Source organism: Malaclemys terrapin, chromosome 11 (assembly GCF_027887155.1).
Source record: "Malaclemys terrapin pileata isolate rMalTer1 chromosome 11, rMalTer1.hap1, whole genome shotgun sequence".
NCBI lineage: Eukaryota > Metazoa > Chordata > Testudines > Emydidae > Malaclemys > Malaclemys terrapin.
The window spans coordinates 11456971-11522417 of NC_071515.1; the positions used below are offsets into that span (position 1 = coordinate 11456971).

Sequence of the window (65447 nt, forward strand, 5' to 3'; positions counted from 1 at the left end):
GAGAGAATACATATGCAACAGCAGCAGACACAATTTTCTACACTCTGGGTCCTAGTGGCGCCCCCCAGAGTCTGGCACCTGAGGCGGCTGCCTCATTCGCCTCATGGTAAGGCCAGCTCTGTTGCCACCCCACAAACTTTGGGTTTGAAACTAGGACAGGGTTCTTCCACTACCTCCTACCACTCCTCTCCAGGGAGTGGGGAGGACAGTGAATCTACATTCCTCCAGTTGTCCACTATCTTGGCTATAGCCTGGAGAGTCTTTACCCCTTGGTGGTAGTAGGAAGTGAACCCTTGAGAATGGTAGCGAAAGCATGAAGGGGCATATGAATGTTTAGCATATCTGGCACGTAAATACCTTGCAATGCTGGCTACAAAAGTGACATGTGAATGCCTGTTTTCACATTCAGGTGACATTGTAAATAAGAAGCAGGCAGCATTATCTCCTGTAAATGTAAACAAACTTGTTTGTTTTAGCAATTGGCGGAACAAGAAGTAGGACTGAGTGAACTTATAGGTCCTAAAGTTTTACATTGTTTTGTTTTGGAGTTCAGTTCCGTAACAAAAAAACCCTATATTTCTAAGTTGGACTTTCACATTAAAGAGATTGCACTACAGTACTTGTATAAGGTGAACTGAAAAATACTATTTCTTTTGTTTATCTTTTTAACACTGCAAATATTTGTAATCAAATATAATATAAAGTGAGCACTGTACACTTTGTATTGTGTTGTAATTGAAATCAGTACATTTGAAAATGTTGAAAAAAACATCCAAAAATATTTATAATTTTTAAAATCAGTATTCTATTATTCAACAGTGCAATTAAAACTGTAATTGTTATTAATTTTTAATTGAGTTAATTTTTTTTGAGTTAATTGCTTGAGTTAACTAAGATTAATTGACAGCCCTATTGACAATTATTTTTTGAGAGGTGCATATAAACTATTTTGCTGAATCCATGTTCCTTTGGTAGAGTGAAACTACATTTACAATGGAAACAAGAAAAGGAGACCAATTCAGGGAATCAGAACGGTAGATAAAACAAATTTGTAAACTGTTATGAGGCTTTATGTGGACATATAGCTGATGAAGGATTCTTTTAAACACTAAAAATACATATGACAATTGTAATTGGAGGGATGTATACCTATCTCATAGAACTACAAGGGACCCTGAAAGGTTATTGAGTTGAGCCCCCTGCCTTCACTAGCAAGACCATGTACTCATTTTGCCCCAGACCCTTAAGTGGCCCCCTCAAGGATTGAGCTCACAACACTGAGCTATCACTTCCTCCCATTCAGAGCTCTGAAAAATATTGCCCTGAATCCTCGCTCCTTTGGTAGCTCAATACCAGATAGCAAAGAGCAGCCATGCCTAGGCATTGGGATGCACTGTGCCTTTAAGAAGGAAGCACTGGGAAGCCGGTGCTGACCATCCCTGAGAGGGAAAATGTCACACACCCCTGGTACTCCATGTTGTCAGACAGTGCAGATTGGTCACTTTTATCCTCTCTGCCCGCCCCCCATCCCGGGGTTTCCCCTCGCCGGCAGTGCCTGTGCCCCATTCTTACACCAGCTCCACCCCCCTCCCCCTGATTTCCCCCCGGCCCCTCTCCTGCCCCTGCTTCAAGCTGTTTCACCCTCCCGAGCATCCAGTTTGCCCCTGCACAGTCTCTGCCCATCCCCCTTCCGGGTTTGGGCCCTGGGGCCCCAGGCCAGCAAGACACGTGCCCAGCCCCGGGCAGGGGCCTCAGCAGATGTGACCGAGCAGCTGGAGGAGCCAGCCCAGCCCAGCGTGTCGGGCGCCTGCAGCAGCGCTAGGACCGGCAGGCCCCGGCCGGGGAGCGGCCCGGGTGTGCAGAAGCACTTTCCTGCCCGGCCCCAGCCCTCGCCCCCGAGGTCTCCCCCTGCCGTGCCCGGCTCGGGAGCTGATGCTGGCGAAGCCCGGGCTGCGCTGGTCCCGGGCAGAGAGAGCCCCGGTGCGGGGAGCGCTGCAGGCAGCCGGGGGGTGGTGGCTGCTGCTGCGGGACACAGGAAGGGGCTGGAGCAGCGGAGCGGGCGGGGCTGGGAGGAGGGAGCGGGCGGGCAGCGCTGGGGAGAACAAAGGGCCGAGCAGGTCCCAGGCAGTCCCGGGCCGGGGGCTGGGACATTGCAGGGCGCTGCTACCTCCCTCCGCTGGGAGCCAGGGCTGAGCAGCGGCTGCTCCCACGGGGCTGTGCCCCCGGGAGACCTTCGGTGCAGCTGCTTCTGCGCCCGGACAGAGGGGGCTTCCTCTGCGGGGCTGGGACTAGCCCCCGGGCCCGGCTCTGCCGGCATCAACTCCGGGCCGGAGACCCAGGTAACTGAGGGGCCGGGGTCAGGGCTGGGCCAGGAGCCCGGGATCTGCTCCCGCGCTGTGACTGCGCCAGCCAGGGGCTGCCCCGGGACAAGTCAGGGGGCTGTGTTGGGAAAAGACACGGCGGGGCGGGTTTGCTCTGGGGTGGGGGGAGGGAGAATTGTCAGGTGGGGGGAGGGGTGACAATATGGCGGGGGCGAAGGGAAAAGGAGGGTGGGGAGCAGAGAGACCATGTGACGTGTGGTAGATTTACCCATCTCTGCAGCCAGGACATTACAGGGAGAGGAGAAGAGCAGGTGCCCATACAGGAGGGGGAGGGGGGAATGAAATCCCCTCTGATTTTACCTCTTCCCTCTCCCAGACTGATAAAATCCTCCCCGGCTCTGCCCCATTGCTCCAGAATTAGCAAATATGGATGTAAAACCCCTGTCACTTTCCCTTCTTCTCTCTCCCATGATTGAGTTCCTCTGTTCTCTGCCACAGCTTTTGCCCCATTCTCTGCTCAGTGGAGAATTTACAATCTCCTCAGATTTGGGGGGGTTTCCCGCCCATTTTATCTACAGCAATTTGTCCTTGTTTAGGGGGGAAATTGTTGCCACGAGTCATTTGCCAAGTAGGAATGGGGTGGTGGGTGCAGTTTGGGCGAGCCATGAGGTACAGCTGCCTCTGGGGTGGGAGCCAGCAGCAGGGCAGGGAGGGGAGGCTGCCCAGCCCAGCTGCTTCCCATTCTCCCCCACCCCAGACCCCTTCAGCCACTAGCTGCTAGTCCCATTGCCAGGCCCCACTGCCCATCCCCTGTGGCCTTTTGGCTCCTCCACCCTCCCTGCTCCTGTTAAAGCAGCACTGCGCAGGGCTCCCTGCCCCTGTGAATGTCAGGCAAGGGGAACCCATCACTTTGTGCTGTTTGTTGTACATTGCTGTATAATCCCCTAATGGGACACTCACCTCTGGAGGATCTCGGAGCAGCAGGGTGCAGCATCCCAGACCTTTTCTCCTCCTGGTGTTCCCTGCAGGCCGCCGGCCAGCTTGGTGGGAATTCCATCGTCGGGCCTCTGGCCAAAGTCCCAGAGTCTTAATGAACCCTTGCCAGGGTATTAAGAGTCCAACAAAGAAGTAGTCTACTTCTCCTTGCTAGGGCCTTCAGCCCCAGCTCTGGGCCCTTCAAATTCAGTCCTTTGTTCAGGCTCCCAAAGGAGGCCTGTCCCCTTTTGGGGATTTACACCACTTTACCTGTTGCCAGGGGAACCCTGGCCCAACCATTATCCCAGGTTTCAACCCAAGGACCCTATACACAGCAGCCATGTATTGCTCACTCCAATCCATCACTTCTATTTCCCTGGGCCTCTTCCTATGGGACCCTTCTTTCTGCTTCCCTATCACAGGGACACCATCCTCAGGTGGTTCTTTCTCACCACGCCAGGGAAGAGTCCCCTTGCTTTACTTTTCTGGTCCCAGCCATGGACTGACTGACTTGCTGTGCCCCTGCAGCTCCTTTTATCTGAGCCTGCTGGGCTCTGAGTGGCTGCTTCTGTGAGGCATGTGTAGGCACTAGGCAGGCCCAGAGGACCCACCTTCGCCGCTTCCTGGAGCAGGATGTAGTAAGATCATGGGGGTCTCCTGTAGGGAGCTGCAGAGGTCAGATCCACCGACAGATCCCTTTAAACGTTCTTCCTCAGGTTCTTCTCACTCACCAGACCAGAGGCTTTAATCCTTTGGTCTCAGCCAGGGAGTCCCCTGCTGTTCCCCTGTAGCCGCTTTCTGCACCTGCTGGGCTCTGAGTGGCTGCTTCTCTGAGACCTGTGTAGGCACTAGGCAGGCCCAGAGGACCCACTGCTTCCTGGGGTGGGGTGTAGTACGATCTTGGGTGTCTCCTGTAGCGAGCTGCAAATGCCAGATCCCCCCACAAATCCCTTCAAACATTCTCACTTTTCCCTTCAGTTCTTCAGTATCGACATGCAGTCTCAGATGTTGGTGTTCTCCTCTTATACACCTCTACCCCGATATAATGCTGTCCTCAGGAGACAAAAAATCTCACCGTGTTATAGGTGAGACTGCGTTATATTGAAGTTGCTTTGGCCCTCCCTGTTCCCTAATCACCCCCAGGACTCCACTCCCTACCCAACCCCTCTGCTCCCTGTCCCCTATCCAATCTCCCCACCCCCCACCTGACAGGCACTCACCTGCGGCGGGAAGCGGAGCGCCGCAGCTGGGAGCTGGCAGAGTGGAGCTGGCTGGGGCCGGGCTGCTCCGCTTCCCACCGCCGGTGAGTGCGGGGAGGTTGGGGAAAGGATGCCCCCTACTTACCTGCGGCGGGAAGCAGAGAGCTGCGGCTGGGAGGTGGCAGAGTAGAGTGGGCTGGAGCCGGGCTGCTCCGCTTCCGCTGCTACCAGTGAGTGCGGGGGGATCCTTTCCCCCAAGCCCCCTTCCCCGAGCGACATAGCTGGGGCCAGGGCGAGGGAAGCGGAGTGGGCTGCTCCTGGCCCCCCGCTAATCCCCAGGGCCACTCTGGGACTGCGGGGCCCCCAAAAGTACCCCCCCAGCTTCTGCCTCCCAGATCCTGGAGTGGGGAGCCCCTGACTGCCCCTGAGACTCTCTGCCCCTTATCCAACCCCTCGGCCCTGGCCCGGCCCGGCCCGACCCGGCACCCTTAACACGCTGCTCAGAACAGTGTGTCAGAGCTTCGCCTTGTATGTGAACCCGTGTTATATTGGGTCGCGTTATATCGGGGTAGAGGTGTATTAGGAAATGTTTTTACCTCATTTTCTCCTCAGTTCTAAAATATTGACAGAAAATTCCTGAACATTTTTCCCCATTTTCTCTCTCGTTATCTATGATTTATTATCCCCTGAGATTTTTCTCCATCTGATCATCTGATATTAACATCAAATCTCAGACGTTGTCCTTTTCTTAAATTTTTAAATATTGATGGATATAAAATCCTTGCACATTTTGCCCTTTCTCTCCCCAATTATCAAATATTGACATGAAATCCAGAGATTTTACCTCTTTACCTTGTATCAACTATTGATATAAAATCCCTCAGACTTTTCCACTTTCCTCCAATTTGTGACAAATTCCTCATATTTGCTCCCTTTTCTTTTTAGTTACTGAGAACACTGATGTCCCATTTCAGATTTTGCCATTTCCCATTACAGCGGACCCTCGCTAGAACGCGCGTCTATCTAGCGCAAATTCGCTTATAGCGAGGACCGCACATGGATCCCAAATTTAATTACCTTCATTGGAATCCATGGTAATGTGGTTCCTGCTGTACGCAGCACCGCGCATGGATCCAAAACCCCGCATTCTGGTGAGGGTCCAGTGTAATTATAAATGATTGATTTTAAAAAAATCCTTTTAGACTTTGAGGTGTTCTCCATATTTTTCAGACCCTGCTCCTGTTTGGAGGGAACTTGATGCCATGAGTCATTCTCCATAGTGGAGGTTGCAGAGGGGTTAAATTTCCCAGTGATCAACTTTCCCCCCTCACATTTGAGAATCATTTGTTTTCCCCCTTTATCTCCATTAAAATCCACAGGGTTGCTGATCAGAGTGACTTGCCCCATTTCAGATACATATCCCAGGCAGGGCCTCACACTATCTGGGCCTCACACAATCTGGTGTCTCCCAGACCCGAACTGACTTTTCCTTTCCCCTGATGGTGCGAGACAAGGGGTTCACTCCCCTCAGGGGGCTGCTCTCTGTGTGGATGCGTCCCTGTTCCTCTGGGCATTGCCCAGAGCGGCTGAGACGCTCCATCCTCCTGTACTAACTCCTCACATTTCGATAGCTGCTTTCACCAGAAGGATCCCCAGAACCCGTGATGAACGGTCACCATGAGGGGTCTCTTCCTACAGTGCTGAGACCCAGCCACTTCTGGGCTGGAGATACCTTCATTAAAGCCTCCTCCGTGCCCAGTCCAGGCAGGTACTTCCTCCAGTGGCTGGAACTAGCCCCCCCAGGCTCTGCCAACCCCAACTGCTGAGCCGGAGACTCGAGGTGACTGAGAGAGACCCTGGGGATGGTCAGAAAAGTGACTGCACAAATGTCACCAGGAGCCTCGGATCTCACAGCCCCTGGGAATCTGCTATTTGTTGTTAATGCACCTGTGGGCGGGATCCGAGCTGCCTTAACAGCACTGAAGCCACTGATCTCCTGCCAGGATCTGCCCAGTGGTAAAACTGGGGATTGAGGAGGGGAAGAGACCGGCTCTGTGGGGTTCCCCTTTGTGTGTCTGGGGCGTGGAGGTGCCAGGCAGGGAAGGGTGGGGGAAGGAAAGAGATGGAGGGGGGAGACACTGTGAGTTGGGAGCAGTCAGGAAATTGGGGTGTGGAGGGTGATAGCTTGAAATCCCCTCTGATTTTGCCACTTCCCTCTGAAAGATTTATAAAATCCTCTCCCAATTCTGTGGCATTTCTCTTTAATTATCAAATATGGATATAAAATCTGTCAATATTTCAATCTTTTCTCTCAAATTATTTATAATTTCTCCATTCAGCTTTTGTCCCATTTTTTCTCTGGTGTCAATTTAAAATCTCCTCAGATTTGGGGTGTTTCCTACCCCTTGTATCTGCAGTGCTTTGTCCTTGTTTGGTAGGGAATTATTGCCCTGAGCCATTCCCCAGCTTGCCCATTCTCTACTGGAAATAGGGCATGGAAGGGGCACATGAAGGGGAGGGAGAAGCAAATCTCCCACATGGAGACTGCCCAGCCCCAGGTTACCTAGTCCCAGCTGCTGCCCCACGCCATGACCCAACCCTGCTCTCCCCACCCCCACTGCCAGTCATCCGCTGCTGCTACCCCCTCCCACTGCCAGGGAACCTCCCAGCTCCATCCCCCTTTCTTTCCTTTCTTCAAGTTGCCTTGTCTGGGTGTGGGAATGGCAGGAGGGGCGGGGAACCGTTGTTTTGTTTGTTTATTCAACATCCGTATTCACTGACAACTTCATTAATGAAGCGCTAAGGGTGCCCAGTGCTGTCTTGAGCCCTTCCAGCATGTCGAGTTCTTCAATACTCAAACCTCTCAAAAGTAGGAAATCCAGAGTGAGGGTCCGTGCCAGTGCAACCTTAACTCTGCCCCCTTGGAGTTGGCAATAACCACTGGGAGTTATCCACAAGCACTCCAACTGCATTCACTGGGCTACGTGAAGCTGTAGTGAATGGCAGAGGCATTAGTTGGAGCAGTTGGGTAGAGGTGTGATTGTGAGGTGAGGAAATCTGGGGATTAATTTGAGGATTGGCGCAGAGCTGTGGTTGTGACATGAGGAGCTGTGGGTCTGAGTTTCCCATGGCCTGATCAAGGGGAAGAGGTGCATATGTACCTTGAGCATCCAGTCTGTATCATTTGCACACTGAGTTGTGTAGTTTGTGTCAGCACAGGGGTCTCCCTGCCATGGGGACTGTCAGGAGTGAGGTGGGATAGGAGAGCTGTCTGTGTGTTTAATGATGGATAAGTGAAAGAGTGTTGGAGGAAAATCCAGTGACTGTTCCTGTAAGCTGCGCTGTTGGGTGGCTGCCCAGGAGTGATTCAAGTGCAGTTGATTAGCAGAGCCACGCACATGCAGCTGGCAGCGTGTGTTCAGGTGCCCCTCGCCCCCACTGCTTTGCAGCCACATTGCTCCTGCAGCTGCTACTGGGACCATCCTGCTGGCTATGCAGAGCGGGGGGTGGAGAGGGAATTGATGTCATGGGGGCCCCCCTCCCCCAGCCCCAGTACTCCATCTCTGCAAAGCAGGGTAGAAGAACAGAACTTGCAGCAGCTCTGAGGTCTAAACAAGCCTTCGGGTGTGTGAGTGCCTTAAGAAACAGCGCATGGTCTCTCAGAGACTTCCCCAGTAGCCAGCACACTGTGTGTGTGTGTGTGTGTGTCTCTCTCTCTCTCTCACACACACACATGAGTCTACCCCTGCCTATGTACCCCATCTCCGCAGAGTGGGGCAGGGGGCACATGGTTCAGGAGGAGGAGAGCTTTCAGTGAGTGCCTTAAAGAGACAGCAGATGGGCGTCTCTCAGAAACTTCCCCAGCAGCCAGCACAAATAAAGTATCTGTGTGTGTGTCACACACACACACACATACAGTCTCTGTGTGTGTCACACATCTCCCAATACTATTGTTGTTGTTGGTACTTCTTGGTACTTCCTGCAATACATATACATTCTCTGTAATTTTATTCTTTCAAAGTTCGGTTATTTTAGTTTTTTGACTGGTCTGTGCATTTCATAATTTTTATTTCTCTCTTACACTTAAATTTAATTTGTTGAGTAGTGAGTACTAAAATGCCTAACTTGTCCTGGCTGGAGTAATTATCCCTATTGGTAACTTTTAAAAAATATATACTATATCAAGGTTTTTGTTTCTGCTGGTGGCGCACATTACCTTGGTGCACATAACAAAATTTATTCCACACGCCGGTGGAAAAAATTAAACAGAACATTGCCTGAGACTAATGGAGATGGGGCTGCTCAGTGTAACAAGTGTGGGATTGTTTCTGGGGAGCAGGCTTTGTGTCTGAGTGTAGAAGAGCTGTAGGTAGGTCCTGTTCAGTGCAGCTCACCTAAAACCAGATTCTGTCTCCGCAAAGGGGAGGTGTTTGTGCTGCAGCTGTTGTGAGCCCTATTACCTGAGTGGTATGTGGCATTCGTGCTGCGGAGTGGAGCTAATGCTGCTAGTGTTGCGGCTCTTAGAGCTCCAATGTTGGGTACAGTAGCAGAAAGGGCAGCGTGTGGGTTCAGCAGATCTCGATGTTGTTCGTAAGGGTGTTGCCAGCACAGAGTGCCCGAGGACAGCAACAGCGGGTTCGTTGCCCGGTGTGCTTCGCGTCAATAAACACACCAGGGTGGAGAAACAAACAAAGTTTATTTGGGATCCCAAAGCGGTGCAAGGAGACTGGCACGTCTGAAATCAAGCACACCAACAGAAACAGTTTTTCTTCTTTTATACATTTTGCAGTTAAGCCTCACCCCCGCCCTCCTCCCTTCCTCCCCCTCTACCCCTCCCTTCCCTGGTAACAGTTACTAAGCAAATAACGATTACATTTAAGCAGTTAAGTCATTCTTGGCAGCTATAAGCCTAGCTTGTTAGTAACTTCTTTAAACCGTTATCTTGTCCTTTTTCCCTTCAGCCAGAAACTTGCAGTCCTCATTATTACCGCTTGATACCGGTGTGAGCAGGGGGTTGCACACAGATAACTGGTTGCTTACATATTCCAATTGCACCTGGCTTTTGAGGTTGATTAGAGTTTAAACATGGAAGAAGTTTGGTTCATATAAGCCTAGTGCAGGAAGGCTTCATTGACACTTTGTGGCCTTCCACCTTCCCAAGTTACCTAGGGTGAGGCCTAGTGACGTCAACAAGGGCCACAGGCTCAGTTCAGTGGCGAAGGCGCTTGGCCAGGTTTACTGTTGACAAAGCACAGCACTACAGGATACTTCTACATGGAACTAAGGAAAACCTACATTTCATATATTAGTTAGGGGACAGGATTAGAAGCAGAGTTATCATTTCTGTTGCTTAGCAACCATATCTGCAAAAAAGCTAAGAGTCTCTTCAGCTGTTGCATTCCTGAAGCGTTAGAATAGTTACTTTACTGGACTTATTTAAGTAAAGTTACCACCTTAAGTATTTTAGTGATGTTTTTAGTTGCTCTGTTTCTTCCTGCGACAGGGGTTTCTGTAATAACTCTAACTTTGAAAACAAAGAGGGCAGAAGCAAGGAGAGAGCAGGTGGAGCGCAATATAGGAAGGGAGGGAGACATGAGCCAAGAGAGGTTAATTAACTGTGTGTGGTCATTTTAAAGTACAGACAGCAGCAGTGAGCTTGGCAAACTGAGAGAGGATATAAAGGAAAACTTAACCAGTATATGAAAATATTTGAGCAAAAAGGTTCTATAATTAGCTCTGTGTGGGGAGTGGGGCTCCGTGGGTTAAAGCAGAGGGCTGGAAACCTGTATCCCTGGTTTTGTTCCTGGTTCTGGGAGGAGAGTGGGGGTTGCTACCTGCTTCCACAAAACTTGAATTTGTTCTCCCAGTGCCTGTTTTGTCTGCATGCCAAATGGATTGCTGGGGTTACCTGCTGCAGTTAGCCATTTCTGGGGAACTCCATGCATATTTTAAAGATTTTTAGCCTGTGTTTACCAGCCTAAATTTTTTCCTTTTGCTGGCTGCGTTTTTTCTGACGATGCATTATTTCCTGGTGTTGGCCCACGTTATCTAGGTGTTTTACTTTGAAATCCTTTTTTAGCCACTCTCCTGTGATCAAAAGCAGCCCATGTTGCCTAATGTGCTCTGTGACCTATTTCATTTCCTCCTCCATTTGCTTTACCAATCTAGAGAAAGTATTGTTTGCTACTTCTCCCTCCTGTGTGCTTACTTCTCTCATTCTGACAAGGCACCAGTCTGGGTTTCAGTTTCACTGGAACATAGCTCTCATCATGCGGTGGTGGTTGCAGTGTGATGGCCCCTACGCATGGGCTGCTTAGTGGCTCTTGGTTTGGGTCATTCTACATATCCCCATTCCATCCCAGGTTCCATCCCTTAATTTTGCTCGGGCCACCCGTCTCCATTTCTGTTCCCACCCATCAGGCACTATCTAAGGGGCAAAAGAAAATGCAGGCCTGTTATTTACCAGGCTGCATGTGGCAATAGACTATATCGGTAAGGGATGCAAGGAGAGTATGGGTCATGATGCAAACTGCAGACACACACACACACACACACACACACACAACTAAAATTAATCAATTTAAAGTTTTATTGGGGATAATTACAAGGGGTAAGGGAGCAGCGTTTGATTAGCTAATAGAGTTAATGAAACTTAAAACACACAATGACTAAAATATCTACTAACAATATTTATAAACAAAGATGCAGCATTTAGTAATAACTGATACTTACAAATACAAACCAACGCATAACGACTGGCAAACGTAGAAACACGTGAGCTGAGAGAGAGGCTTCGAGGTGATCAGGCTTGGTTACGGGTGTACACAGGATACACAGGATTCGTTTTTCTTTCTCCTCTCCCTGCCTGCACATGGCAGGCAGGCCCATAAGGTACCAACTATGACATCACAGAAGTGTCATAGGGGACGGGGCCCAAAACCTGTTTGTGTTCGTTTCTGATTGGCACAAGCAAAGTTTACACCAAGTAGGGGAGCAGGTGCCTCAAAGTCTGGCTTCGCCCCCAAAAGGTGAGGAAATGCATATTGTTTTAGAATGCATGCAACACTGAATGACAAAAGAAGAGGCCAGGGCAATACCGGTATGGGCAAGTTTTACAGGATGCAGACAAGAACTCATCTCAACAGGTTTGGGTCATTCTACATATCCCCATTCCATCCGAGGTTCCATCCCTTAATTTTGCTCGGGCCACCCGTCTCCATTTCTGTTCCCACCCATCAGGCACTATCTAAGTACCCGGAACCTGTTGTTGCTCACCAAGATGGATAGTAGGGGCCGGCAATTCTCTTTTTTGCAGATTCTCTACAGCTGTTTCCAATTTTCTATTCTGTTTCTCTGCTTGCTGTGACATATCATATGTCTGGATTGCTTGCTGCCCTGCCAGCAGAGCTGGTGCTTTCACGGGCTCTGTTGCTTCTGTTGCTTCTTTTATCTCTTTTTTTTGTTTCTGTTACTTGCCCTGCCAATTTTGTTGTTCGTTGTCTTAGCCATCTAACAGCCATGGCCAGAGTTTGCAATATTCTACGTTTCTTACTATTCTTCTTCTTCAAGGCTACAGTCTCTGACATTGTCTTACAAATTTCAATCTGTGTTTCCCCACTTTCTTTTTTGACCTCATATGGACCGCCTCTATTTGTTACCAGGTGTATCCAAACCTTATCAGACTCTGGGGGAATCTGTAGCTGGGGGATGGGAGGATTTGCTAGCTTGGAGCTTTCTGCCATCTTAGGTTGTGAACCCTAGAGCGGGCAGCTCACCACTTATCAAATCAGCAGTTGGGTCACTAGTGTTGTTAGTGCCGCGGAGTGGTGCTGGCACTGCAGAGTTGTCAGTGCTGCTAGTGCTGCCGTTCTTGGCGCTCCAGGGTTCTCTGCACTATCAGGGAATGCAGGTTGCTGATTCTGCAGACATCAGTGCTCTTCATTAAGAGAGGCCACAGGGTTAGCTCAGTGGCAATGGCTATCAGCCAGGTTTATTGTTATCAAAACACAGTACCAGTGCCCCATAGGAGCTACAGGCACACTAACACAGGTATGTCCCCAACAAGGTACCAGTTCAATCACCATAACATGACACTGTCCCCTAGACCAGTACAAAGATGCCTCTCCTATGACTTCTCCTTTTGTACATGGATACAAACAAGTTATGTATTATGCTCCAGATGCTATTAGTTAGCACCCTAATCCTTGTACCTGCTGGTTCAAACAAAACATCTTTATGCATTATTATGTCATCCCCTCCTTATCTTAGGAGGGGTTGGTGCATTCCTGTACCATGTCCTGGGAATTTGTTTACATAGTTAGATGAGAACTTTGGGTGTTCTTGTACCATCTTCTGAGATCAGGATTGTGCTTATGAGGTGTTAGCTAATACCTAGTGTGTTGCTATTCTGCCAAGGCCAGGTCTGTTCTGATCCACAGCCTTTGGTCCATACTGTTAGTTATGCCTAGGTTTCCAGCTGGGCATTTGTCCTGTTTGCTCTTGTCAACTAATCACTAGTTGGCAAGAGTAAATGGGACAAATGCCCCGTTTTGCCAAAAAGGGGCTTGGGGAGGGTGAGTGGCTGGGCTTGGGCCAGCCCTGCATGGAGGAGGAGGGGGGCTTGGGCAAGTGGCTTGGGACAGCTCAGCGCAGGGTGAGGTAGAGACTCAGGCCACTTCTGTGCGGGGGAGGAAGGAGGGTGGAAGGGACTCGAGCCAGCTCAGTGCAGGGAGGGGAGGGAGAGGGAGCTCGGGCTGGCTCCATGCAGGAGGACGGGGGAGAAGGGAGAGGGGGCTCAGGCCAGCTCCATGTAGAAGGGCAAGGGAAAAGGGAGCAGGGGATCAGGCCAGCTCCGTGCAGGGGGAAAGGGGGGGAGGGAGAGGGGGCTTGGGGCAGGTCTATGCAGGGGAAAGGGGGCTTGGGGCAGGTCTGTGCACGGGAAAGTGGGCTTGGGGCAGCTCCATGCAGCGGGGTGGATGGGAAGGGAGAGGGGTCTCGGGCCAGCTCTGTGCAGCAGGGAGGGAAAGGGAAAGGGGGTTTGGGCCAGCTCAGTCCAGGGGACCGAGGGAGAAGGGGCTCGGGCTGGCTCTATGCGGGGGGGGGGGGCGAGGAGAAGGGGCTTGGGTTGGCTTCGTGCAGGGGGGCGGGGGAAAGGGAGAGGGGGCTCGGGCTGGCTCTGTGCAGCGGGGCATGGGAGAAAATGAGAGGGGGCCCGGGCCGGCTCCATGCAGGGGGGTGGAGGCAGGGCCGGTGTAACCACTAGGTGAACTAGGCGGCCGCCTAGGGTGCAAAGATTTGGGGGCGCCAAAAAATGGTGCCCAAAAATTTTTTTTACACTACAGTAGAGTCACATCTTATGTGGGAGTTAGGTTCTAAGGTCAGTGCATAAGAGGAAAATCGCATATAGTGAAAATTACCATAAAGTACACACAGTATAGACTGTATATACTAGAACAGGGGTTCTCAACCTACGGCATGCGTGCCAAAGGTGGCATGCAAGCCAATTTTTTTTTTTAATGGCAGGCTGCGGGTCCCGGCCGCTGCTGAGCCCGCTGCTGGCCTGGGGTTCCGTTCACTCAGCCGGCAGCAGGCTGAGTGGGGCCGGCAGCGGACTGAGCGGGCCAGCTGCCGGCTCCTGCCTGCTGAGGTCCCAGCTGCCAGCTCCGCTCAGCCCGCTGTCAGCTGGGGTCTCAGCCAGCAGCTCCACTCAGCCTCCTCCCGGCCTGGGTGAACGGTCTGTGGTTCTGTTCACTCAGGGTTCCGTCCGCCAGCCTGGGGTTCCGTTCAACCAGGCCGGCAGCAGGCTGAGCGGAGCCGGCGGCTGGGACACTGGCTGGCAGCGGGCTGAGCCCGCTGCCGGTTTGGGGTTCCGTCCGCCGGCTCCTGCCAGCCAGGGTCTCGGCCGCTGGCCCACTCAGCCCCCTGCCAGCCCCGCTCAGCCTGCTGCCAGGTTAGTGAACAGATCCCCAGGCCAGCAGCAGGCTCAGCAGTGGCCGGGACCCGCAGCCTGCCATTTAAAAAAAATCAGCTTGCGTGCTACCTTTGGCACACGTGCATAGGTTGAGGACCCCTGTTCTAATGTATACTGTACTGTATGGTAATTTTCACTATATGTGATTTTCATCTAACGCACTGACCTTTGAACCTAACCCCCGCGATGCTCCGGGGGGCAGGTGCGCAAGGTGGAAGTTTTGCCTAGGGTGCAAAATATCCTTGCACCGGCCCTGGGTGGAGGGGAAGAGAGAGGGGGCTCAGGCTAGCTCAGTGCAGGGAAGCGGTGGGGAGAAGGGACAGGAGGCTTGGGCTGGCTCCATGCAGGGGGGAGAAGGGATGGGGCTTGAGCCAGCTCTGTGTGGGGGGGGAAGGGAGAGGGTTCGCCTCAGCTCCATGCAGGGGGGGAGAAGGGACAGGGGGCTTGTGCCAGCTCCGTGCAGGGGGATGGGGGGAAAGGGAGGAAGCTCCGGCCAGCTTGGGTTGGGGGGAGAAGGGAGAGGGGGCTTGGGCCGGCTCTGTGCAGGTGGGCGGGGAGGGGAAAGAGGGGGCTCAGGCTGGCTCTGTGCAGGGAGGTAAGGGAGAAGGAGCTCAGGCTGGCTCCAAGCGGGGTGGGAAGGGAAATGAGGCTCAGGCCAGCTCCGTGCAGGGGGACGGGGGGGAAGGGAGGGAGCTCCGGCCAACTTGGGTTGGGGGGAGAAGGGAGAGGGGGCTTGGGCCGGCTCTGTGCAGGTGGGCGGGGAGGGGAAAGAGGGGGCTCAGGCCGGCTCTATGCAGGGAGGTAAGGGAGAAGGAGCTCAGGCTGGCTCCAAGCCAGGTGGGAAGGGAAATGAGGCTCAGGCCAGCTCCGTGCAGGGGGGTAGGGGGGGGAAAGGGAGATGGGGCTTGGGCTGGCTCTATGCAAGGGAGAAGGGATAGGGGCTTCGGGCCAGCTCCGAACAGGGGCGCGGATGTCACGGAGTCACCAGGCAATGCTCTGGAACTACTCCGTATGAAGGCAGTCAGGACTCTGACTGAGCATACTGTCTCCAGGGCAAGACACTTACACAGCTCAACCTTCCTGGGTCTGATCTTGAAGCATTCAACATCCCCTTTTCACACTGCGCGCTTCCCACAGCGAGTCCGCACAGGCTCCTCCTGCACCCCAACTCCGCAGTCAGATGTTACTCTCAGCCAGCCGGTAAAACGGAAGGTTTATTAGATGACAGGAACACAGTCTAAAACAGAGCTTGTAGGTACAGAAAACAGGACCCCTCAGTGAGGTCCAACTTGGGGTTGGGGAGCCCAGACCCAGGTTCTGGGCTTCTCCCCATCTCCCTAGCCAGTTGCACACTGACACTCCCTCCAGCCCCTCTTCTGGCCTTTGCCTCTTTTCTGGGCAAGGAGGCCACCTGATCTCTTTGTTCTCCAACACTTTCAGTTGGCACCTTGCAGGGGAGGGGCCCAGGCTATCAGTTGCCAGGAGACAGGGTGTCAGCCATTCTCTGTGCGGACCATCACATTGGCCCTCTAGGACTCTGCAACAATCACACACCCTTATCCTACCACCTCGATTCTTAAAAAATGCATAGGGGAAACCGAGGCACCCACACAGTATTCAGAGAAAACATTCCCACTTTGTCACAGCAGATGAGAAGGGAGAGGGGGTTCGGGCCAGCTCCATGCAATGGGACAGGGGGCTTGGGCTGTCTCCATGTGGGGGTGGGGGCGAAGAGGGGGAGAAGGCCTGCTTTGTGCGGGGGAGAAGGGAGAGGGGACTCATGCCGGCTCCATGCAAGGGGAAGGGAGATGGGGATTGGGCCAGCTCCGTGCAGGGGGGTGCAGGTGAAAGTTAGACGGGGTTCGGGCCAGCTCCATGCAGGAGGGCTGGAGGAGAAGGGGCTCAGGCCAGCTCCTTGCAGGGGGACGGGGGAGAGAGAGAGGGGGCTTGGGGCAGGTCTGTGCACGGGAAAGGGGGCATGGGGCAGCTCCATGCAGCAGGGTGGATGGGAAAGGAGAGGGGTCTCAGGCCAGCTCCATGCAGCAAGGAGGGAAAGGGAAAGGGGGTTTGGGCCAGTTCAGTCCAGGGGGCAGAGGAGAAGGGTCTTGGGCCAGCTCCATGCAGGGGGGAGGAAAGGTGAGAGGGGGTTCATGCCAGCTCCGTGCAGTGGGGGGAAGGGAGAGGAGGCTTGGGCCAGCTTCGTACAGGAGGGCTGAGGGAGAGGGGGTTTGGGGCAGCTCCATGCATGGGCCAGGGGGGAAAGGGAGAGGGGACTCGGGCCGGCTCTGTGCAGGGGGGTAAGGGAGAGAGGGCTCAGGCCAGCTCTGAGAAGGGGGTGCGGGAATAGACAGAGAGTTTGGGCCCGCTTTGTGCGGGGGTGGGGAGGAAGGGAGAGGGGGTTCGGGCCATCTCCTTGCAGGGGGGCAGTGGGGGAAGGGAAAGGGGGTTCAGGCCAGCTCAGTGCATGGGGGGATGGAGAGGGGGCTCGGGCTGGCTCAGGGTGGGGGGGGAGAAGGGAGAGGGGGTTCAGGCCAGCTCCATGCTGGGGGGCGGAGGAGAAGGGGGGGGAATTGGGCTGGCTCCGTGCAGTGGGGTGGGGGGGAGAAGGGACAGGGAGGTTGGGCTGGGAAGAAAGAGGGCTTGGGCCGGCTTTGCGCAGGAGAGCGGGGGGGAGGGGGTTTGGGGTGCAGGAGGGGGCTCCAGGCCGGGATCAAGGGGTTCGAAGTGCGGGAGGGGCTCCGGGCGCGATGGGGGGGCATGGTGCAGACTCCAGGAGGGAGTTTGGTTGTGGGAGGGGGCTCCGTGCTGGAGGTGGGGGTTGGGGTGCGGGGGCGGTGAGTGCTCTGGCTGGGGGTGCAGGCTCTGGTGTGGGGCCAGGGATGAGGGGTTTGGGGTGCAGGAGGGGGCTCCGGGTTGGAGCCGAGAGGTTTGGAGTGTGAGACAAGGCTCTGGGCTGGGGCAGGGGATTGGAATGTGAGATGGGGTGTGAGCTCCAGCACAGAGTTTGGGTGCAGGAGGGGGTTTGGAGTTTGGGCTCCGGATAGTGCTTACCTCAGGCAGCTCCTGGGAAGTGGCGACATATCCCTCTGACTCCTAGGTGCAGGGACTGCCAGGATGCTCTGCCTGCTGCCCTCGCCCGCAGGTGCCACCCCTGCAGCTCCCATTTCCATGGTTCCTGGCCAATGGGAGCTGCGGAGCCGGCACTTGGGGCAGGAGCAGCACGCAGAGCCCCTGTAGCTGCCCCTGCGTGTAGGAGCCGGAGGGACATGTCGCCCCTTCCCAGTGTCCGCGCGGAGCTAGGGCAGGCAGGGAGCCTGCCAGCCGCACTGAGCCACCAACCAGACATTTAACAGCCCGGTCAGGGGAAAACTGGACACCTGGCAACCCTAAGCACGTTCCAGGGGCACTCCCAAGAGAGACCATACATAGGCTGGGGCATCAAACACCCTTGTATATCTGTGATAGCTGCCCACGGGAACAGTGACAGGGGAATCCTCCTAAGCATTTCCTTTGATTCTGCTCTTCTCTAGCATTTGGTTCAGAGACTCTGTTACTGGGAGCTTTAACCATGTCCCGGAAGGTAATAAAGTCATGAAGGATATGACTGCACTGCAATAAAACACCAGCAGCAGGCCCCTGTCAGCTGACTTGGACTCCTGGGACTCAGGTATTATGGGGTTGGATTAACATGGGAGCCAATAAGGTCAGGGAAGTGGTGTCCTTAGCTGCTGTCACCAGAGGGCTCTGGCTGTTGCCAAGGGAGGGGAGGCTGCTCTCTCTGTCTCTCTTTACTCAAGGTATCAGGGTTGAGTTTCTTGGATGCGATGGTGTTACCTCCCCTGTGATCTGGGAGCCCAGGATGAGCCGCTGTTGCTCCTCAGCAGGGTCTGTGTTGTGGAGAGACCTTCATTAAAGCCTCCTGCGTTCCCAGTCCAGGCAGCTACTTCCTCCAGTGGCTGGAACTAGCCCCCCAAGGCAGCCCCAGGCTCTGCCAACCCAACTGCTGGTGACTGAGAGAGACCCTGGGGATGGTCAGAAAAGTGACTCTGCACAAATGTCACCAGGTGCCTCGGATCTCACAGCCCCTGGGAATCTGCTACTTTTATTAATGCACCTGTGGGTGGGATCCGAGCTGCCTTAACAGCAGTGAAGCCACTGATCTCCTGCCAGGATCTGCCCAGTGGCAAAACTGGGGCTTGAGGAGGGGAAGAGACTGGCCGGCTCCGTTCAAGGGGGATGAGAGAGAAGGAAGAAGGGGCTCAGACTGGCTCCAAGCAGGGGGGGATGGGAGAGGGGGCTCAGGCCAGCTCCGTGCGGGGAGGAAAGGGAGAGGGGGATTGGGCCGGCTCTGAGCGAGGGGGAAGGGAAAATAGTGCCACTATTCAGTTCAATTGCCTTATCCACGTACAGTAACCCCTCACTTAAAGTCATCCAGGTTAACGTTGTTTTGTTGTTACGCTGCTGATCAATTAGGGAATGTGCTCGTTTAAAGTTGTGTAATGCTCCCTTCTAATGTCATTTGGCAGCTGCCTGCTTTGTCTACTGCTTGCGGAAGAGCAGCCTCTTGGAGCTAGCTGGTGGGGGCTTGGAACCAGGGTGGACCGGCAGCCCCCCTATCAGCTCCCTGGTCCCCTAAGTTCCCTGTGCAGCAGCTGCCTGCAGTTCAGCTGTGTCCCTCCCCCCACTGCCATGTGCTGCTCCTGCCCTCTGCCTTGGAGCTGCTCCCCGAGATTCCTGCTTGCTGTGCTGGGGGGGGGAGGAAGGAAGAGGGGGGCTAATGTCAGGGTGTCCCCCTCCCCCCTGCTCCTGTACCCTGCTTACCCCATCTTCCATAGAGCAGGGGGGACACACCAGGGCTGCGGGTCTCAGCAAGCTGATCTAACTAACAAGGCAGTGTAGGTAAGGGAAATGCGCATATCTCCCTCCTGCTGCCTTGCAGAGTGAGAGAGTTAACCCTTGAGGGCTCAGCCAATTGCTAGTTCATCATTTAGCAGTAAGGGAAATATCCCACCTTCTGACTCCTCCACCTCAACCAAGCTTCACAATCATCATCACTGTGTACCAGTATTAAATTGTTTGTTTAAAACTTATACTGTGTGTGTGTGTGTGTGTGTGTGTATATATATATAGATAGACATAGACATATATATATAATATAGTCTTTTGTCTGGTGAAAATTTTTTCCCTAGAACCTAACCCCCTCATTTACATTAATTCTTATGGGGAAATTGGATTAGCTTAACTTCATTTCGCTTAAAGTCACATTTTTCAGGAACATAACTACAACATTAAGTGAGTAAGTTACTGTATACTCATGCCTGTGAGTTACCTTCCCTTCAGTCTATTAATCATCTCCTGCTACGCAGGACTGTGACCCTCAGCAATGTACAGGACATAGCAGATGGCTTTGCAGCTGTGGGGTTCCCGAACTGCAGTGGAACAGTAGACACACACAACCCTATTATGGCCATAGAGCACCTTGCCAAGGAGTACACCAACAGAAAGGGCTAGTGTTCCATGGTTATGCAAGTGCTGGTGTATCACTGGGACAACACTTCACTGACATCCATGTTGGCTGGTCAGGGAACGTGCATGATGCGTACCTCTTTACAACACAGGACTGTTCAGAAAGCTACAAGCAGGGACTTTCTTTCCCAACCAGCAGATTACTGTGGACAATACTGAAATGCCAACGGTGGGGTCCAGCTTAACCCTTACTCCCCTGGCTCAGGAAGCCATACACTGGCTATCTCGAGAGCACCAAGGAGAGATTCAGCTCCAGGTGCAGCAGGGCAGAATGACAGGTGAATGTGCTTTTGGTAGATTGAAAGGGCCCTGGTCTTGTTTACTCGCCAGATTGGATCTCAGTGTGAAAAATATCCCAATGGTTATAGCTGTCTGTTGTGTCCTGCGTGATATCTGTGAAGCAAAGGGGAGAACTTGCTGCAGGGGTAGAGGATGGAGGTCTGCTGAGTTCGAACAGCCAGACACAAGGGCTATCAGACGAGCTCAGTGAGGAGCTACGGCCTAGGAGACTTTGAAAGAGCACTTCCACAGCGAGCCACAGGAATGTGCTGTGGTGCCCTGTGCTCAGCTCGGCACTGCTGTTTGGGGGCCTGTCAGGAACTGTGTGGTGCTTGCTGCACATCTGTGCATATATCACTGCCAGTGCAGCTAATAACCTTGGGGTGCTTGCTGCTGGCGTCCTGAAGTTGCTTGGGCCTGTATGCCACTAGCCTGTTTGAGGCAATGATGCCTGCTGAAGTTATCGCCAAATGGCATGGGGAAGTGTCCTACCATGGAGGAAGAAATAAGGCCGCCATCCCTAGAAACCTTCAGGAGAGGATTGCAGGGCTCCTCCGTGAAAGTGGCACTGCTGCTGGTCCTGGTCGTAGCCCTTCTCCTGCATCCCCCCAGCAATCTGCTTGTAGATGTCCATGTTTCTATGGCTGGTTCAGAGCTGTGCTTGCACAGCCGCTTCTCCCCACAGGCCCAGGAGATCCAATGTCTCCTGTCTACTCCAGGCAGGAGCATGTCTGGAGCATATGGCTGGCACATGCAGCTGGGTAGTAGCACACAGCAGTGGAGAGTTGCTAGGTGTGCTCACCGAGCTGGACAACCAGGAAAGGCATTTCAAAAATTTGCAGGGGTTTAAAGGGATGCTGGGGCTTCTGGTCTACATGACCCCTGGGCAATGGAGTTCACAACTGTGACCATCACGGTCAGTGTTGGGCATTGTGGGACAGTGGCTGGAGGACTGTTATGGTTCACATAGGTATCACTGTCCACATTCATGTTGCATTGTCCTATGTATATTGACCATGGCTCAATGCTGCTCGGGAAGGTGATGTTACCGTGTTGGCACTTATATCACTGGGAGACAACTTTAAGTGTAGACATGTGCACAAGTAGGTCGATGCAAGGTGGCTTATGTTGACCTAACTTTATAGTATATACCAGGCCTCTGAATAGTGTGACTGCACTGGTATGTGAAAGGTGGTGGGGTGAGGCACTGTAAATAAACTGCAGGGTGGTATCTACACAAGAAAAGGTCTCTGAGTGGTCTGTGCAAAGCAAAGAGGACAGGCATAGTGAGTGCTCCATCACAGATGGGGGCTTGTCTGGGATCCTTCCTTTATCCATGTGTGTGGAGAACGGGACAGGCAGGGGTAGACAATTATTTTCTGTCAAGGTCCAAATTTCTTGGCCAAGGTTTAGTCAAGGTCCAGACTCCAGAGAAATTTTTTTTAAATGATAATAAGTAAATAAAAAGATTTCGCGGTCCATTCAAAAGTGTCTGGCAGTCTGGATTTAGTCAACGGTCTGCCTATTGACTATCCCTGGATAGGGGAGTGGTTGTAAAAAGTTTGGCAGGCCAGGAGATGGAGGAAACTTTACAGTGTCAGGTAGAACAGCAGAAGGAAATGCAGGAGATCTTGCAGAGCTTCCAGCAGTCCCACACTTGGAGAGACAGTCCTTGCTCACCTGACAGATTGAGGAACTAAAAAGCCTGCAGGAATTTTAAGGAAGCAAGAGCGGGTGCAATAGCAACAGCTATTACAAAGTGTGGTGAGTCCTGTGACGGGATCAGCAGCTGGGCACAAGGGATTGGCCTCCGCAAGATGGACCCCACAGTTGACCCCAATGGATTTTTGGTCACTTTTGGGACAATGGCTATGGGGGCAGGACAGGATAAGGGAATCTGGGCCCTACGGCTAGCTCCCTATTGAGCAGGGGAAGCTCAGGCGGCCTACCTGGCGCTCAGTGACGAGCGGGAAAGGGACTACAAAGTGGTTCAGGCAGCTATCTTAGATTGGGTGGGCCTCTTGGCAGAAAAGTACTGGCAAAAAAATTTCGAGCTGCAGGATGGATGGGAGGATTATGGCCCCAGGCATTTGCCCAAAACTGACAGACTGGGCCACTTGTTGGCTAAGGCCAGACACCCAACATGTGGCCAACATTATGGACACTAAAAAAAATGAGGAGTTCTTGTGGCCCCTTAGAGACTAACAAATGTATTTGAGCATAAGCTTTTGTGGGCTAGAACCCACTCATCGGATGTATGAAGTAAAAAATACAGGCGCAGTATAAATACATGAAAGGATGGAGGTGCTTTACCAAGTGTTTGGTCAGTCTAACGAGATAAATCAATTAACAACAGGATACCAAGGGAGGAAAAATAACTTTTGAAGTGGTAAGAGAGTGGCCCATTACAGACAATTGACAAGACAGTGTAAGTAACGGTAGGGAGAAATTAGTATTGGGGGAAATTAAGTTTAGGTTTTGTAATGACCCAACCATTCCCAGTCTTTATTCAGGCCTAATCTGATAGTATCTAGTTTGCAAATTAATTCCAGTTCTGCAGCTTCACGTTGGAGTCTGTTTTTGAAGTTTTTTTGTTAAAGAATTGCCACTTTGAGGTCTGTTATTGAGTGACCAGAGATTGAAGTGTTCTCCTACTGCTTTTTGATTGTTATGAATCCTGATGTCAGATTTGTGTCCATTTATTCTTTTGCGTAGAGACTGTCCAGTTTGGCCAATGTACATGGCAGAGGGGCACTGCTGGCACATGATGGCATATATCACATTGGTAGATGTGCAGGTGAACGAGCCCCGGATGGTGTGGTTGATGTGGTTAGGTCCTGTGATGGTGTCCCTTGAATAGATATGTGGACAGTGTTGGCACCGGGTTTTGTAGCAGGGTTTGGTTCCTGGGTTGGTGTTTTTGTTGTGTGGTGTGTAGTTGCTGATGTGGTCTGGATGAAAGCCGGAGGCATGTAGGTAAGTATAGTGGTCAGTAGGTTTCCGGTATAGGGTGGTTTTTATGTGACCATCGCTTATTAGCACTGTAGAGTCTAGGAAGTGGACCTCTTGTGTGGACTGGTCGGGTGGAAATTGTTGAAATCTTGGTGGAATTCCTCAAGGGCCTCCTTCCCATGGGTCCAGATGATGAAGATGTCATCAATGTAGCACAAGTAGAGTAGGGGCGTAAGGGGACGAGAGCTGAGGAAGTCAGCCATATGGTTCTACGTCAACCATAAAAATGTTGGTATATTGAGGGGCCATGCGGGTACCCATAGCAGTTCCGCTGACTTGAAGGTATAAATTGTCCCCAAATCTGAAATAGTTGTGAGTGAAGACAAAGTCACAAAGTTCAGCCACCAGGTTTGCCGTGATGGTATCAGGGATGCTATTCCTGATGGCTTGTAGTCCATCTTTGTGTGGAATGTTGGTGTAGAGGGCTTCTACATCCATAGTGGCTAGGATGGTGTTTTTTGGAAGATCATCAAAGGATTGTAGTTTCCTCAGGGAGTCAGTGGTGTCTCGAATATAGCTAGGAGTGCTGGTAGCGTAGGGCCTGAGGAGAAAGTCTCATAGCCAGATAATCCTGCTGTCAGGGTGCCAATACCTGAGATGATGAGGCGTCCAGGATTCCCAGGTTTAAGGATTTTGGGTGGCAGATAGAATACCCCAGGTCGGCGCTCTAGGGGTGTGTCCGTGTAGATTTGTTCCTGTGCTTCTTTAGCGAGTTTCTTGAGCAGATGGTGTAGTTCTCCCAGACAGGACCCCGCTATGGATCAGGCGACATCAAATCGTCACCCTAGATGCAACAGTTAACTAACAGAGGAGTTTGCAGAGGCAGACATTCCCAGAAGGGGTCAGCAGTTTAAGGGTCTAGATCCAGGGAGGAAGATCAGAGAAGCTACATCAGGAAAGGGCATTGAGAAGAAGAGGGCAGAGGCCAAGGAAAGACCAGTGGGGTCTCGGGGTGATGGTGTGTTACAAGTGAGGGGGTGAGAGGGGAGGCGGGACATATAAAAAGAGACTGCCTGTATATGAGTGTGGGTTTACAGAATTCTGTGGTTGGGCCAGGACTCCTGGGCAGGGAGAAGAAGGAAGTTACTGACCTTCCTAGAGTAGTGCAGGGTGAACATCACATCACAATCGCTTAAATCAGGCTCTGTACCAGATGACTTGCAGACAGCTAATGTGACACTGATTTTTTTAAAAAAGGCTCCAGAGGCGGTCCTGGCACTTATAGGCTGGTAAGCGTAACTTCAGTATCAGGTAAATTGGTTGAAACTATAATAAAGAGCAGAATTATCAGACACACAAATGAACATGAGTGATTGTGGAAGAGTCAACATGACTTTGTAAAGGGAAATTGTGCCTCATTAATCCTTTAGAATTATTTGTCGGGTCAAAAAACATTGATAAGGGTGATCCAGTGGATATTGTGTACTTGGACTTTCAGAAAGCCTTTCACAAAGAATCATAGAATTTCAAGGTTGGAAGGGACCTCAGGAAGTCATCTAGTCCAACCCCCTGCTCAAAGCAGGGCCAATCCCCAGACAGATTTTTGCCCCAGATCCCTAAGTGGCCCCCTCAAGGATTGAACTCACAACCCTGGGTTTAGCAGGCCAATGCTCAAACCACTGAGCTATCCCTCCCCCACAAGGTCCCTGATCAAAGGCTCTTAAGCAAACTAAGCAGACATGGCATAAGAGGGAAAGTCCTCTCATGGATCGGTAACTGGTTAAAAATAGGAAATAATGAGTAGGAATAAATGGTCAGTTTTCATAGTGGAGAGAGGTAAATAGCAGGGTCCTGCAGAGATCTATACTGGGACCAGTACTATTCAATATTTTCCTAAATGATTTGGAAAAAGGGGTTAACAGTGAGGTGGCAAAGTTTGCAGATGATACAAAATTACTAGGGCATCAAGTGATTAAAAAAATTAATTGCAATCATGAGTTTAAAAAAATTAATTGTGATTAATCACACTTAAACTATAATAGAATACTATTTATATAAATATTTTTGGATGTTTTCTAAATTTTCAAATATATTGATTTCAATTACAACACAGAATATAACTTATACAGTGTGCAGCATGTGGCAGGGGAAGAGAGGCTGGTGCAGGGAGGCTGGGCTTGCCAGGCCCCTGTTCTCTCTGGGGTGCCCCTTGGAGAATGAGGCCGGGCAGGGACAATGGGGCACTGTGCGGGGAAGTGTCAGTCCCTGGAGTGAGGGGCCAGCCGGGGGCAATGGGGCACGAGGTGAGAGGGATGGCTCCTGGAACGAGTGGCCAGCCAGGGACATTGGGGCATAGTGTGGGAGGGTGTCTGCTCCCAGAGTGAAGGCCGGCTGGGGGCGTTGGAGCATGGCGCAGTGGCAGGTGTCAGTTCCTGCAGTGAGGGACCTGCTGATGGCAATGGGGCATGATGCGGAGGCTTTTTTTCCCAGTTAACTGCAATTAATTGACAAAGCTAAAAATTAATCAAGATAGTTAAGTCCACTTACTACACAACCCCAGAATGGAGGACCAAAGTCTGAGCCTGCCCTAGCCCTGCTGTCCTTGGTGGCGGGGCCAAAGCCCTACTGCCTCAAGTGGTGGGGGCAAAGCCAAAGGCAAGGGCTTCAGCCACAGGCAAGGGGCCTGTAACCTGAGCTCCACTGCCCAGGGCTCAAGCCCTCAGGCTTCGGCCCCAGACCCCAGCAAGTCTAAGTCAGCCCTGGCAACCCTATTAAAATGGGGTCATGACCCACAGTTTGAGAACCATTGCACTACAGCACTGAAAAGAGCCATATTGATGTTCCAGCTCCGGCTGAAGCTCAGGCTCTGAGACCTACATGCCGCCCCAGGATTCAGAACCTGAGCTCCAGCCTGAGCCGGAAAGTACACGGCTGTTTTTAGTGCTGCAGTGTGAGCCCTGCAAGCCCGAGTCTGCAGACCCAGGCTCAGGCTCCCTGTCAGGTTTTATTTCTGCAGTGTAGATGTACTCAAGGACACCCCCCTCAGTCAGCTCAAACAGCCTTTTATGCCCCAAATCCGACGTTGTTCCCCAGTCTCCTGAAACAGGTAACACCAGTCACTGCTCTTACCGAAGGGGGACAAAGCTGCAAATGCTGGATAGCTGCATAATCAGCCATGGAATTTGGCATTTATCACCCCCTGCTGATAGCAGATTCCACAGGAAACCCTCCCCGCCCCCCAACTCCCCCAGTGAGCCAGAAACACACAGATACATGACACTTATTGATACAAAGGTGTGTGAATATTCTATGGGCCGACATAATCTGGCCTATCTCAGTATAATACTCAGTGACATTTTCATGCTGTCAAGAGCTAGTTCAAATGTACAGGTAAAGTTTGTAATGTTAATGTAATGGTTTATTCGGGGGGGGCCAAGTAGACTAATGGTTAGCATACCTAGTTTCCCATCTCTTGCCTCAAAGAGATGCCTACCCCTGCTCCTGGGCCAGAGGCATCACAGTTTTGGCCCATGTCAGGCCTAGCTCTCAAGCAGGACATGGTAGGAGGACCTGCGCCTTCCCTCTCCTTCGTGTCCCAGCCGTGTACCCAGTGGGAAGCAATACCAGCCAACTCCTCCATGCAGAGGATGTAAACCTGCCACCCTGGGCCACTTCCTACCTCTCCTCTCTTTGAGCTTGTGGCATGGTCCCCTAGAGTCCAGACAATCTGGAACTGAACAAAATTCAGATGAGCAGAGCTCCGCAGGAAAGGGCATGGCTTGGAGAACGCACTGCACATGGGACTCACCAGCATCGTGGTTCCCTTGCAGGTTCAATTTTCCATGTGGCATTTCAGGAGAAAACTTGGCTTCCCTTCGGCCTGTTCATTCTACCCCATTTCCTCGCGCTCTTGGCTGGGGTGCAAGTTCTTTCCTATCTGCACAGGGGTATTATCTTGGGTGTGGGGGCCTGAGAGCTGAGTTTGGGGTTGGGAGGGAATGGGATAACAAGGAGGCCCTCCTGTCCCTTCCAAGACTTGCACAGGTTGACATGATATACCTGGGTTGATGTCTTCCTTCTGGGTTCCTGGACCTCATAATCAATCTCCTGCACCTGTCTTATCACCTTGCTGTGACGATGCCCCCCATAAGGCTTTATGGAATATGCTTATGATTGTATATGTGACTGTAGTGAGTCAGTGTGGCTCCCCTCCTGCCCAGCAGAGGGAGTGCCCTTACAGACACCCAAGTGGGCGGAGCCTCCGCCGCCTGTTCCCGCCCCCCGGAAGTCAAGGGGTGGGGCAGGAAGTATAAAAGCCGGCCGCCAGAGCTCAGTGAAGCCCCAGCCACCACAGGGACCAGACGTGCGGCGGGAAGCTCGCGGCCGGGAGACCCCGAGGCCGTGGCCCTAACTGGCCGGAGCTGCCCCGAGCCCACTACGAGGAGGAACCACTGGAGCCCATCCGCTCCCGTCATTGGGAGGAGCTGTTGGAACTCCCCCACACCAACCCCGAAGGCGAGACGCCACCAGGGCCCTTCCGCCCCTGCTGTTCCCAGAGGAGCCGCCTGAGCCCACACCAGACTTCCCCGAGGAGCTGCTGGACCTGCCACCAAGCCCCGTCTGGGAGGAACCCATGCTGATGGACTGGACTGGGCCCAGTGCCATGGACGAGGTAGGCCCTGAGGGGGAACCTGGAAGTAGCCCAGGGGTAGCCGACCCCCGTCAGGCTGCAGACACGTACGAGCCGATGTCTGTGTGTTTCGGTCAGGATATCCCACTGACTTGCAGCGGCAGCAGCCGCTGCTAGAGCCCCGGGCTGGGACGCAGTGGAGTGGCTGGGCCTGCGTCCCCCCCTGCCACCCCGCTCATGGGTGGCAGGCTTCCCCCTCACCCAGCGCTCAGGTATAGGGCCTTGGGCCTAGCCTGACCACTATATTGTTGCTCAGCCCCTGCACCAAAGGGCCTGAGCTCCCTAACTGTTGAATTGTTGCTCCGCCCCTGCACCAAAGGGCCTGAGCCCTGAACTAACTGTTGTATTGTTGCTCCGCCCCTGCACCAAAGGGCCTGAGCTCCCTAACTGCTGAATTGTTGCTCCGCGCCTGCACCAAAGGGCCTGAGCCCTGAACTAACTGTTTGCTTGTTCCACCAGTAGTGAGTCGGTGTGGCTCCCCTCCTGCCCAGGAGGGTTGAGCCCCGGCATGAACCTTCTACAGTGACATAACTGGAATATGTTTTAGATTACGTATGCTATGTAACATAGCTATGTAAAGGTTATGATCTACTGAATGTATTCATCCTATTTGTATGTGTGTATCATTTTTGTATTCGAGTTCTGAATATTGGCTGTGTACTGGCTTGATTTTAACTAGCCTAGTAGCACATTTGGTCAGCTTCTTGAGAAAAGTGCAAATTAAGTGCCCAATCAAAAACCACTTAAGCCAACAATGAACTTGAAGATGCCAATCCACATCTGAGCCCTCCCAGGAATGTGGCTTGGCTGGTAAAAACTGAGTCATGCATGGACATGTGGCTTGCCCATGTGATCCAAAACTCCATCTTGGAGCTGGACTTTGCATAGGAGTGACGAGGGGGGTCTCCACCCACAAGAGAAAGTCTATTTAAACCTCTGGGAGACCCCTCCATTTTGTCTTCAGCTGGCTAAAGAGATATCCTCTCCACCCCCAAAGGATACCTGAAAGAAACTGGAACAAAGAACAGTAACTACAGGGGGTGTGAGTGATTGCTGGACCCAGACTAGCAGGAGACTAGTCTGTAAAAGGAAGCTTACTGGAACTGGTGAGGTTTTATTTGTATTCAGTTTCTTAGACATAAACTTGCATGTTCTACTTTATTTTACTTGGTAATTCACTTTGTTCTAAGAAGAACAGGAGTACTTGTGGCACCTTAGAAGCTAACAAATTTATATGAGCATAAGCTTTTGTGGGCTACAGCCCACTTCATCGGATGCATAGAATGGAACATATAGTGAGGAGATACATACAGAGAACATGAAAAGGTGGGAGTTCCCCTACCAACTCTAAGAGGCTAATTAATTAAGATGAGCTATTGCCAGCAAGAGGAAAAAAAACTTTTGTAGTGATAATCAAGATAGCTCATTTAAGACAGTTTGACAAGAAGGTGTGAGGATACTTAATATGGGGAAATAGATTCAAAGTGTGTTACTACTTGGAACCACTTAAATCCTACTTTCTGTATTTAATAAAATCACTTTTTACTTATTAATTAACCCATAGTATGTATTAATACCTGGGGGTGGGGGGGCAAACATCTGTGCATATCTCTCTATCAGTGTTATAGAGGGCGAACAATTTATGAGTACAGGGTACAATTTATGAGTACAGCTTTATACAGGGTAAAATGGATTTATTTGGGGTTTGGACCCCGTTGGGAGTTGGACATCTGAGTGTTAAAGACAGGAACACTTCTGTAAGTTGCTTTCAGTTAAACCTACAGCTGTTAGGGGACATGGTTTAGACCCTGGGTCTGGGTTTGCAGCAGGCTAGCAGGTCTGTCTCAAACCAGACAGGACACTGAAATCCTAACCTGCCAGAGCAGGAAAGGAGGGGCAGAAGTAGTCTTGGCACATCAGTTGGCAGCCCCTAGAGGGTTTCTGTGATCCAACCCGTCACACTTGCCATCCAAGCAGTAGCTTGGATTTCAATGTCAGCAGCAGAAGTATCGCTCGGTCTTCAGGTTGGAGCTCTCAGAGACGAGCCTTGTTATTGACCTGCTCCTGATTGTGTTGTCCCTTTTGCAGGTTTCCCCTCGCAAGCTCCCCCAGGGTCTTCAATTTATTTCTTGACTATAACATAGCACACTACATTGGTTGTTCTGGAATTCTGTCCTTCCCATGTCTCATGGAGGAGGTCCAGTATTCCCCTTGACTGCCTCCCGTGCAGTAATTCAAATGGGGAGAAACCTGTGGATGCCTGGGGCACCTTGCGGGTGATGAGCAGGACAGGTGAGGTGGTACCAGTGTCAGTTCAATCCACTGACTTCTATCTCAACTTTTTAATGTTTTGTTAAACTGTTCCACCAGACTGTCGGTTTGGTGGTGGTATACCGACGTCTTCAAGGACTTGAACCATAGCAGGTGGCACAACTCCTTCTGTGACCGGGTGCCCGGATGGACCACATTGAGAATGCTACACTCAGGGCAGACTGCAAGGAATGGGACAGACAATCCCCCAAGCTGGGTGTTTATTCTATAATTAGATTCACCAAGCCAATAACAAAACAACTTCTGCAGTACCACACTGGTTACCAAGAAACCAAACACAGTCCCCTTTAAGCATTCCAGCTCTTGACTTCCATCTAGACAGCCAAGTCTAATATAGTGATGGGTTACTGAAGACCAGATTCACCATATGTGAGTTTCGCCATTCCCAAAGGACTGGATCCCTAGGTCAATATGAGTCTCAGATCTTGCCCAATAATCACACCGATGCCAGTCCTTTAGTAACTAAACAACTAAAGATTTAATAATAAAAGGAAAAAGAAATAAAAGATGTGCAAAAGGTTGAAAGATCAATATACATAGAAATAAGTGTAAAGTCCTTAGGTCAGTTTCATAGCAGAGATGGTGAGGCTGCTGATTTGTAAGTCTTTCTGGAATCAATTTAAAAGGTTATAGTCCAATAGGGAGTCCAAGTGTAGAGTCTGTTCAAGTCTTTCCATGAATTTTCCCAGTTAATCCAAATCATTATTTGGAAGATCTCCATCCTATGACCTATACTTCCCTGTCCGAAGTTTAAGCAGACTAAAGATAAAAAGAATTAGGTCCTTCCTTTATAGTTCTATAGCAAGCTGATAAACCTCCTCACAGCAATTGTCACAGCAGGACCTTCCCCGAGGAAGAATAGGCAATGCAGATGGTTGCTTTGAAGCTAGTCTATTTCCTAAGCCTATAATGGGGAGGGATAGCTCAGTGGTTTGAGCATTGGCCTGCTAAGCCCAGGGTTGTGAGTTCAATCCTTGAGGGGGCAATTTAGGGATCTGGGGCAAAAATCTGTCTGGGGATTGGCCCTGCTTTGAGCAGGGGGTTGGACTAGATGACCTCCTGAGGTCCCTTCCAACCCTGATATTCTATGATACAAGTAAACTAGTTGGATTTATTCACTTACAGCAATTAACCAGTACTTTATTAAAGCACAGATAATTAAGCTGAAGACAATGTGAATAATATGAGTAGTTTCCTGCAGTATCTTACATCTATTGATTTTAAGGTTAGCTGAACCATCCGCTTGCATAATATACCACAATTAAAACATAAAAGGGAATTAGCATCCAAAAGCTAATCTGGTTACATTGTTATACTTCTAACAAAATATAGGCAAACACAGACAAATACACTTAGAAACTACCCTTGATTTCTATTACTACAAATAAGTGGGTTAATGATTGCAGTTCTAGTACATCTCTTTGAAATTCATATACAAGTAGATTGTCTCAATTACATTTCAATGCCTCTTGTTAAGTTCTTATGGGTCATTCATAAGGTGACTAGTCTCAGTGTCACACCTTCATTAACTGTGAGGTGAAGTTTGTCCCTTGCTCTGTAAAATATTTCTTTTGGGATCCCTACTCAGGCAAATACTTTCATGAGCTTACTAGCGATGACAGCTGCCATTTCTGACCAGAGGGGAATAGCCCCAGGTGGCATAGTCCAAGATCACCAATGTATATTTGTACCTGGCTGCAGATGTTTTCAGCGGACCCACCAGCTCTATGCCTATCCATAAGAACATAAGAATGGCCATACTGAGTCAGAACAATGGTTCATGTAGCCCAGTATCCTGTCTTCTGACAGGGCCCAATGCCAGATGCTTCCTAGGAAATGGACGCAACAGGGCAATCATCCAGTGATCCTTCCCGTGTCCCCTAGCCCAGCACCTGCCCATCAGAGGGACCCCTGCAGAGGGGAGTAGTACCAGGGGGACCTTTGAGAACTTTTTCTGGCTCACCCACTGGTACTTGAGGCAGAAGGGGCAATAGTCTCATGCCTCTGGGGTGGATGCCCAGCCAGTAGAACTTCATGGTCACTCTGTTGAGTGTCTTCTCTGTCCCCAAGTGCCCCGGCACAGCACTACATGTGCCAATTGAAGCACCTCCCCTTTGGAAATTCCTGGGTACCGAAGCTGCATTTAACCAGCCCTGTCTTAGCCTGCTTCATAACCTGATATGGTCTCTCCTCTAGCCATTCAAAATAGGGCCACTATTTCAGCTGCGGTGGGTCTAACACTTTGTCATCCACATGGGTGAGACATTCATAAACCTGACTCAGGGTTGGGTCCCTCCTTTGCTCTCCCACAATGTGTATTTGCTAGACAGCAGGTCCAGATTGAGAGGTGGTAGTAGGCCTCTACTGCTCCAGTTAAGTTCAGGTGAAAAGTCATTTGCCCATGAGGGTGGTCCTTCTTCTGGATCTTTGGGCTCCAATGGAGCCATCTCCTCGTGGCACCTCCTGTTGGCCACCATGGCCATCTCCTGTTCTCTTGGTTCTTCTAGTCCAGCTCTAGCCCCTCTACAGATGCTCCAGGCCATCCCTGGACATCCTCCCTGAAAAACTTCCGGTCATGCCAATGTATGACCAGATAGGGCAGGTCTTTGCCCACTCTGGCCTGCACTGCCTCAGTGTGATCTTGCACAGTGAGTTGGTCTCATCGGACAGGGTTATATTTCCCCGTGGGAAATATGGGTCACACTGGGTTTAGACCATGCCTCTAGATTCTCCTCCTGACCCCACCAACCACTCCCTGACTAAAGTCCAGCTGCAGCCAGAGTCTATCAGTCCTTGTACTTTTACTCCATTCACTAGCAATAATATCAAGATATGCCTGTGTTATATCTGTCTGCCATTACATTGTTCACTCTGCTCCTGTATTCTAATTCCTTCCGCCACCATGTGTGTTTTGTCTATATAGATTGTAAGTTCCTCAGGGCATGGAGCATTTACTACTCTGTATTTATACAGTGCCTGGAACAATGGGGCCCTGATTTTTATTGGCCCTTTGGCACTGCTTTAATGAACGTGATTAAAAATAATAACTGTCCTGCTGCTTAGAACTATGGAAGCTGGCTTCAGGATGCGTAAAAATGAGCTGAGGGTAAAATCATGGAATGTTCTTTGTGACAAGTATCCCACAAATTCAGCTGATCTCTCTTGTTTTTGTTCTCTTATGCAGGGTTTCCAGTTTCCAAACCTGATGTGATCTCCCGGCTGGAACGAGGGGAAGAGCTGTGGGTCCCAGATCTCCAGGGCTCTGAGGAAAGAGAGCTCCAGAAAGGTTCCCAGACAGGTGAGGCCTCAGCTAACCAACTCAGAAACTGTCCATGAATGACAGAAACATTTGGGATTCCCTACAAAGATCTTGTGAGCTCTCCAAATTCAGAATTGTTCCCAGCAAATGTGGCATCCTCATGACAGATGTCACTTCTGGCTTCCTTCCTCTACTGACTGACATCTTGCTGTAGCTCCCTCCCCAATATTCCTTACCCCTGAATGGGATGTGGACCCAGAAATGACCCTCTCTTCTCTGTCCTCCGGGGAAGGACTTCAGGCAGGGTGGGTTGGGGAAGGGGTTCAAATTAAATCCTGTTTTGTTTGATGTCTCCAGCACTTATTTTGGTTTCTTCCCACCTTTTCCCATTCCTCTCTGGGGTTTCCTTTCTCCCCAGCATAGGGAGTGACTGATGCCTGGATTCTCTCTCTATCCTTCCAGGTGATCAGATGGTGAGTGAGAACGAGGAGTAGAATCAACAGCACAAATATGCTAAGCAAGTTGTACCACATGTGACATTAGCGGGAAGGTCCAAAGGGCAAGTTTCTTGGATTTGTGCAGAGGCAAAAGCCTGTGAGAGTCAGCATAGGTCAGAGAAAAGCTTCAGTATATTATCAGACATTTGACGTTATTAGACATGAAAGAATGAACATGGGAGAGAGACCCTATACGTGCCTTGAGTGTGGAAAAAGTTTTAGTCAGAGCTCAACCCTCATCACACATCAGAGAATCCACACTGGAGAGAGGCCGTACACATGCCCCGAGTGTGGGAAAAGCTTCAATCGGAACTCACACCTCATCACACATCGGAGAATCCACACAGGAGAGCGACCCTACACATGCTCTGAATGTGGGAAAAGCTTCAATCGGAACTCAAACCTTATCACACATCAGAGAGTCCACACAGGAGAGACACCCTACACATGCTCTGAGTGTGGGAAAAGCTTCAGTCATGGCTCAGCCCTGATCACCCATCGGAGAATCCACACTGGAGAGATGCCCTACACATGCCCTGAGTGTGGGAAACGCTTCAATCACAGCTCACACCTCATCACACATCAGAGAATCCACACAGGAGAGACACCCTACATGTGCTCTGAGTGTGGGAAAAGCTTCTGTCGGAGATCTGCTCTTATCACACATGAGAGAATCCACACGGGTGAGACACCCTACTCATGCTCTGAGTGCAGGAAAAGCTTCAGTGAGAGTTCAGACCTTATTAGGCATTGGATAATCCACACAGGAGAGAAACCCTACACATGCCCTGAGTGTGGGAAAAGCTTCAACCACAGCTCAAACCTGATCACACATCGGAGAATCCATACTAGAGAGACACCCTACACCTGCCATGAGTGTGGGAAAAGCTTCACCCAGAGCTCACACCTCATCACACATCGGAGAATCCACACAGGAGAGCGACCCTACACATGCTCTGAGTGTGGGAAAAGCTTCAATCACTGCTCAAACCTTATCACACATAAGAGAATCCACACAGGAGAAACGCCCTATATATGCTCCGAGTGCAGGAAAAGCTTCAATGAGAGTTCAGACCTTATTAGGCACTGGAGAATCCACACAGGAGAGAAACCCTACACATGCCCTGATTGTGGGAAAACCTTCAACCACAGCTCAAACCTGAACAAACATCGGCGAATTCACACTGGGGAGACACCCTACACCTGCCTTGAGTGTGGGAAAAGCTTCAGCCAGAGCTCACACCTTATCACACATCGGAGAATCCACACGGGAGAGCGACCCTACAAGTGCTCTGAGTGTGGGAAAAGCTTCAGTCGGAGCTCAAACCTTATCACACATCAGAGAATCCATGTAGGGAAGACACTCTGCTCATGCTCTGAGTGTGGGAAAAGCTTCAATCGGAGCTCAGCCCTTATTAGTCATCGGCGAATCCATAGAGGAGTGACAAACTACACGTGCCCTGAGTGCGGGAAGAGTTTTAATAAGAGCTCAATTTTCATCAAACATAAGAGAATCCACTCAGGCGAGTAATGCCTTAAATCAGGAGTTCTCAACCTTTTATTTCTGAGGCCCTCACAACATGCTATAAAAACTCCAGGGCCCAGCGGGAGTGGGTAGCAACTTGGGGCTCTGGGCCCGGGGATGGCATCCTTGGGCATAGGGGGAGTTTGACTTCTATTTTGGGGGGGCAAGGGCCAGCAGGGCTCGGGCCAGTTCCGCACAGTAGGGTCCAGGGAGGGAGCGCCACCTCCACCCCCTGACTCACTTCAGCAGACCACTCACCTGTCTAGGGCTGTGTGCTGGTCGCTGCTCCCTGAGGGCTCTGCTAGCCCCGGAGCCAGGTCTCTACCTGGGCAGCTGTAACTGGCTGTGTGAGCAATCAAAGGGGGCTGGGAGCTGAGGAGCAGCCGCAGCCCCGGGCACCAGCAGCAGATGGGGGAATGCCAGGGCTACTCACTCCATGACACCAGCAGCCAGAAGAGTGGCTGTCCCACATTGCCTGGCTCTGGCTTCCCATCTCTGACCTGGCCAGTGGGTGGGGCCTGAGGGAGTGGAGGAGGTCGGGGGGTGGAGCTGCCCCCAGGACTGCCCCATTCTTCATAAGGCACTGCAGTTTGGGGAGGCAACACCCTCGTGCCCCCTCAACTCTGCTCTTGGGCTCAGGGCTTCAGCCCTGTGCCGCTCCTGGATTTAGCAGGGAGAACTCAGTGTTTCAGCTCCCTGCCGCTCTGACTTCAGGGGAGGGAGGGGAGCTCAGGGGTTCAGCTCCGCACTGTTCCCAGATTTGGGGGGGGCGGGGGAAGAGGGGAGCTCAGGGTTTCAGCCCCGTGCTGCTCCTGGCTTCAGTGGTTGGGAGGGGGGGGAGTTTGGGGTCATAGGCGTCAACTTTCTCTGGCGCCAGTGGGTGCCTGCACCCCCCGCCCCTTTCCCCATCTCTGGCCCCGCCCTGACTCCACCCTTTCCCCGCTCCTGGCCCCGCCCCCATTCCAACCCCATCCCAAAGTCCCCACCCTGACTCCGCCCCCTCCCTGCCCCTATTGGATCCCTTCCCCAAATCCCCGTCTTAGCCCCGCCTCTTCCCCCAGCACGCCGTGTTCCCCCTCTTCCCCCCTCCCTCCCTGCCCCGCAAATCAGCTGTTTCATGGCACAAATGCTGGGAGGGAGGAGGAGAAGCAGGACATGGCGGCGCACTCGTGGAGGAGGCGGAGGTGAGCTGGAGCAGGGGGGTGGGGCGGGGCCACTGGGAGCTGCCGGTGGGTGCTCAACACCCACAAATTTTTCTCCAGGGAGAAAATTTTTCTCCAGGCACGGAGTCGGTGCCTATGCTTGGGGTTTCAGCCCCGTGTCGCCCCTGGCTTCAGCCCTGTGGGGGGGTGCCAGGGATGGGGCTTTGGCCCCACACCACTCCTGGTTTCAGCCCTGTGGTCAGGCGCTGGGACTTGGGGTTTCAGCTATGGGGCCCTGCAGACTCCCTGAAAAGGCTCGCAGAACCCCAGGAGCCCCCGGACCTCCAGTTGAGAACCGCCGCCATAAATGTCTAACTAGGGCTGGCCAAAGATTTTTTTCTAAAATACATTAGCGAATTCCCACATACTTTGTACCATTTTCTTCAGTGTGATCTTTCAGCTCCACGTGAGTTGCCTGCCTCTGTCTTTTACACCTCCTCCTTCTTTGGGGTGAATCCCATCATCCTTTACTTTATAAGTCCTGGGAGTGTGTCCTTCGCCTGCCAGAAATACCCATCAGCACCACATGCAGGAGATACGGTTGACCTTAGAATCATAGAATATCAGAGTTGGAAGGGACCTCAGGAGGTCATCTAGTCCAACCCCCTGCTCAAAGCAGGACCAATCCCCAGACAGATTTTTGCCCAAGATCCCTAAATGGCCCCCTCCAGGATTGAGCTCATAACCCTGGATTTAGCAGGCCAATGCTCAAACCACTGAGCTATCCCTCCCCCTTGACTAGCAACACTGATGTAAAAACGGCCTGTGCCTTGTCTCCACCGGTATTGTACATGGATGTAGGTGCTCAGTTTAGAGATCTTGTTGTAACAACACAACTACATTTGCAGTGCAGATATAACCCGGGTACAGTGGCTGGGGTTAGCTTGGCCGAGCTCACCTCCATCTTTTTTCCTAGTCTAGACAAACGCGAGCATCACATCGATACTATTTCCCCATTACAAAGTGATTGTTAGTCATCGAGTTCCCCTTTGGGGACAAATTGTCTCAATCCCAGTTGTTCTCACCTTGCTCGGGGTTTTGCAGAAAAAAATATTTTTTCTACCATTTTCCTCATGTATAATAGATTGAAATAGAACAAAGTGGGGTAGGAAAAATGTGTCATTTCAGCCTCTGTGATACCCGAAGGAGATGGGGTGAGTCAAAGGGATTCCCTCCTTCCCCATCACTGTCACAATCCCCCCTCACCCCAGCAGCATTAGCTTCTGTGTAAGCCACAATAACATTTACCCTTCCCATGTTCCACCTGTGCACCTCCCAGTGTGTCACGTGATGCCATGTTCTGAGCACTCTCTGTGCTTAGGTGTCACACTTTAGCCCCAGTGCATCGGATTTAGGATCAGAGATGAAAGTGTCACAGGAAGGGGGATTTGAATGGATCCCAAACACAGAGTTGTCATTCTGTGTTTCATCTCTGCTTCCATCTATTGGCAAAGCTGCTTCTGGGCTTTTTCCTGCTGAGCTGGGATTGTTTGCAGATGGGAAGGTTGGCTGCTTTTCTCTCTTGTGATGAAGCTAAATCTTTTATAAGTAACATGACTCAATAATAATGAGGTGGCACAGAGTAAAGGAAAATTGAATTGATCAGAGGAGAATGCAATGGGAGAATCTGTTTTGATTTTGAGTTATCAGACATAACCTGCTCTGGAATTTCATTTTATATGAAACTGTAAGTGTCTTCCACCCCTCTGTGTTGTGGGTTTTTCTCTTTGTCCTGAAGTCAGTTTGGTCTCATAATTGGATATTACCTTTGTTTGACAGAATGTACCTCAGATTTATTGGGGACTTTGAGACAAATGACCGTTTGCTAAAACGGTAATATCTTATTTTATATATGTCTTTTCCCCACCCCCTATGATGACATGGAAAAAGTTCAAGTGTAGTTCAGCCAGCAGGAAAGAATATTCCAATTATTGGGCATGCTCCTAAGGAAACAGTAGGAATTTAACATTTCTACTTTGAAACAGTGAAGAACGGCATACTGCAAATTGTGCAATGAACTGACATGATCACACTTGTTGTGGGTGCAATATAAATTAATAATGAGATGTCCAATAACTAGTCTTAATCAGTTTATTAATCAAGGATTATTAGTCAAGGATTAATACAGCATAATACAGAAAGGAAGAGTGCTTACGTTACCAATCCCTTTGGAAGACAGGACTTGCAGTGCTCACACTGTCTCAAAGATCCTGTGCTTATCCTTCCTGTATTTATACCTAAGTTTGGGGAGTTTCACAATTTTCCCTACATCACTTTATCTAATATATCTTTTCTATTTTCTGTGACATGTTTTTCATAGACAGTAATTGCTACACTTTCTATGTGGGGGATGTTGTAAGTTTCAACATGGCATATATTTTACATTTTGACTGTTATACAGACCCCAGGCATTAAACAAAAATGGAGAAGCATGTACTCAAGACTAGAATTTTGTTTTGAACATTAAAGGCATAGTATTACCTATTTTTCTGCTATGTTTTTGCCTAGCCCTGATATTACAATACTTCAGCTATCTCTTTCTGTAACGTAAATAAAAAAGCATTTTGGAAGATCTTAAGATGAGGGCAATTCAAGAAATATATGTGATATTATATATAATGTTAATATTGTATTAATATTGGCTAACATTATAGAAATTACAAAGTTTTTCTAACCTAACTTAATCTATATTGTAGAAGCCAGGTATATCATAACACCTAGAAATTGGTTTTTTAAAGTGCATTTTACAAGCTTCTTGTACCTTAGTTTTTGCTGAACTTGCATTCTGCAGCACATATACAAAGGAGAAGTTAGTACAAAGATCACAGCATCTACCTATCATACAGTTTCAGAGAATTTAACATGAATATAAAGGACTTCAAACAGGGCTGTCTCACCATGAGGCGAACTGAGGCTGCCGCCTGAGGTGCCAGAATGTGGAGGGCACCACTAGAACCCAGAGTGTAGAAAATTGTGTCTGCTGCTGGTGCCTATGTATTCTCTCTGCTCTAGATGCACAGAGATGGTGGAGTGCTGTGCTGGAGGAAGGAGGGCACAAGAGACATAACCGGCAGGCAGGAGAAAAGGTGAGAGGGAATAACAGAAAACAGCAGGAGTTGCAGGGAGAGAGAGGAGGAGGCACTTCTTATGTACCTTTCTAGCACCCCCAGGAGCCTGGACTGATTAACACCAGCTTCTCAGTGAGCTTCCTGTTTCCTGCTGCTTCCCTGAACCTACTTGGAAGAACAGGCAGTCAACTGAAGTAGTAGGAGCCAGTTAGGCCCTTAAGATGCTGATATCTTCCCTCACTCAGGTCCTGCTACCAGCCTGCTTGTTTGTCCTCTTCAACTGAGTGTTGAGAGCCATTATAGCTGGCATAGAACAGCAGTCATGAGTGAAAGAGGAAAACGCCCCTCTAGGGCAGCATTCAGAAAAAGAAAGAAAGCAAAGGAAGCTTTTCTATCTAAGCAGAAGAGCTGTCCTGAGATACATAGACACAAATATTCACGGTGAGCCTTCCGGCCCCAGTGAGGATGTGAGTGGTGAGGAGATACCTGATCTTCCAGTTAGAGTGTAGGTGACCTGGCAGCTTCTGCAGCATCCATATTTCCATCTCAAATGGATGTAACCATGCACATTCCTGAAGAAAAGTGTAGATCAGAGAAGAGTGCGGTGGAGGCGCAAGAAACAGCTGCTGCTGAGTTTAGTTCCTTAAGTCTAGATGATCTAGGACAGTGGACCCACTTGAGCAGTAGCCTGAGGGACTTCCTTGTACTGCACGGGCCACAGCAAGTGAAAAACTTCATGTTCCCCAAAGACAATGAAAATAGAAGTTTCCATCCAACACATAACTGGCGTAAAATCCCCAATGGTGACAAATTGGAGAGGCCATGGCTTATGTACTCAAAAACCCAGAATGCTGCATACTGTTTTTGTGGCAAACTCTTCCAGTCTAATGTTCCAGCCACATTGGGTTCTACAGGAACAAAGGACTGAAAAATCTGGGTAGAAATCTGGTATGCCATGAGAAGGCAGCAAATCACCAGAGGGCATTCCATAGATGGAAAGAGCTTGAGATGAGACTAAGGTTAAAGGCCACCATAGATGATCAGCATCAAGAGAAGATTGCATTAGAGTCTCTTTACTGGCAAAATGTTCTGAAAAGGCTCATTGCTGTTGTGAGAATGCTACCCAAAACCTAGCACTGCGTGGCACTTCAGATCAGCTGTATGTGCCAAACAATGGAAACTTCCTTACAATTGTGGAGCTGATGGCTGAGTTTGATGCTGTACTCCAGGAGCAGCTAAGAAGAGTCACCACCCAAAAAAAGTACACACACCACTATCTTGGAAAAACAATTCAAAATGAGATCATACAGTTACTGGCAACAAAAGTCAAACAGAAGATTGTGGCAGATCTGAAGTCAGCAAGATATTACTCTGTTATTCTGGACTGCACACCTGACATCAGCCATATGGAACAAATTACTTTAATGGTGCGTTTTGTAACAACAACAGAACCTAGAGAAAATGTCCCTGCAATGGTGACTGTCAGAGATCATTTTCTAGAATTTATTGACATTGATGATACTACAGGAGCTGGTATGACAAATGTGCTTCTTAAAAAGCTGGAAGATACAGGAATTGCGATAGCTGACATGAGAGGTCAGGACTACGATAATGGTGCCAACCAGAGGAGTGCAGACACGGATCCGAGAGTTAAACCCTTGAGCTTTTTTTGTCCCATGCAGTTGTCATTCATTGAACTTGGTGGTCAGTGATGCAGCATCAGCTTCTAGTGAGGCTGCTGAATTTTTTAATAAGCAACAGCGAGTCCTGTGGCACCTTTAAGACTAATTAAGACTTCGTCAGACGCATGTATTCACCCACGAAAGCTTATGCTCCAATACATCTGTTAGTCTTAAAGGTGCCACAGGACTCTGTTGCTTTTTACAGATCCAGACTAACGCGGCTACCCCTTTGATACTTGAATTTTTTAATGTAATTCAAAGCATTTATGTATTTTTCTCTGAATCAACTCACTGATGGCAAATTTTGAAGCAACCTCTGGGAACATCCTCTCGGATACTGAAACCACTGAGTGCCACATGATGGGAAAGTCGAGTGGAGGCGATAAAGCCTATCAAACACCAAATTAGGAAGATAGATGATGCCATAGTTGCCATTATGGAGGATAATGCTATGACAGGAACTGTTCATGGGAGAACAGTGGCAGAGGGAAATGGAATCACCAGAAACATACATAACTTCAAATTTCTGTGTGGTTTAGTGTTGTGGCATGACCTACTGTTTGAAATAAATGTTGTAAGAAAGAGATTCCAAGGTGTTGACCTTGCTATATCTGGAGCAATGGAACAACTGGACAAAGCAAAGTCATACATACAGTCTTACAGGTCAGATGAGGGATTTCAAAATGTTCTAAAGAGTGCACAGAAGTTGGCAGAGGAACTTCACACTGAAGCTATTTTCCCACCCATTCAAGAATACAAGAGTCACCGAAGAAGAAGACATTTTGATTGCAAGGTACGGGATAATTCCATAAGAAACTCCAAACAACAATTCAAAGTTGAATTCTTTAACTAGGTGCTAGATTGTGCAATACAGTCAGTTGAAGAATGTTTCATGCAGCTCAAGGAACACAGGAGTGTATTTGGGATGTTATATGATATTCCAAAACTCCTCACTATACCTGAAGAAGACCAACACCAGTAATGCAGGGTACTAGAGTCAGTGTTGACACATGATGACATGGACGATATTGATGCGAGTGATTTAGGTGATGAACTGAAAGCCCTTCCAAGATACATTTCAGCAGGATCAACTCCAAAGGCTGTTCGGGAATATATGTGCACAAATAAGATGCTTTCTTTCCAAATGCTTTTGTTGCTCTGCGCATACTTCTAACACTTCCTGTAACAGTTGCCAGTGGAGAACGCAGCTTCTCCAAGCTGAACTTAATAAAAACACATCTACACTCCACAATGACACAGGAGAGGCTGGTCGGCCTTCCAACCATCTCAATAGAGCATGAGCTGGCCCAGACTGTGGACCTTCAGCAGGAAGCAGTTCAAATCTTTGCAAGCAAGAAGGCACGGAAAGCACCACTTTTTGATTATTCAAACAGATAAAAATGCCAGTGTTTACTATGCAGACAAGAAAAGTTACATTTGCTGTTCAGGCGTTTGAAAGTTAAGTGTTACTTAACATTTTTGAACAAGGCATTTTAAGTTGTTATTTCTCCTTTATTGGGGTAGGTAGCAGAGCAGTACCATGAGAGGAGTAGAACAGGAAGAAGGCAGAATTGAGACCTTTCAAAGTTTTGGCCCAAGCGAGGGGGCATGAGGGCGTCTTTTGATCTCCCCGCCTCAGGTGCCAAAATGTTGTAGACTGGCCCTGACTTCAAATACGATACACTTTACATATTCACTATTGACTACTTTCTTATTTTGATTATAAATACCACTATTTCACTTACAGTTGCTACGATAATATATCCGAGGGGTAGCCGTGTTAGTCTTAAAGGTGCCACAGGACCCTCTGTTGCTTTTTACGATAATATATTTATATTTTTATCAGTTAAAACACTTTTAACCTTTTATTTATAAGAACTGATTTCCCAGTAAATCTTATACAGACAAACCAGTGGTTTGTAATAAAACAATTTGCATCCCTGAATAATAGTTTTGATTGTGAGAGCTTAGGTAAGCAAGTTACATTCCAGACTAATAGTTCCATGTTAGAACTCAGGTTTCAGTAAAATCCCATTCTTAAATGGAAGCTGTCATTGCAACAGCACTGCTGTGATTTCACAAGCTGTGTTTTTCCACTTCAGTTTAGCTGAAGAGAATACTGATTCCATTCACTCAGTAGCCCAGTTGCAAATCCCTCTGGTCCAGTTTGGTCAGCTAGTGTTATGAAGCATTGTGGGTTTTAATTTAGTTTGGTCATCACGCTGTTATTCAGTTGGTTATGGCAATATAGTTTCAGATGATCTGGGAAGTGTATTCCCCAGTCAGTGACTTGGAACTCGGCAAAAGGGCCATGGATTTGGATCCCAAAGCAATTGTGGCTGAAGCTCTGCAGGAGGTTAGTGTTGAAGACATTTCCTTCCAAATCAGGTGCATGCTGCCTTTTATTTGGGAAGCCCAATCCCTATCTCTGTAGAGATGGAGAAAATTGAAGTTGCATTTTTGATGAGCTCATCCCTTGTAGGTGCTGCAAATGTGTATAAAATGAACTCAGTGTTGAATGTGAGATAGCTGCAGAATTATACCTTTTTTAATAACTACCCCATCTTTGGTGGGTTACACTCTTGAGATGGAAACCTATGGCCCATCTAAACAATTTATTTTTAGAACACTGCTCCTTAGTTCAGTGGCATTCATTCTGGTCCCAAATGATGCCATGGTTAAATTGGGAGCAATTGTCATTTGCCATTTGGGTCCAAAGTTTCATGAGGCAAAGAGAGAAACAAACAGTTGGTGCCTTCAGAGGACATTCCTTCCCCGTGGATCCCACTCTGACGGCCTTTTTGGACAAGGAGCACTTCCATGCTGTGCACGTGATGATGGTCAGTGAAGGAATGAATGTGTCGGACTCCAAGTTCAAACTTCAGGATGTTGAATCTCGATTCTGTGCTTTTCTTGCTTAGCTTTACTCTTGTGTCTTATGCATTTGCATCACTTCTCGACCGCCTGCTACTCTGACAGATTAGAAAATGTGAAAATAGAATACAGGTGGTTTTCTCATGATGCAAATCTTCCCACACATCATTTAGGATCCTTTGCACCAACGCTTACAGCAGAAGACAGTGGATATGTCTACATTGCAATGTAATCTCAGGCTCAGTGGGACTCAAGTCAGATGACCCATGTTAGGGAACCCGGGCATGAATTTCTGCACTCTTTTAAACCTATGTTAGACTTTTCTAACCTGTGCTGGAACCTAGGGCTCTGATGCCCACGTGGCAGTGCACAGACCCAAGTCAAAGCAAACATGTCCCAGAGTCCTTAGTGTCCCCCACACTGAAATGTGGCCGCTCTAGCTCTAGGACTGTGGTGCACTGTGGGAAAACTTTACTCCCACTTACGTCTCACACCAACGCTCACGTGCCCACAGTGCACTGCGGAGACCCAGTCAAATCAGCCTCTCCCAAGCTTCCTAGCACTCTCCCAGCTGTAGCCTCTTCAGCCCTTTGTTCCTTGTGCACCATGGAAACACTTGAGTGTCCCTCCCACAGCACTTTATGAGAAGTTGTCTCACCCCCCAGTACAGCCAGCTAAGCTGTGTTTTGGGTCTGCAAGCTGCCGGCAACTGGAGCCAGCAACATGAGTGAGGCCCCATTTGAAGAATTTGCCATGCTTGCATTTTCACTCCTGTTTCATAAAGTGGGCAGAACATCCCACTGGTGGATGCTAGTGGACATTTTGGTGGCATTTTCTGACCTGTTGAAGGCTTCTGTCAGAGGAGGAGGATACACATAAACTGGCTGTTACTGTTCATTTCTCTTGGTATAGCTGCTGATACCCCCTATGTAGTCCAGCACCTGTGGAGAAGGGCCACAAGCACAGACTGGTGGGATTGCATTGTCATGCAGACCTGGGATGACCAGTAGTCGCTCCAGAACTTTCCTGGGAAGAAAACGACTTTTCTGGAGCCTTATGAGCAGCTTGCCCTGACTCTGCAGTGTCAGAACACATGCAGGAGGGTGGGGAAGTTGGTCCAGAAGCGGGTTGCTATAACTGTCTGGAAGCTGTGTACTCCTGACTGCTGCAGGTCCACTGCTAATCAGTTCGGTCTTGGCAAATTAACTGTGGGGACAGAGGTTTCTGAGGCAATCAGTCATGTGATTTACCCAAAGGTGGTGAGCATAAACAATGTCAAGAACATAACTTAAGAACATAAGACTAACCATACGTGGTCCCTCTAGCCCAGTATTCCATCCTCAAACAGTGGTCAGGGCCAGATGCTTCCGAGAAAGTGAACAGACCAGGGAATTTATTAAGTGATCCATCTCCTGTCATCCCATCCCAGCTTCTGGCAGTCAGATGTTTAGGGACACCCAGGGCATGGGGTTGCAGCTCTGACAGCTTTGGCTTATAGCCATTGATGGACCTATCCTCCATCTATCCTTTTTGAACCCTATTATACTTTTGGCCTTCGTAACATCCCATGGTAATGAGTTCCACAGGTTGACTATACATTGTCTGAATAAATAGTTCCTTATGTTTATTTTAAACCTGCTGCCTATTAATTTCATAGGGTGAACTCTGGTTCTTGTGTTGTGAAGGGGTAAATACCACTTCCTTATTCACTTTATCCATACCATTCATGATTTTATAGACCTCTATCATACCCCTCCTTAGTTGTCTCTTGTCCAAGATGAACAGTCCCAGTATTTTTAATCTCTTCTCCTATGGAAGCTGTTCCATACCCATACTCATTTTTGTTGCCTTTCTCTGTACTTATTCCAATTCTAATATATCTTTTTGAGATGGTGTTGTCACGGAGTGTGGGGGAGTCAGGGCCCTGCACCCCTCTCTTCCCGAGATTCACCGTGACTCTCAGCCAGCCAGTAAAACAGAGGGTTTATTAGATGACAGGAACACAGTCCCGAGCAGAGCATGTAGGTACAACCAGAACCCCTCAATCAAGTCCTTCTGGGGGGTTTAGGGAGCTTAGCCCCCAGCTTGGGGTTCCCTGCGTTGCACCACCCAGCCCAAACTGAAACAAACCAAAACTCCTCCCACAGCTCCTCTCTTCCCCCTCCCCCCAGCTCCTCCTCTCCTTTGTTCAGTCTCCTGGGCAGAAGGTGTTATTTCTCCCAACCCCCCTCCTGGCTCAGGTTACAGCTCAGGTAGCTTCCTTCAAGGGAAGTCCCCCATCTCCAATGCAACCCCCCTGCAACATTCCCAGGTCAAATCTGCTCCGCTCCCTGCTCCATCACAGGTGTGACCAGAACTGCACACAGTATTCAAGGTGTGAGTGTACCATGGATTCATATAGAGGCATTGTGATATTATCTGTCTTATCTCTCTCTTTCCTAATGGCACCTAACATTCTGGTAGCATTTTTGACTGCTGCTGCACATTGAGTGGTTGTTTTCAGAGAACTACCCACAATAACTCCAAGATCTCTTTCTTGAGTGGTAACAGCTAATTTAGACCCCAGCATCTTGTATGTATAGTTGGGATTATGTTTTGCAATGTGCATTGCTTTGCATTTATCAACATTGAATTTCATCTGCCATTTTGTTACCCAGTCACCCAGTTTTGTGAGATCCCTTTGTAACTCTGAAGTCTGCTTTCAACTCAACCATGTTGAGTAATTTTGTATCATTTGCAAACTTTGCCACCTCACTGTTAGCCCCTTTTCCCAGATCATTTAGGAATATGTTAACGATCCTGGTCCCAGTACAGAGCCCTGTGGTACCCTGCTATTTACCTCTCTCCACAGTGAAAACTGACCATTTATTTCTACCCTTTGCTTCCTGCCTTTTAACCAGTTACTGATCCACAAGAGGATCTTCCCTCTTACCCCATGACTGCTTAGTTTGCTTAAGAGCCTTTGTTGAGGGATCTTTTCAAAGGTTTTCTGAAAGTCCAAGTACACTATATCCACCTGCTCACCGTTGTCCACATGTTTCCTGACTCCCTCAAAGAATTCTAATAAATAGGTGAAACATGATTTCCCTTTAGAAAAGCCATAGTGAAATCATTGAATGCACGTTGCTCATCTGTGCTAGTGTTCAAACAAACTATGCTGTTGGATATAAATTGTTTAATAAGAGCTGTTTAAACTTCTGCTTGCGAAAGTCTCAGTAAGGTCTGTGTTTGTGTTGGTGTGGGGAAGGGAAGGCAAGGAGAAGGATTAGCTACACAATGGTGAAAGGTAAAGAGGAAGCTTTAATTGGCTTTGAGGTTGAGTCTTAAATGTAAGCAATAATTTGGTTTCAGTATTCAACTATTCAGCTGGCTAACTGGATTGTGCTGCCTGGGTGAAGCTCTCTGAGTGGAGTATATACATGGGCGGTGGGTATAATAGGCCAGGGGAGGTTCAGCCTCCTCTGGCACTGCCACTGGATCCCTGGTTGTAGGGTTTGGCAGGGGAAGTTTTGCTTTATTATGCCCCATGCACGTTCCGGGGCAGCTGTATGTGCTATTCAGCTTCCCGGGTTCATCAGTCATCTCCCTGGACTCCAGAGAGATGACTGATGAACCCAGGAAGCTGAGTAACACATACCGCCTACTCAGCCACCCTGGAACCAGCTTGGGGTCTGGGGAGGGGAGGTGCAGCATGGATGCAACTGGCTCAGAGCACCTCCAGGCAGGTGCGGGGGAAGGGGTTTGGGGTTCCTCTGGCTGAGGTGGGGGGTGCTCGGGCCTCCTGGCCAGCCCAGGGCTCTTCCAGCCGGCAGGAAGGAGTGGCTCGTGGACCCGGCTGCAAGAGGGCTCGGGGCTCTGGCCGCAGGGGTGAGGTTGCGGGCAGAAGGGGTGGAGCCGAGGGCTAGCCTCTCCAAGGGGGGTTCCACCAGCTGCCCAGGGGTATAAAACTCAATACACAGCCACTTCCTTGGGATCCTGTTTTAGGGTTTAAAAGGGTTGATGTTCTGCTGTGTTACTCTGATGATTTCACTCAACTGATGACACTTTATTCCAATATAGTATCATTGTTAACTCATTAATTGACTGATTTGACCATAGCTGTATAACTGTATTGTTTAACCCTTAGTTAGCTGCATAGTGTTTACAGTAATTTAGCCTTAGTGATGTGTGGTCTTGATTTGTTCATTTTAATAAACTGTATAAAAGGGACATCGGCTCATAGTTCTTTCAATTAGCAACATGGGCCGGGACCATAGAGAGCCTAGGTGGAGATCATCCAGTCCACCTTGGAACCTAATCAGCTCCCTTGAAATTAATCTTTTTGTTTCCCCAAGGAAACAGCTGAGGGGGCATCATTCTCAGATCGAGATGCTCAGAGCATCACAAGAGAAAATAAGCTTCCCCACCCAGGCTTTCAGAATTGAGGGGGGCAATGTGGGTGAGTGAGCAGGGGTCAGTGAGGTGGGGGTATTCCTCTGAGTGGGGGGTGGCTGGCTCTGCAGTCCCTCTCATGGCCCAGCCTGCACCTCCATCTAGCTTGCCCAGGGGTTGTGCCGTTGTCACGGAGTGTGGGGGGCCACAAGGCCCTGCACCCCCGGCTTTCTGCGATTAACCATGACTAGCTTTACTAGCCAGCCAGTAAAGCAGAAGGTTTATTTAGACAACAGGGACACAGTCCAAAACAGGTCTTGCAGGCACAGACAACAGGATCCCCCCCAATTAGGTGCATCTTGGGGTCCCAGGGCACCACAGCCCCTTTGGGAGGTCAGAGTCCTGTCTGCCTCCCAGCCATTCCACCAGCCAGTTCTGAAACTCCCTCTCCCCTTTGTCCCGGGCAAAGGTGTCACCTGGCCTCTAACCCCTTCCTGGGTTCTCATGTTACATACTCAGGTATTCTCCCTCTGCCAGTCTCCCATCCCCCAATGCAGACCATCCTAGCCACACCCTCCTGCCTTCCCAGCCAACACTCCCCACTCAGCATTCACAGACCACATTAAGAACAGTCCCAGTTCGTCACATCTCTTCCCCCTTCGAGACCGAACTGAGCTGGGTAACTTCAGCCAGTGACCCGGGGAAGTCTGAACCTACCCACGTTCTCATGTATGCCCCAACATCCCTCCCATTCCTTGCTGAGAATTACACCAGGCCCTTCCAGTTTCACCCCCCACAAGGGTCCTAAAGCCGTTTTCCCCTTGTCCCAGGCCTTCCTCACCCTCTGACAGGGGTTACAGGATCGGCAGTACTGTCGGACAGTAATAAAGATTCCAGACCAGTAAAAGTTTCATAGCAGCCTCTGCTGGGTACGCCAAGTTCCCTGGTGCCCTGAGAGGGGAATGTTATGGGCCCGGTACAGCAGCTAGCAGCGATACTTCTGGGGTACCACCAGCTGCCTCCTGATTCCCCCTAACTCCATTTTCCCTGGGGGAGCCCATTCTTAGTACCATCCCCAAGGTCAGGGAGCAGTGCCCCTCGCCAGCTCTGACTACGGGTCATGACCAGGGCGCCCTGGGGGTTGCTTGGCCAGTCCTCCAGGTCCCGCCCGCCATCAACACCTCAGTGGGCAAATACGGGTGTACCCCCACGTCCTAGTGGCCCTCCTTGGCCCCCCACTTCAGGTGTACCCTCGCCATGGGCACTTTGACTGGGGTCCCACCCACCCCTATCAGGGTCAGATAGGTGTTGGGCACTACCCAATCTGGGGCCACTACCTTGGGCCGGGCCATCATCACCTCTGGGCCTGTATCCCAGTATCCATTGACCTTCCTCCCATCCACCTCCAGGGGAACAAGGTACTCGCTCCGCAGGGACCGCCCCGCGTCCACCCTGTAAACCCAAAACCCTGAGTCTGGAGCATCCAGCTCCCCAGAGGAGCTGGCCTGGAGCTCTCCTCCCTCCTTAGCAGGTGGTACGCTGCCAGCCCCCCTTGCCTGGGAACGCTGCCCCTCGTCCGGCTGGATTTTTACCTAGTCGACTCTCTGTGGGTTGGGTCCACTCAGTCTGTCCATGAGCCTGAGGCACTAGGCCCGTATGTGACCTCTCTGGCCACAGTGATAGCAGCCCATGTCCCATAGGTCCCCTCGAGCCGGTCGGATGGACCTGATGCTTGGTGGGGGTTCTCCATATTTCCCGCGGGGAGGTCCCAGGGTCACTCTTTCTCTGCATTGTGGTGGGACTGTTCCTTTGGGACTCCTCCCTGTTATCCCCTGTCCAACTGTTCACAAACTCGTTGGCCAGCTGGCCTGCATGCTGCGGGTTCTCTGGCTTTTGGTCCATCAACCATCGCCTCAGGTCGGAGGGGCACTGCTCATACACATGCTCCAGTATGAATAGGTCAAGCAGGTCTTCTTTAGTTTGGGCCCCAGCTGTCCACTTGCTGGCATACCCCTGTGCCCGGTTGGCCAGCTGTAGATAGGTGACCTCACGGGTTTTACGCTGACTCCGGAACCTTTTCTGGTACATCTCAGGGGTCAGCCCAAACGCGTGGTGCAGGGCCTTTTTGAACAGTTCGTAGTCCCCTGTCTCTGCCCCTTTCAGTCGGCTGTACACCTCCCTGGCTGTGGAGTCCAGTGAGGGGATGAGAAACTGGAGCCTGTCTGCAGGGTCAACCTGGAGCAGCTTGCAGGTATTCTCAAAGGCCATCAGGAAAGTATCCACGTCCTCCCCCTCCTTACGCTGGGCCAGGAAGCACTTATCAAAGTTCTTTGCAGTCTTGGGTCGCCCCTCGCTCACCGCAGCTGGGGCCCCACTGCTCCTCAGCCTGGCCAGTTCCAGCTCATGTTGACGTTGGTTCTCCTTCTCTTCCCGCTCATGCTGACATTGGTCCCACTCATGCTGACGTTGTTTCGCCTTCTCTTCCTGCTCCTGCTTCAGTTCTTGCTTCCTTAACTCAAGCTCTTCCCATCTTATCTTCCATTCACATTCCAGCCGCATCCGTTCCAGGGACGGGGCGCTCCGCTGGGACGATCCCCTGCTGGCTGCCAGGGTCAGGGTGCCCTTAGTATTCTCTGGGCTTCCCCCAACACCTCCCCTAGGCATAGGTAGGCAGGGTCTCGGGATGTCCTCGGCAGCAGTCTGCTCCCTCCCAGCCAGGTTGGGTCCCGGGGCCCACACTGCATCCACCGGGCGGCTTCCCTCAGGGACAGGGCTCGGTTCATCCAAGCAATCCTTCTCCTCCAGCTGGGCAATTAGCTGTTCTTTGGTGGCCCTCCCAATGCGCAGCCCCCTCCACCTGCACAGCTCCACCAGGTCGCTCTTAAGGCATTCAGCATACATTCTCCTGATGGCCACTCGCTGGCCTGTGCTCTCCGCTTTCCCGCGTTCCAGGGAGACCCCTAGTGTGCCAGCCCTTCTTCAGGTCACCACCTCTCTGCCAGGGTCGAGCTGCAGACTCCTCCGCCCCAGGACCGCTCACTGTGACTCCCCGGAGGACCCTGTTACTGCAACAGTACTTCTTTCTAGTCACACACTCCCAGGGGTCAATCGCCCCCTGAACTGTCTCTCTCTGACTCTTCAGCCCACCTGGTCCCCGGTGATCCCCCTTCGTTTTACTGCTCCCCAGTCACTTACTGCAGGAAGCGCTGTCCACGGGTGCAGTAGATCCCACCACTGCCACCAGTTGCCACGGAGTGTGGGGGGACACAAGGCCCTGCACCCCCGGCTTTCTGCGATTCACCATGACTCTCATCCAGCCAGTAAAGCAGAAGGTTTATTTAGACGACAGGAACACAGTCCAAGACAGGTCTTGCAGGCACAGACAACAGGATCCCCCCCAATTAGATGCATCTTGGGGTCCCAGGGCACCACAGCCCCTTTGGGAGGTCAGAGTCCTGTCTGCCTCCCAACCATTCCACCAGCCAGCTCTGAAACTCCCTCTCCCCCTTGTTCTGTTTCCCAGGCAAAGGTGTCACTTGGCCTCTAACCCCTTCCTGGGTTCTCATGTTACATGCTCAGGTAGTCTCCCTCAGCCAGTCTCCCATCCCCCAGTGCAGACCATCCTAGCCACACTCCCCTGCCTTCCCAGCCAACACTCCCCACTCAGCATTCACAGACCACATTAAGAATAGTCCCAGTTCGTCACAGCTGTGTCAGGCCCAACTGAGGGTGTGGATCTGTTTGGAACGGCTGTAAATGGAGGTGAAAAGTGCAAACACTTCAGCCACTGTGGTGTTGGCAGAGGAATCCGGAGAGTGGGGGTGGGGCTCAGGCAAAGAGTTAGAGTGTGTGGAGGGGTGAGGGCTCTGGCTGGGGATGCGGGCTCTAGGGTGGGGATGGGGATGAGGGTTTGTGTTGCAGTGGGGCTCCCCGGGGCTACAGTGGGGAGCGAGAATTCCCCCCAGCTCTCTCTCCCTGCAGCAGCACCTGGGCTGGTAGGGGAGAGGCGCCTTTCCTCCGGCCGCAGCAGGTCCCAGCTGGGCTGGATCGGGGGAGTGGCGCCTGTCCCCCGGCAGCAGGTTCGGGGCCAGGCTGGGTTGGGGCTTGGGAAGGGGAGAGGCATCTCTCCCTGCCGCAGCCCTGAGATCCTGCACAACGCTTAATAGGCCGCTGCACAGTCATGCAGCTTAGAGGGAAGTTAGTTGGTGACTCCCTACTGAAAACAACAGACAGATGATCTGGAGAACAGAAGGGTGTGCTGTCTGTCAGGAGCTAAGATACGGGATGTGGACCTGAGGCCGAAGAGGATCCTAATGGGAGCAGGAAAGAATCCACTGATTCTCCTTCATGTGGGAGCAAACAATACTGCTAGATTCTCGCTGGAATGCATCAAGGGAGACTATGCCAAGCTGGGGAAGATGCTTAAAGAAATGGAGGCTCAGATGACCTTCAGTGGGATCCTACCTGTCCCTGGAGGAAAAGAACGAAGGTGAGACAAGATTATGATGATCATCAGATGGCTCAGGCTATAAGGAGGGCTTTGGGATGGTTGACCACTGGAAGGCATTCAAGACAGAGGACAATTCTAATGGGATGGACTCCACCGGAGTAGGGAGAGTAATAGACTTCTGGAATGGAAGTTGGCACAACTGATTAAAAGAGCTTTAAACTAGGAAGTCGGGAGATTTTCATGTAATCTCCACGCCTGATTCTAACATTGACTGTGAGGAAGATCAAGAAAGATAGTATACAGCAATGGAGAAAGGAACTGCAGAGGGTAGGAGAATGGACACTAAAAGGAAAGGTAGTGCCAATGTCTGCCTAGGAAGGAGTACAGTGGAAAGGGATCTGGGGGTCATAGTAGATCACAAGCTAAATATGAGTTAGTGTAACACTGTTGCAAAAAAGGCAAACATCAGTCTGGGATTTATAGCAGGAGTGTTGTAAGCAAGACACAAGAAGTAATTCTTTTGCTCTAGTCTGTGCTGATTATGCCTCAACTGGAGTATTGTGCCCAGTTCTGGGTGCCACGTTGCAGGAAAGATGTGGACAATTTGGAGAAAATCCAGAGAAGAGCAATAAAAATGATTAAAGGTCTAGAAAACATGAGCTATGAGGGAAGATTGAAAAAACTGTGTTTGTTTAGTCTGGAGAAAAGAAGACTGAGAGGGGACATGATAATAGTTTTCAAGTACATAAACGGTTGTTATAGGGAGGTAAATTGTTCTCGTTAACCTATGCGGATAGGACAAGAAGCAATGGGCTTAAGCAAGGGGCGTTTAGGTTGGAGAAAGGGAGGTTTAGGTTGGACATTAGGAAAAATTTCCTAACTTTCAGGGTGGTTAAGCACTGGAATAAAATTGCCAAGGGAGGTTGTGGAATCTCTGTCATTGCAGATTTTTAAGAATAGGTTAGATAAACACCTGTCAGGGATGATATAGATAATACTTAGTCCTGCCATGAGTGCAAGGGACTGGTCTAGATGACCTCTCGAGGTCCCTTCTAGTCCTACGATTCTATTATTCTATGGTCAATGATACTAACAGTCAGGTAGGTGATACTGACAGTAGACTGACTGTACCTAATCGGGCGAGGAGTCTGCGTGAAGCCAAGCAGAAACAAGTAAGATGTTTGTACACCAATGAAAGGAGTCTGGGAAACAAAATGGAGGAACTAGAACTACTGATGCAGGAAGTGAAACCAGATATTATCGGGATAACAGAAACATGATGGAATAGTAGTTATTGCTGGAGTAGTGAGTGGTATTGAAGGATATGTACTGTTCAGGAAAGTCAGAAATAAAGGTAAAGGTAGTGGAGTAGCATTGCATATTAATGATGAGGTAGACTGTAAAGAAATTAGAAGTCATGAAATGGATAAGACATCCAAGAATATTAAAGAAACTGGCACATGAAATTGCAAGTCCATTAGCAAGGATTTTTAATAAATCTATAAACCTGGGAGTCATACCCTATGACTGTAGGATTGTTAAAATAGTACCCATTTTTAAGAAAGGGGGGAAAAGTGATCAAGGAAACTACAGGTTAGTTTGACCTCAATTGTATGTAAGGTCTTAGAAAAAAAATTGAAAGAGAAAGTAGTTAAGAACATAGTGGTAAATGGTAATTGGGATAAAATACAACATGGTTTTACAAAAGGTAGATCGTGCCGGACCAACCTGATCTCTTTCTTTGAGAAGATAACTGATTCTCTAGACAAAGGAAATGCAGTAGATCTAATCTACTAGGATTTCAGTAAGGCATTTGATACAGTTCTACACAGGAAATTATTACTTAAATTGGAGAAGATGGGATTAATATGAGAATTGAAAGGTGGATAAGGAACTGGTCAAAGGTGAACTATCAGGCTGCAGGGAGGTTACTAGCCTCAGGGATTGATCTTAACATTTTTATTAATGACCTTGGTACAAAAAGTGGGAGTGAGCTAATAAAATTTGTGGATGACACAAAGTTAGGAGCTATTGCCAATACGAAGGAGAGCCGGAATATCATACAAGAAGCTCTGGAGGGCCTGGAAAACTGGAGTAATAGAAATGTAATGAAATTTAATAGTGCATGCACTTGGGGCAGCGAGCCTGGTGGCACACACCCAGCAGAGGGCAGCGAGTGCGGCAGCACATGCTCAGCACGGGGTAGTGAAGCTGGCAGCAATGGAGGGGGAAGGGAATGATTAGCTGCTTGCCCTGAAATCACCCCTACCGCAATAAACTTATTGGACAATTGTAGGAGTCAAATCGCGGTTGCTGCAAAGTCCCTGAGGGTGACTCTGCCACACAGCTGTAGCTCTGCCTTTTCACCTGGGCTTAGCACTTCACATGCTTAGGCTTTCTAGCAGGCTGTCACAGTGGCATTCAGCCATGGCATGAAGTCAGAGTTAAAACCTGAGACTATTCCTCAGGACACCTGATCACGTTTACCACTCCTTCTCTGTTGTGACTGACTTTCAGCTTGCTGCAGCTGGGCCTCCACACAATGTAACATCATGAACCCCTCCTCCGGCCCCTCCCATGAGTTCTGCGTCTTGTGCCTTTCTCATGGCATGACATCCGTACCAAGTCCCCTGCATCAAATCACCAGGCACAGGCATTAGGATCTTACAGGGCTTCCTGGGCAGCATGGCTTGTTGGGAGGTTCAGCCGAACCATTTCCATCATGGTCTTTAAATCTTTCCAAAACTTTTGTACAGCTTCAGCCACTGGCTCCCCCTTAGCCTCCGTGTCACCCTCCCAGGAGTCCCTGATGAAAACCAGGGGACATTGGCCCTTTCCACCATACAGGAGATCAAAGGGGGTGAACCCTCTGGCCTCTCAGGGTACCTCCCTATAAGCAAATCACAGATAGGATAACATTATATCCTAGGCATTTGCCCTCTTGGTTGCATACATTCCCAACATAGCTTTTAGGGCCTCACGTTGCACCTGGGAGACTCAGGAAATACAAGTTTTGAGGCATGTGGCTTGTTCCCAGTCCACAGAACTCTGATGTTCTTCCCTATGAGGGGCAGTATTAAAAAGCAACTCTGCAACATGACTCTTGTGACTCTAATTCCTTGGCCATATGGACTGTATTCCTTTCTGGCAACCAGTACACAGAGTGGGTAGAAGCCTGGCATACAGCAATCTCCTGCCATACCCTAGAGAAATCTTATTCCATTAAGTTCAAGTCTCTTAGGGTATGTGTACACTACGAAATTAGGTCGAATTTATAGAAGCTGGTTTTATAGAAATCGGTTTTATACAGACGATTGTGTGTGTCCCCACATAAAATGCTCTAAGTGCATTAAGTCGGCGGACCACGTCCCAGTACCGAGGCTAGCGTCGACTTCCGGGGCGTTCCACTGTGAGTAGCTATCCCACAGTTCCCGCAGTCTCTGCCACCCATTGGAATTCTGGGTTGAGATCCCAATGCCTGATGATGCAAAAACAGTGTCGCGGGGGGTTCTGGGTACATGTCGTCAGGCCCCGCCCCCTCCGTCAGAGCAACGGCAGACAATAGATTTGCGCCTTTTTACCTGGGTTACCTGTGCAAACAACATGCCACGGCAAGCATGGAACGCTCAGCTCAGCTCAGCGTCACCATACGTCATCTGGGTGCTGGCAGACGTGGGACTGCATTGCTATACAGCAGCAGCTCCTTGCCTTTTGGTAGTAGATGGTGTATTACAACTGGTATCTATCATTGTCGTATTCCTCAGTGAGTTCAGTCAGAGGCACCTGAGCAGACATGTTTTGTTTCCTGGAGACTCAGTCCTGCCGGCAATCCTATTGAACCGTCTTGACGATGATGGCTAGCAATCGTAATATAGCATCTTCTGCCAAGCACCCAGAAGATACTGATGGCTATCAGTCATGCTGCACTGTCTGCTGCCAGCCTAAGATGTAAAAGACAGATGGACCAGATTTGTTCTGTATTCATTTGCTTCCCCCTCCCTCTGTGAAATCAACGGCCTGCTAAACCCAGGGTTTTGAGTTCAATCTTTGGGGGGGCCATTCTGTGTGACAGTTGTTTGTGTTTCTCCCTGATGCACAGCCACCTTTGTTGATTTTAATTCCCTGTAAGCCATGTCTTCACTCGCCCCTCCGTCAGACAATAGTTTCGTGCCTTTTTTCAGCCCAGACGCCATAGCACTGGGATCATGGAGCCCGCTCAGAGCACCGCGGCAATTATGAGCACTATGAACACCACGCACATTGTCCTGGAGTATATGCAGAGCCAGAACATCCCAAAGCAAAACCAGGCGAGGAGGCGATTGCAGCGCGGCGACGAGAGTGATGAGGAAATTGACATGGACATAGACCTATCACAAAGTACAGGCCCCAGCAATGTGCAAATCATGATGTTACGGAGGCAGGTTCATGCCATGGAACGCCGATTCTGGGCCCGGGAAACAAGCACAGACTGGTGGGACCGCATCGTGTTGCAGGTGTGGGAGGATTCCCAGTGGCTGCAAAACTTTCGCATGCGTAAGGGCACTTTCATGGAACTTTGTGACTTGCTTTCCCCTGCCCTGAAGCGCCAGAATACCAGGATGAGAGCAGCCCTCACAGTTGAGAAGCGAGTGGTGATAGCCCTGTGGAAGCTTACAACGCAAGACAGCTACCAGTCAGTCGGGAATCAATTTGGAGTGGGTAAATCTACTGTGGGGGCTGCTGTGATCCAAGTAGCCAATGCAATCAAAGACCTACTGATATCAAGGGTAGTGACTCTGGGAAATGTGCAGGTCATAGTGGATGGCTTTGCTGCAATGGGATTCCCAAACTGTGGTGGGGCGATAGACGGAACCCATATCCCTATCTTGTCACCGGAGCACCAAGCCACCGAGTACATAAACTCCAAGGGGTACTTTTCAATGCTGCTGCAAGCCCTGGTGGATCACAAGGGACGTTTCACTAACATCAACGTGGGATGGCCGGGAAAGGTACATGATGCTCATGTCTTCAGGAACTCTGGTCTGTTTCAAAAGCTGGAGGAAGGGACTTTCTTCCCGGACCAGAAAATAACTGTTGGGGATGTTGAAATGCCTATAGTTATCCTTGGGGACCCAGCCTACCCCTTAATGCCATGGCTCATGAAGCCGTACACAGGCAGCCTGGACAGTAGTCAGGACCTGTTCAACTATAGGCTGAGCAAGTGCCGAATGGTGGTAGAATGTGCATTTGGACGTTTAAAAGCACGCTGGCGCAGTTTACTGACTTGGATAGACCACAGCGAAACCAATATCCCCATTGTTATTGCTGCTTGCTGTGCGCTCCACAATATCTGTGAGAGTAAGGGGGAGACATTTATGGCGGGGTGGGAGGTTGAGGCAAATCGCCTGGCCGCTGATTACGCGCAGCCAGACACCAGGGCGGTTAGAGGAGCACAGCAGGGTGCGGTGCGCATCAGAGAAGCTTTGAAAATGAGTTTTGTGATTGGCCAGGCTACAGTGTGAAACTTCTGTTTGTTTCTCCTTGATTAACCCCCCCCCCCGGTTCACTCTTCGTGCCTATAAACTAACCACCCTTCCCTCCCCCCTTCGAGCACCGCTTGCAGAGGCAATAGTCATTGTTACTTCACATTCATGCATTCTTTATTAATTCATCACACAACTAGGGGAATAACTGCCAAGGTACGGGTGGGGGAGGAGGGAAGGAAAAGGACACACTGCAGTTTAAAACTTTAACACTTATTGAAGGCCAGCCTTCTGATGCTTGGGCAATCATCTGGGGTGGCTTTTGCGAACAGGGGCTGCTAACAGGGAGTTTTGCAAGGGAGTTTGGAAGGGGAGCAGAAAGGGAGCGCGGGTCCCTTGCCGGTTCTATCTTATACCCTTTAGTCCCCTTAAAACCTATAGCCCAAACTACATTCAAAACTTCTTGCTTTAAACAACCCCTTCATTAACTAGGAGACAATGCAGGCAGAAGCCCAGCTGCAGAGTGGGGGCTATCCAGTTTATTGCACTGAGTGTAGCATGTATAATTACCTGCCCCGTGGGCGGATGGCGTATGTGTGCATTCGGTGCAAGGAGCTCCTGGCCCTCAGAGACCACGTACGGACTCTGGAGGCAAGGGTGGCAGAACTGGAGGAGCTAAGGGAGGCAGAGAGCTTGTTGATGAGGCTTTCCTGGACACTGTAGAATTGTCCCACCTCCGGTCAGACAGCACCTGCGCTGTTGAGGAGGATGAAAGGCCCAGAGAAGCAGAGCAGTCAATGGGAGCAGAGGGAAACCTTCCCATAGTTGGGACCCTCCTTCCGGACGGTGCTGGGGTTGCCTCTCACACTGAGGTTACCTCTCCAGGGGAAGGAACTCCAGTTGCTAGGAAAAGGCAGGTATTAGTATTGGGAGATTCGATCATTAGAAACGTAGATAGCTGGGTTTGTGATGACCGGGAGAATCGTATGGTGACTTGCCTGCCTGGTGCGAAGGTTGCGGCTCTCTCGAGGCATCTAGACAGACTTATGTGTACTGCTGGGGAGGAGCCGGTGGTCGTGGTACATGTAGGTACCAATGACATAGGGAAGGGTACGAGAGATGTCCTGGAGGCCAAATTCAGGCTGCTAGGGAAGAGACTGAAATTCAGGACCTCTATGGTGGCATTCTCAGAAATGCTCCCAGTTCCACGCGCAGGGCCAGGTAGGCAGGCAGAGCTTCAGAGTCTCAATGCATGGATGAGATGATGGTGTAGAGAGGAGGGGTTTACATTCATTAGGAACTGGGAAAACTTCTGGAATGGGGGGAGCCTATACAGGAAGGATGGGCTCCACCTAAACCAAAGTGGAACCAGACTGCTGGCACTAAACATTAAAAAGGTTGTAGAGCAGTTTTTAAACTAGGAGATGGGGGAAAGCCGACTGCTGCAGAGGAGCATGTGGATCGGACAGAGACTTCTCTTAGGGGAGAGTCTAATGATAGAGAATCTCCAGGTTATAGTCAGGAGCAGAGGATGGAAGAGGATAAAGTAGGGGCCAGATCAGATGATAAACATTTACATAAAAAAGAATCTGATACATCAGAAAAGGGCAGACAAATAAACAGTGACAAGTTTTTAAAGTGCTTGTACACAAATGCTAGAAGTCTAAATAATAAGATGGGTGAACTAGAGTGTCTTGTGATAAAGGAGGATATTGATATAATAGGCATCACAGAAACCTGGTGGACTGAGAGCAATCAATGGGACACAATCATTCCGGGGTACAAAATATATCGGAAGGACAGAACAGGTCGTGCGGGGGGGGGGGGGGGAGGAGGGGAGAGTGGCACTATATGTGAAAGAAAATGTACAATCAAATGAAGTAAAAATCTTAAGCAAATCTGCATGTTCCATAGAATCTCTATGGATAGAAATTTCATGCTCTAATAAGAATATAACATTAGGGATCTATTATCGACCACCTGACCAGGATGGTGATAGTGATGATGAAATGCTAAGGGAAATTAGAGAGGCTATCAAAATTAAGAACTCAATAATAGTGGGGGATTTCAATTATCCCCATATTGACTGGGAACATTTCACTTCAGGACGAAATGCAGAGATAAAATTTCTCGATATTTTAAATGACTGCTTCATGGAGCAGCTGGTACGGGAACCCACAAGGGGAGAGGCAACTCTAGATTTAGTCCTGAGTGGAGCGCAGGAGCTGGTCCAAGAGGTAACTATAGCAGGACCGCTTGGAAATAATGACCATAATACAATAGCATTCAACATCCCTATGGTGGGAAGAACATCTCAACAGCCCAACACTGTGGCATTTAATTTCAAAAGGGGGAACTATGCAAAAATGAGGGGGTTAGTTAAACAGAAGTTAAAAGCTACAGTGACTAAAGTGAAATCCCTGCAAGCTGCATGGGCGCTTTTTAAAGAAACCATAATAGAGGCCCAACTTCAATGTATACCCCAAATTAAGAAACACAGTAAAAGAACTAAAAAAGAGCCACCGTGGCTTAACAACCATGTAAAAGAAGCAGTGAGAGATAAAAAGACTTCCTTTAAAAAGTGGAAGTCAAATCCTAGTCAAGCAAATAGAAAGGAGCATAAACACTGCCAAATTAAGTGCAAGAATGTAATAAGAAAAGCCAAACAGGAGTTTGAAGAACAGCTAGCCAAAAACTCCAAAGGTAATAACAAAATATTTTTTAAGTACATCAGAAGCAGGAAGCCTGCTAAACAACCAGTGGGGCCCCTTGATGATCGAGATACAAAAGGAGCGCTTAAAAACGATAAACTCATTGCGGAGAAACTAAATGGATTCTTTGCTTCAGTCTTCATGGCTGAGGATGTTAGGGAGACTCCCAAACCTGAGCTGGCTTTTGTAGGTGACAAATCTGAGGAACTGTCACGGATTGAAGTGTCATGAGAGGAGGTTTTGGAATTAATTGATAAACTTAACATTAATAAGTCACCGGGACCAGATGGCATTCACCCAAGAGTTCTGAAAGAACTCAAATGTGAAGTTGCGGAACTGTTAACTAAGGTTTGTAATCTGTCCTTTAAATCAGCTTCTGAACCCAATGACTGGAAGTTAGCTAATGTAACGCCAATATTTAAAAAGGGCTCTAGCGGTGATCCCGGCAATTACAGACCGGTAAGTCTAACGTCTGTACCGGGCAAATTAGTCGAAACAATAGTTAAGAATAAAATGGTCTGACACATAGAAAAACATAAACTGTTGAGCAATAGTCAACATGGTTTCTGTAAAGGGAAATCGTGTCTTACTAATATATTAGAATTCTTTGACGGGGTCAACAAACATGTGGACAAGGGGGATCCAGTGGACATAGTGTACTTAGATTTCCAGAAAGCCTTTGACAAGGTCCCTCACCAAAGGCTCTTATGTAAATTAAGCTGCCATGGGATAAAAGGGAAGGTCCTTTCATGGATTGAGAACTGGTTAAAAGACAGGGAACAAAGGGTAGGAATTAATGGTAAATTCTCAGTATGGAGAGGGGTAACTAGTGGTGTTCCCCAAGGGTCAGTCCTCGGACTGATCCTATTCAACTTATTCATAAATGATCTGGAGAAAGGGGTAAACAGTGAGGTGGCAAAGTTTGCAGATGATCCTAAACTGCTAAAGATAGTTAAGTCCAAAGCAGACTGTGAAGAACTTCAAAAAGATCTCACAAAACTAAGTGATTGGGCAACAAAATGGCAAATGAAATTTAATGTGGATAAATGTAAAGTAATGCACATTGGAAAAAATAACCCCAACTATACATACAATATGATGGGGGCTAATTTAGCTACAAGAAGTCAGGAAAAAGATCTTGGGTATATATTATTATTACCCTTATATAAATCGATGGTACGCCCTCATCTCGAATACTGCATACAGATGTGGTCTCCTCATCTCAAAAAAGATATACTGGCACTAGAAAAGATTCAGAAAAGGGCAACTAAAATGATTAAGGGTTTGGAATGGGTCCCATATGAGGAGAGATTAAAGAGGCTAGGACTCTTCAGCTTGGAAAAGAAGAGACTAAGGGGGGATATGATAGAGGTATATAAAATTATGAGTGATGTGGAGAAAGTGGATAAGGAAAAGTTATTTACTTATTCCCATAATACAAGAAATGAAATTAATAGGCAGCAGGTTTAAAACAAATAAAAGGAAGTTCTTCTTCACACAGCGCACAGTCAACTTGTGGAACTCCTTACCTGAGGAGGTTGTGAAGGCTAGGACTATAACAGAGTTTAAAAGAGAACTGGATAAATTCATGGCGGTTAAGTCCATTAATGGCTATTAGCCAGGACGGGTAAGAAATGGTGTCCCTAGCCTCCGTCTGTCAGAGGGTGGAGATGGATGGTAGGAGAGAGATCACTTGATCATTGCCTGTTAGGTTCACTCCCTCTGGGGCACCTGGCATTGGCCACTGTCGGTAGACAGGATACTTGGCTAGATGGACCTTTGGTCTGACCCGGTACAGCCTTTCTTATGTTCTTATGTTATGTTCTTACGAGTGGCTGGGTGGCCGGAGGCACCCCCACCAGATTCTTGGGTGTCTGGGTGAGGAGGCTATGGAACTTGGGGAGGAGGGCTGTTGGTTACACAGGGGCTGTAGCGGCAGTCTCTGCTCCTGCTGCCTTTCCTGCAGCTTAACCATACGCTGGAGCATATCAGTTTGATGCTCCAGCAGCCGGAGCATCGACTCTTGCCTTCTGTCTGCAAGCTGACACCACCTATCCTCTTCAGCCCGCCACTTACTCTCTTTAGCCCACGATTCAGCCCGCCACCTCTCCTCTTATTCATATTGTGCTTTTTTGCACTCTGACATTGACTGCCTCCACACATTCTGCTGTGTTCTGTCAGCATGGGAGGACATCTGGAGCTCCGAGAACATATCATCCCGAGTCCGCCGTTTTCTCCTTCTAATCTTCACTAGCCTCTGCGAAGGAGAAACATTTGCAGCTGGTGGAGGAGAAGGGAGAGGTGGTTAAAAAAGACACATTTTAGAGAACAATGGGTACACTCTTTCACATTAAATTTTGCTGTTCACATTACACAGCACATGTGCTTTCGTTACAAGGTTGCATTTTTCCTCTTATATTGAGGGCCTGCCGGTTTGATGTGAGAGATCACTCATGCAGTGCCAGGCAACAGAATTCGGCTTGCAGGCAGCCATGGTAAGCCACAGTCTTTTGGCTTTTTTTAACCTTCATAACATGTGGGAATGGTTTCAAACAGCACCGCCCTCATTTCCCATACCAAGCACCCATTGGGTTGGCCATTTAAAATGGGTTTGCAATGTAAAAGGAGGGGCTGCGGTTTCCGGGTTAACATGCAGCACAAACCCAACTACCCCCGCACACACACACCCAATTCTCTGGGATGATCACTTCACCCCTCCCCCCCACCACGTGGCTAACAGCGGGGAACATTTCTGTTCAGCCGAACAGGAACGGGCACCTCTGAATCTCCCCTTAATAAAATCACCCCATTTCAACCAGGTGACCGTGAATGATATCACTCTCCTGAGAATAACAAAGAGAGATAAGGAATGGATGTTGTCTGCATGCCAGCAAACACCAGGACCATACGCTGCCATGCTTTGTTATGCAATGATTCCAGACTACGTGCTACTGGCCTGGCATGGTAAAGTGTCCTAGGGATAAGGGATAAGGCAGCCCTCCCCAGAAACCTTTTGCAAAATCTTTGGGAGTACATGAAGGAGAACTTTATGGAGATGTCCCTGGAGGATTTCTGCTCCATCCCCATACACGTTAACAGACTTTTCCAGTAGCTGTACTGGCCGCGATTGCCAGGACAAATTAATCATTAATCATTAAACATGCTTGCTTTTAAACCATGTGTAATATTTACAAAGGTACACTCACCAGAGGTCCCTTGTGTGCCCTCAGGGTCTGGGAGCACGCCTTGGGTGAGTTTGGGGGTTACTGGTTCCAGGTCCAGGGTGATAAACGTATCCTGGCTGTTGGGGAAACCGGTTTCTCCGCTTCCTTGCTGTGAGCTATCTTCATTGTCTTCATCATCATCTTTCTCGTACCCCGAACCCACTTCCCTGTTGCGTGATTCTCCATTGATGGAGTCAAAGCACATGGTTGGGGTAGTGGTGGCTGCACCCCCTAGATGGCATGCAGCACCGCGTAGAAGCGGCATGTTTGCGGCTCTGCCCCGGACCGTCCGTTTGCCTCTCTGGCTTTGTGGTAGGCTTGCCTTAGCTCCTTAATTTTCACGCGGCACTGCTGTGCGTCCCTGTTATGGCTTCTGTCCTTCATGGCCTTTGAGACTTTTTCTAATATTTTGCCATTTCATTTACTGCTAGGGAGTTCAGCTAGCACTGATTCGTCTCCCCATATGGCGAGCAGATCCCGTACCTCCCGTTCGGTCCATGCTGGAGCTCTTTTGCGATCCTGGGACTCCATCATGGTTACCTGTGCTGATGAGCTCTGCGTGGTCACCTGTGCTCTCAACGCAGGGCAAACAGGAAATGAAATTCAAAAGTTCGCGGGGCTTTTCCTGTCTGCCTGGTCAGTGCATCTGAGTTGAGAGTGCTGTCCAGAGCGGTCACAATGAAGCACTGTGGGACAGCTCCCGGAAGCCAATAACGTCAAATGCCGTCCACACTACCCCAAATCCGACCCGCAAAGGCCGATTTCATCGCTAATCCCCTCGTCAGAGGTGGAGTAAAGAAACCGGTTTAAAGGGCCCTTTAAGTCGAAAAAAAGGGCTTCGTCGTGTGGATGTGTCCAGGCTTAATTCGATTTAACGCT

At 49.7% G+C, this 65447-nt stretch overlaps 1 protein-coding gene across 1 annotated transcript; it reads left to right on the plus strand.

Moving 5' to 3' along the window:
• Nucleotides 1–2100: 2100 nt before the first annotated feature.
• On the plus strand, nt 2101–48559 carry LOC128845534 (zinc finger protein 271-like). The gene is made up of 3 exons (XM_054044329.1): nt 2101–2339; nt 33428–33541; nt 33965–48559. Exon 3 carries the CDS (start codon nt 34169–34171, stop codon nt 35528–35530), a length of 1362 nt encoding a protein of 453 aa, XP_053900304.1. The 5' UTR covers nt 2101–2339; nt 33428–33541; nt 33965–34168; the 3' UTR covers nt 35531–48559.
• Nucleotides 48560–65447: the final 16888 nt, after the last annotated feature.

Coding starts and splice junctions, on each gene's coding strand:
- LOC128845534 (XM_054044329.1), top strand. CDS start 34,169: ATGAACATGGGAGAGAGACCCTATACGTGCCTTGAGTGTGGAAAAAGT.